This window comes from Aythya marila (assembly GCF_965140915.1).
Source record: "Aythya marila genome assembly, chromosome: 11".
Taxonomy (NCBI): Eukaryota; Metazoa; Chordata; class Aves; order Anseriformes; family Anatidae; genus Aythya; species Aythya marila.
Window position 1 is genome coordinate 17632567 of NC_139052.1, and position 60948 is coordinate 17693514.

The 60948-nt window shown below is 43.4% G+C and overlaps 1 long non-coding RNA gene across 1 annotated transcript; it reads right to left on the reverse strand.

Moving 5' to 3' along the window:
- Positions 1 to 39834: 39834 nt before the first annotated feature.
- LOC309882389 lies at positions 39835 to 46623 on the reverse strand. The gene is made up of 3 exons (XR_014318281.1): positions 46462 to 46623; positions 45178 to 45290; positions 39835 to 39904 (listed from the first exon to the last, which is right to left on the reverse strand). It is a non-coding gene; the product is annotated as an uncharacterized lncRNA (long non-coding RNA).
- Between the last annotated feature and the right edge of the window lie 14325 nt (positions 46624 to 60948).

The following is a 60948-nucleotide window of genomic DNA, read 5'->3' on the forward strand; positions in this document are numbered from 1 at the left end:
TGGTGTTCCAGTGCTCTGGTAGATGCTGGAGGAGAAAGCCACCCCAAAGACAAGCCAGGAGAACTTCTAGGTGCTGTCAGGGAGCTCTGACTGCATCATGACCCTAGGGAAACTGGCCTTGTGTATTTGGTATATAACTAGGTGCCTTAAGTTAACCTGTGTCTTTCACATTCCTCCTTGTACAAAACCCAACGCTGGGTTACAAAATCCCTTGGAACTTCAAACCTCACAATTCAGAGGCAAGTCTTGGCCAACTGAAATGTTCATTCCTAGATTATCTTCTAACAATAACCTGTGTGTGATCTCCCAAACTGCTCTTATGACTGTACCTTTTCGGGTTATTGTTTTAGCACATGGAGAGCTCAGAGCTCCATTGTGCTAGATGGAACACGGGTAGGCAGATAAATGACAGAAGGAGGAAGAGCTATTATTCCCATTTCACATCTAGGTTCAAAAAACCTACATGACTTGTCTAGTCACATAGAAAAATCTATAACAGGAGGAAGTGAAGACATATTTCTGACTGTAGCCATGCTCCCTACCTGTGCTAATTAACCTGCCCCAAGGCAATAATTATCCACTTCCTTTCCTGGCCTATCTTGCTCCCCTCCACCAGAAAGGGAACAGAAGCAGCGAGGCCAATCTGGGATGATGAGAACTTGAAATGGTGAATGGCTTGCACACGATCCACTTATTGCTCCTTGAGGAAGAAACCAGTCTTTGTAAATCGACTTCTTCTTATTCCGGGAATCTGCAGATCAAGCTATTGCACTGCTTGTGTGAGTGACGTCCCTACAATGCAGAGAGCACCGAGCCCCCGCAGTTAATCAGCGCTGCCAGGTGCACTTCTGCCTGGCAGTGCAGCCTGCTCGACTCCGCTACTTGAGCAGAGTAGGTGCACAAACCATTCTCATTTTCATATCTCATTCAGAAAGTGACACAGAAAGACTTCTGCGCTCGAAGCCGGTGATGCATTGATACATTTACTAGCATATCATCAGCAGCACTGTGGCTGAGACATGAACATAATCTGCTGTGTTGGATCTCTCAGACACGTTAGAGTTATATTAATAAGACAGCAGGTTGTCAGCTCTCCTAGTGAAGTACCAGAGGTTTTTTTAAACACTTAATAGTAGCGACTCACAGTTTAGAAGCTCAGAAGTAAAATACAGGCTCCTATCTCTTAACTAGCCTTTCATTCATACTCTTTTTTTTCAAGATTGGTATGGGAATACAGCACAAAATAATTACTCTGAAGACCTCAAAGCTCTCAAACAGCAAGCAAATGTACCTTTCCACCTACCCAGGATGCTGAATTAAACCATACACAGTCCACAAAAATCTTCGAGTCTCATAGTAAAGTAAAAGGAAGTCATTTCAAATGAAGTGGGCACTGCCATTTCAGTTCACATAAATAGGGGAAGGAAGGTCAAACATCCCCGTTGCAGCTGGCCCCTCTGCCCCAGCCCTCCACCAGAAAACCGAGATGGTTATTTTGCTACAAAAATATTTTCCCATATTCAGCTAGCATAAGCTATTGCGTATTTGTCTATTTTATATTTCTTTTTAATGTGCATCATTTAAATCATTTTCATTCTGGGTCTGATCAAAAATAGTTCACATCCAAAGCCAAATAAATCCTCACTGAAAGTGCATTTTCCCTGTGAAAACTCACTGATTATGGGACCTGAAGCCGCAATCAGCATGAAATAGCATGGCTTGATTTCACTCTTCAATCTGTGTGCCTCGATTCAGATCCTTGCCCAAGCCAGCTGATGACAAGGGAATCATCCCAGGGCTACCCAGCACCATCTATGGAGGAATCTCTCCAGCACCGCGTTGACTGAGCACCCCACTGACACCCAAACGAAGGACCCTACTCTGGTTTCAGTCAGAATTTATGCAGCAAATTCTGGTTGATTTTTACAGCAGGTGGCCCAGGGACCGGCTGCAAAAAAAATCAGAATCTAGGGATTTGACCTGTCCTGGAAGGGGCAGATGGGGATGCCAACCACTAGTCAGGACTAAAGCTTTAGGAGGAAATCATCATTAGAGCTGTATGTGGCAGGAAACAAGGGAGGCTGGATCCACAGCTCCATCTGCCTTCTCCCCTTTTCTGATGGGAGGAAGCAACCAAACCCATTTATTTTCCCATGTGCACAAGGCCCCGTGTACACACACCCTGGAGGGGGCTATAAGGGGTTGGGGTCCCTTACTCTCACACCAAGTCAGATTTTAGTGCTGAGGAGAGTGGTTTTACTCTCTGATAAGGTCAGCATAGCTTACCCAGAGAGACAGAAAGGGCTCTTTTAATTGCATTAATTATGATACATTCTCTTTTGTTTCTGATGACTGTTGCATTTTAGGATCCAGGAATGGTATCACTGAATTTTAATCAGAGATCTGAACAAGCTACTGAAATATGATTAGTTTTTCTATCTGACACTGTGATTACTGCTTAGGAGACATCTGCTGTTGCATAAAATCAAATCTTCCTTTTCTGCCTTCCATTGTGTCAACGCGGGAGCTTTTCTCTTTTTTTGAAGTAGGTGGAGACATCCTCAAGAAGCACCCCAGCCTGGGAGGCTGCTCAGTCTTTGGCACCACGTGCCCTCCGAGACCACGCTGGCACACCTCTCCGACGGATTTTGCCCTTTGCAAGACCTGTAGGCCGACAGATTGCCCACTTTGAGAGTGCGGTGGGGAAGAAGGCTTGACTGCCGTGCACGCATTTGCATGCGCAGGATGTGGCCCTTCTCTGTGTTGCAGTTGGGGCTGCCAACTCTTCCCGTTCTCGTGGCTCGCCGTTTCTCGTTGTCCTTGTGACACCTGGTCACAGGAATCGCTTGAACAGCCTGCAGCTGGGTCTCCGCTCCTGCTAGCATGTGCTGCTGAAACGCTCCTTCAAAACAAAATATGTCGCTCTCATCCAGGCGGGTGAAAAGGCCTTTTGCAAGATGACTTCATCAGAGCGCAGACGGTGGCTTTAGGCTACGTGTTTAAAGGCTGATCTAGGGAGGTGCTGATCTCAACGGGGGCTGAGGGCAGCACTCAGCACCTCGCAAAGCCAGCATCCGGAAAATAAAGGTAGCAGCAGAGAGGGAAGAGAGGGGGAGAGAGGAAGAAAAGAGAGAAGAAAAAAAGCAAAAAAGAAGAAAGAAAGAAGATAATATTTTTCACATCTGACCTCAAAGCTGCTGGGACTGCTGTGAGGCATTTTTCCCACCCAGGTTGGTCTGTTCTAAAAGGCTGTGGGCATCAAAGAGAAAACATTATAAAATATCCATCTTCCACTCGCCTGCATTTTGCCTGTAATAGGTCTCCCACTTACACTGTTATTTTTTCCCCCCTCATCTCACCACAGAACAGAGGACGGCTGCTCACAAGGCTCATTAATATGCATAAAGTGCAGTATAATTAGTTGCCACAGGTAACCCTTCTATAACTGTGTGAATTGAGCTAATGTGCAAATATATGAAGCACTGCAAGCAGGACGGTGTAAGTAAAAGTCCCCCATTTCATAAAAGGAAATATTTGAATAATATGCAAATGCACTGGATGTTATTAACAGGATGTCAAGGTTTGACAGTCCATGTTACTGTGGAAATAAATGAGTTTTGACACAAATAACTTAGATATGCATTGATTTTTTGAGCAAACGTTGTAATGAGATGTTATGTATTGTAGTGCAGGTTTATACAGATTTTGATGACTATTAGGGGGAAACATAACAGTGGATCAATTATTAATGTATTCATTAATATGCTCCAATGTGTAACAATAATTATTTTCTTTCCTTTCTCCCACCCCCCTTCGAAATGCAGTTCCTCTTGCATATTTAATATACCTGCTTGAAAGTATACAGAGCAGTCAATATAGGATTCAAATCAAAGATGTCGGGAAAGACGAAATTGTTCCAAAAATAAAAAGGACTGCACCTAATAACCACTGACAAATACTACACAAATGCTCCTTACACTCTGAATTTCTTCACTCTAACTCCCTGGAGGAGGCATTAGCTTCTGTTCTTTCAAGGAACCCAGTTTCCATGCTGGAGCCCACAGCCAGGTCAACACTTCCTAATGTTGGTCAGTGAGCTTATGTGAATTTCCATTGTGCTGGCACTTGCTCCTGAGAAGCAGAGGAACGATGCATCCGGAAAGCATTCAATGCCTAAGGACAAACATCTGCTGAAATAGCTTGCTGGCCAAGTTCACCAACAGGGGAATCTGCAGTTGATCCATTCCACTGAACCTGCCAGATGTCCTTGTTTTGTGCCATCCCGTCCTGATTTCTAAAAGGACTGTCAGAGAGTCCCAGTAGGTGTTTTGGAGTCCTGCATGGGAGAACTATCCGAGCCCTCCACGCTGTACTCACTGTCACATTTCTGTGCTCCAAAGGCCAATAGTGTGCGGAAGGGGACATGCAAGCAGTCAGAAGGGGCAGAACAGCAGCAAGAAATCCTGAGCTGATAGAAACTGATAGAGTTAGACTCTTTTTAGCATTCCTCCAACACCACTTCCATCACCCTGGACTTGCACAGTCATTTGCGCTGGTGCAAAGATGCTGCAGGACCTAGAAGGACCACAAGAAGGTGCCCCAAAAAGCCAGTAATATTTTAAGGATGAAGATAAACAATTGAGCTTTCATTTCATCAAGATATCAATTTTGCTGTCACAGACTTATCCATACAGTAAATCTTACTGTTTTGTAGGACCTTCTGTAATATTCTCAGGTTAGGACATTCTGGCCCTAAAAGCTTACACCATAACAGAATCAGACGCAGAAGTCAAAGATTATTTCAGGACAAACTCTTTCCCAGTCGTTTCATGAAGTGTAACAGAGCACCAATTATTCTGGAAGGTGGCCAATTGAAGAGGAGTAGTCCAATTTGTGAGTATGGTCCTTGGCAACTCTTTCAAGAGAAGGGTATTTGGAAGGGTAGATGAGAGGTTCCTCTCAGCTTAGGCTGTGAAGCACTGTCAAAGGTTTTTTTTTGACTTCTTATGAAAAATGGGCACAATCCACTTCTTGAATCACCTGAAAACGTACTTTGTGAAATTCCCCAACCTCTCAAGAATACCAGACACACAAAGCTCAGTCCTTCCAGTGATCTTCCTGCCACATAGGATAGAAACTCCTGGCTGCTTGGTATGGTTTGTTAATAGGCACAGGGAAGTATATTCTGGCCTGTCGAGCGTGGAGACAAATTGAAGATGTTCTGTTGACCTTTCTCCATGATAGGTGGGATTCATCTTACTTAACTTTAGCTAAATTTAATGGCCTCAGCCATGGTGATTCATCCTAAATAACTAAATACACCTCCAGATTGTGCTGCTTCTCTCAGCAATAGATAAAGCCTGGATGATTAGTTCAAACTTGATGTCAACTTTCAGACCAGTTTTGTACAGCTGCTGAACTCAGTGACCCAGCAACTTCCTGGTACCGTGGGACCTGGGAATTGTGGCAAGTAAATATTAATTTCCATCAACACCACAATTCTTTTTAAACAGATGAATTATGATTATTAGTTGATGCCCTAGGACCACAAGTTACAAAAACTTATTACTTCGTCAGGAGTTTTACACTTTCTCAGACTGTAGTCTGAGCCAGAAGTTAACTTTAATATCCAAAGTTTTGCCATGATGCTACATGAGCAGCCACACCACCTATTTAAATGAGACACTCGGCAGTAGGGATCACCATGACTGGGTTTAATTGCCTTTCAGCTATGATGTGAACAAGAACGTGCTGGAGGCAAGGAGGCAAAAGAGCCACAGAGAATCAACCTAAGACTGGATACCCCAAGCCCCGTAAGTGGGGAGAAAGAAAAAAAAAAAAAAAAAAAGAAGAAAATCCAATTCCAGATTTAAAATTGTAGCTAGAATCAAAGGTCTAGAAGAACTAAGGAGCACATTTGCTAATTGTGTGCATGTCATAAACAGTGGGCTAGCTAGAGATTCACTGCCTAAACCACTCGTTTCATACAGCCAATTAGCATGCTACCTAACCCATTATCTGGCATTACTGTGGGTATCACAGTGCACAAAGAAGAGAGTCATGTAATTATAACATGATCCAGGTGACCTTTTGTACCACAGGTAATACATCGTGCCTCTCACACTGTCTACCACTGGCCAGTAGGCTTGAGACAACTCTGAACTGTTCAGCTGCAGACAAGATTTCAGAAGTGTTTCCAGCCTTGAAGCATCCAAAATAATAAGTCATTTGAGGTCTCGTGTTTTCAGGAACAGGTACTGATTTTCAGGGGCAGATTAGATGCCTTGAACATTTGCTTCAGAGATAATAACTCTCTGATGGATTTTGCTCACAGACAGTCATCATCGCCAGGTAAGTGAATCTGAAAGCAGCACGAGTGTATAATTGACCGCACACTGGGGTCTGGAGCTGAGCGCGGAGATGTAACCAAAGAACAGTGAAAAGCTGCAACTGCCAAGAGGAGGAAATATTTTCTTTAGCCCATAAAAAACAGTCCCCTAAAACTGCAGGCTTTAAAACTCAAAGCCAAGTTTTCACACATGACTTCTAAAGCTAACCAGCTCCATACAAAACACTCCCATTCTCTTTGGTATTTCCCAAATTCCAATCGCTCTCAGACACAGGTGAAAATGAAGCTGTCCATTCCTACGAATACTAGTATTTTTACAGGCATACCTTTTAGTGCTACAGAATGTGTCCTGTGTTTATCATTTGCATTTATTTATAAAAGTGCTGCCTCCCATCACAGGCTAGCATCACATGTTGCATATTTGTGCAATGCAGCAGAAGAGAATAACTGGGATTCCTGCTAGAAAGCCTAAAGAAATCATTTTGTGTTGGTTATTTCCAAGCCAATAACAATACTGTACAAAAATACAGCATTTTTCCTGCAGCAATCTCATGATGTCTGCAAAAGATCACCTCCCAAGCAAAAGGACTGACAGCTCAGATTTAACCCAGGCAATGCCAATCAGAAGCAGAAAAGACTTTTGAGCGATAGCTCCTACCCCTTGCTTTGCACTTCAAAAAATAAATAAAAAATTGAAAATCTCCCAAAAGAGGGAAAAAAAAAAAAACTTGTCTGCTCTTTGTGGGCGTAGAAATTAGAGCAAGGAGGGATGAAGTGAATTGCCAACGATCCTCCAGCTGCAACATGGGGACAGATCAAATTCTTCTGGGCATCTTTAAACCAAGCAATGAACACGGTGCAGCACGCTGTAGGGCTCTGGTCCCCACTCATCCAGACAGGACACCCAAACAGGATATTTTACAGCTTCCCATTCATGCACCCACATTTCTTTTGTTCAGCAAAAAGCAAAGTACAGGTAGGGACAGAAGACCTGAGGAGTGATGTACAGCCCTATTTTGCCCCCAGATGCAGCCTGGAAGCACACCTAAGTCTGACAGCTCGGCTTCCTTCACAGTTCCCCCAGTCTGGCTGGTGCCCCTCAGCTATTTTCCATGTAGCTCACCAGCCAACACAACAGCCCTCAAGCTGCCTTGGCTGATTTGAAGAGGCATCTGACTCACTGTGTGCTTTACCTGAGGCATCTCTCCTCCTACTTGTCATAGTGAAATGAAAATTTAGGCTGTTTCCAGCCAGTGATATCAGTATCAGCATTACAGCTCTTATGTAAAGAAATACTGTTCCTTCATCCCAGCAAGAACTGGTCCATAGAGAGCTACGCGTTTTTTTTTCCCAGCTGCATCATTCTAATTCGCTGTGTCTGCAGATGAATGAAGAGGAATATGATCACTGTATTTTCAATGCAATGAACATCATCACACTCCATCCAGTGGCTCCAAGATTGCTTCAGACTTCATGTAAAATGTCTAGATTTCCATGAACTGATCCTCAGCTGGGCTTGTATCAAGAGGCACCAAGGTAATTGTGAGCACTCCAGGAAAAGTGTAAGGCACACAACGGGATTCCTCTGAGAAGGAGTTTCCAGAAGAGAACAGATTAACTCAGGGCATCAAGAAACACTATAAGACCCTCCACACTATCCGTTTTTCTCTTTGAATCTGCAGCATGCACTTACAAAAGGTACAGACCTGTTCTACACAAACCAGCACAGGACTATGAACTCACCAGGGTCGATCGCCTGCCTGGGTAGGTTCCCACAGAAGGGTCATGGATAGAAGGGCAGGCAGCTAAGCACAAACCTTTGAACCATAACCAGATATTTTAGATCATTTATAGTTATGCAGTGTAATAGAACACAATAAAGGAAAAAAATGCATTTTAATGCAGAAACAAAGTCTGCAAGAAGACATCTGATTTCATTCAATTTGAGCTGGATTTTTTCACTCTTACTCTCTCCATCCTTGGTTCAGGATTAAAATAAAAGAAATGAAAGAGGGGAAACAGGAAGTGAAAAACAGTCCAAGAAGTTGTATCTTTTATATTCAAAATTACTTTTCTTTCTTTTTTTTCTTTTTTTTTTTTTTTTTTTAAATAAGCGATCTGTATGTTTTGAACACTTTTTACTTTTTTTTTTTTTGGTTGGTTGGTTGTTTTCTACAAATCAGATTTACCTTCTATAGCAGCTCCAACAGACAAGGAGGCAAGCAGACAGCCGCAATCCTGTATCTGGAAAGCTTTGCTGAAGTTCTTGCCCTCCCTAATGTGATTGCCAACAAGGAGTGACAGTTGGTACCATCTGCAGTGCTGGTTTTTCTGATTTGAATAACTTCTCAGACTTTCAGTGAGACAAACAGGTCTTTTCTGATAGACATCAAACTTGACCAGCATTTGGTCACTTCTGCCCCGGGTCAAATTTGACTACAACCTGTCACTTGCAAATCATCTATCAGTAGGTTGTTCTTCCAAAACCACCAAGTTCAAAAATACATGTATAAAACCACAGACTAACTCCTTTATATTTTGAAATATTTAGTTAGATGAAGGACGATATTTAAGGAAACTTTTTAGGCCCTCATCTTTTTATCTACTGCTTCACAAACTTCACAAGAAATTGGTTTATTTTATTTGCCTTGGAGGGATTTAAAAGTTGACTAATATAACCAAAAGGAAACTATATGTCAAAAAGGATGCTAAAATTCCGTGTCAGACATAACAATACCTGGTAACATAATGCTGACGTGCAATTCAAGTAACTGTTTTCCCTTGCTTATCAGATGGATGATATATGGCCCTTCATTAGAAGGGCTTGCACAGACAGGCCTCCAAGGTCTTGCCTTCAGCTCCTTCAGTGCGTGCAAAATATATGAATCAAGAACAGCAGGGCACAGAAGGTGAATATTTGCAAAGATCTAATGACTGCCCATGTAACGACTGTGCGCTGTACACAATAAATGGTCACGAATTTGTGAAGAATGCAGCAATAACATTATCCAGTTACATAATTTGAGAAACGTTATTCCTGTTTGGAACTGATAAACTCAGGGGGAAAAAACACTGAAAATACAGAAAAAGCAGGATGCTTTTCAGACTATTTCCATTTTATTTCTAAAACAAAAGCAATCTCAGTGGTCTGAAAGCACTTCATATGACACTTTGCCTAATGATATAAAAAGAGTTTAATTGCTTAGGCCAAAGTCTTCAGATGTGTTTCAAACCTCACGTTCCACATTCCTCTGTGGATTCAGGTCTAATTCACTTGAAAGCCTGGACTGGGAAAGAACAGGAAGGAGAAGGACTACTCAGGCCTGTAGAATGAACAGGGTCCCTCTCTTCCGTACCCAAGAAGCAAACACCAAGGAATAAGTATAATTTTCAGAAAAATATCTATTTCTTATACAGAAACAATTTAAAAAATAATCCACCATTACCCTTAATTTGCCAGTACTTCCTTACCCTTGTTGAGATAAACAGATACCGAAGTCATTTTACTTCAACATCCAACCACTTGTTATACGTTCACTGAGCACTTAAACAATCTCTTACAAGCTAGTGTTTTCTTGCCATGGAGGCACTGAACACAAGTCATCCCCTGGTCTTTGTGATAAGCTAAAAAGATCAAGAGTGTCTCTTGCATTACTCTAGGTGATCCGTTTATGCATTCTCTCTGAATTTCCAGGTGTTTTGTTTTTTTTTTTTTTTATGTGAGCATTGGAAGAATCAGACAAAATGCAGTACCACTGGCTTCCTAAAGACACCAGTAAGTTGCCTTCCCACTCCTCTTCACTGCCGCCCTGATTAAATATCCATGAAACACAAAGCCCTTCTGGAATTAGCACAGACACTGCAGATTCTGTACGTGCATACACAGAGAAGCAAGAGCTAAAGAAAACTCAATGGCACTATATATTCTCCTGGCTCCATGTGAAGGTAGCAAAAAGTATACATTCCTGTGGTGAGATCTACTTTGCTGTAAGACCCAACTGCAACCCCAAGAAGGAATTTGCTTCACAACTCCCTTTACTGCTCCCAACAGCCTTTTTGGAACTTGAAGCTGACTTTTTGTACTGACCTTGTTACATTCCCTCTTTTAGCGGTAGACTGACAAACATGTATCTTAATCATGTTTTCATGGCTGCTTTTACGGTTTAATGGTGTGTTATAGTTTAAATGGTCACCAATTGAATGGGCCTTGTTGGTTTATGAAATAGCTGTTAATATTAGATTGCACAGTTGGGAATATTACAGCGTGCACTTGTGCATTAAATATTAATTTGTCTGGTGAGAGCTGAGACTATTTGAAGTGTAAGAATTGAAATTTGGGCAGGGCTTCAGCGTGTTGTTGCCAGTGGCTTAATGATGTATGCAATGTACGCGCTAGGCTGAGCCTTTGGAGTGCTCCAGCCTCCAGTTAGGGCCCTTGGCCTGTATTTTCCATTTTGTCCTTGTTCCTGTTGAATACTGAAATAAAGACATACAGATTGCTATTGTACATCCTTTCTTTTAGCCAGTCCAGGGCTTTTTCCAGATGATCAAAAGCATCGCTTTCTATCCCTGCTCAAAGTGGGTCATACAACACAGTGGCAAACATAAATTTTGCTACCACAAGCCTCTTCATTGTAAACTACAGGTCCCTTAGGATAGTCTATTGCCAGTGTATACTTCTCTTTGGTGTAACTCTTATTAGAACAGTCCACGTTAAGTTTGTACTAGTCTCTCAAGTATCATCAAACAGCATACAAGAAAAAAAAAAAGAATCAGCCAGAGGAAATACTCACACTGAAAGGGTTTGCTGTGTATGTCAATCTTAAGCAGCAATGGAACGAATCCCTGTGAATAACTCGTGAAGCAGTAATTTTTAACTTTGGTGATTCCAAGTATTGCACTTAGCACACATGAGTTTCTAATATGTAACAGCAACAGCACAGATACTGAAACTCTTTAGAAGTGTTCAGATACCAGATGGGCACACTGCAGACTCAATACAGAGGAAAATTCGTGTCACAGATAAAAATTAGCACATTGCATTTCATAAAGCCAGAATCGTGGTTTTATTCAAATACAAACAGAAGAGTTGGGCGAGATTATTCAGAGTTCATCCAGCTTAGCTAACAAGATGGTGCCTTAGCTAACCCATCAGTTACTTGCAATCCTTCTCCTTGCTTTTACCTACACATGCATTCATCCACCCAGTACTGAATGATCTGAGTGCTGCTCATCTAAAATCTGTAACCTACTGAAGTGTCTGATAGACTGTGGCACCTGAGACATCTTCCTTTTCCATGTAAAAGTTCTGCCTGACAGGGAAAGTTGTTCCAATAATTTCTTATTTAGTTTCTTTCTTTGGTAAGCAGCTGCAACAACACAGTCAATGTTTGTGGCACCAATTCTTCCAGAAGTTAAACAGCAGCTCAACTAGCAAATAAGTACACGAATAACTTCTCACACAGTCCTACTGCCTTCCTACAGACTACCTGCATGGTTTACACCAATGCTCACTGGGAGAGTCAGACCATATTATCCTGGAGATTTCAAGTTATGATATTCCTCTGACCCAAATTACTGTATAGTTTAAAGCTTCATAATATTTTAGCCCAAGGACATTTAATGTGGCCTGTCGAGGCGTGGCGAGTACACTTTACAATGCACGTTAGGTTGCTTTGCTGAAAAGCAGTTTGCAACACTGCATGATGCAATGCTGTTAGTGAACTTCTGGAATCTGCTGCCACAGGCAGCTGTGGAGGCAGACAGTATGAGCAGGTTTTAAAGGGATTAGAGAAATTCATGGTCAACAGGTCTATCAGAAGGGTAGGCAGGAATGTGCCCTCTAACATCTTTAATCCAATGATTACGGAGGCTGAAGGAGTATGAAGGGAAAGGGCCGCAGAAGGTGGCTAAAGTCACATACTCCTCCTAGACAACATCTCTTGGGGGCAGTCTGAGACATCCAACCTGGATGAATGATTGGTCTGACCCAATCTGTACTTCTTACATCAGTTATTTATCTCTTAATCTTTTTTTTTTTTTCCACCTTACAGTTGAAGTCATTTTCAAGTAAGGCATTCAGATTTGCCTATACTTACTAGGAGCAGCGTGCTCCTGCCAGTATAACAGGAGCCTTACGGTGAATGATCCCAGCATGGCTGCTGGTGGCTTAAAATCAAGAATGCAATAGCATTAGTAACAGCAGCACTGCCCGCTTCATCCGGTTTCACGTCACTTCTGGGGTTTCTGATAGAGTTCAGGACACATACAGAATACGCAGAGGCCTCATACAGCTGCTCTGATTTCTCTTTCTGTCTGGTGAGTCAAAGTCCCTCTCAGAGGAGATCTCTCAAGGACTGTTATTTCTCTGATATTTCCTGATTAGCATTTCCAGGAGCAATTTTGCTTCATAAGGAAATCCAATGAATAGAGTTACTGATAAGCCTGAAACTTGCCTCCCGTGTTTTCAGCAGTGACTGATGATTTTGAGTACCTCTGTTCGCAGCTGGCCAGTTTGGGATGGTTTTAGAGGGCAGACGTGCAACAGAGGGACAAACTTTTGTCCTCTTGCAGGCACTTCAAACTGTGCACTCCTCTCTCTCTGCAAGGAAAGGAAACTAAAACCAACAGCCTCTGAAAAAAATCTAAAACTCAGATTTTGAGATGCAGCACAAGTAGAATTAAAATGGTAATTATAGTTGCCAAGGGGGGAAAAACTTCAGCACACACCTCCAGGTGAACTGATATTTCAGTCCTGATGAAACACATGGCTTTATCTCAAACACACCTTTGACATTTCTAGTGTATGTGTTTGGGTGGAGATGGGTGTAAAACAGAGCACAGTTCCTGTAAGAAATGGAAGCAGACTTCAGAGCTCGATGGGAAACACATGGTGACACCAGATAAAAGAGACAGGCAGAAAATAAAAAGAGCAAAATTTCTGCCAAAGGGGAAAATCACAACTCACATCCTCTGCTTTGGAGATGGCTCTGTTTGATTACAAGCGAGCTGTGAATGTGGCTGCTCTGATAAAAAAAAAAAAAAAAAAAAAAAAAAAAGTCTTTACCATTCATATAAGAAAGTTTTTCTGTTGGAGGGGAAAACGCTCTTAGCTTTTTTTTTTCCCCCTCAGCTAAGCATCTTTTGGGTACAACCAGCCTGACAATACACAAAGCCCTGCCTACAAGCTAATACCCAAATGCACACCCTGATTCCTAAGCGCATATTCATTTGAACCACAGTGACAGCCTCATTTAGAAACAAATTAGGGGTTAACTAAGAAGTCCAAGACGGAGGCAGAATCGAGTTTCCCTTTTCCCCTCACTGTCTGTTAGAATTAGAAAGTGTCTATGAGCAGTGTGTGTCAAGAATATGAACATGAGATGTCATTTCTCCTGCCTCTAATTGAAGCCAAGATAAATGAAGTGGAAAGGCGGCGTCCAATCCAATCAAAACATGAAAAAGGTATTTTGACATGTAAATTACAAACTTCCTGTGTATTTTGTCTCCCCAATTACACCCTCCCCTGTCATGTTTTTTTAAATTATATCTTAATCTCCCAGTCTCCTAATAATTATGTCATCATTCTTGGGCCTTGAACACTGTGTAATGGTATTTTATAGGATGTGCCATTCATTATTAACTAAACTCACTCTCTGTCCCCGGTGATGCTATTTCTCATGGTGTTCAAATATGCATTGTGTCAGTTCTCCCTTTGTAAATGTTAGGCCAGTTCCACTCACTGCTTCTTGATTAAATGGTATGGAGTAGGCGAGATACTTTCAGACAGTTTATTCTGCCCATCATTATTTTACAGGGATGCACGCTCCCTAGTATTTTTTTTAATGGAATGGGTGAATGGTTTCAAATGTAACTTCTCAGTCAGTTTGGATCACTGAAAGAGCTTCGTGGCTTTCATGGTGTAATTGACTGTGTTTTCTCTCCACCTCTTGAAAGAGGAGACAGTATTGGCTCAAATTAAAATGCACAGTAAGGGATCACGAGAGTAAGATCAATGCAGTATATAACTACACCTACATGAGAGTACTTCCATCGACTGTAACAGTCTTTACATGAGATCTAACAGAATGACACCAAGGATCAAATTCATCACATCTATATTTAGGCATTGTGAATGTTACATCTAAGGTAGTCGTCAAGACCAAAATAAGCACTCCTGGAATGCTATTCATCTCATTTCTTTAAACCTCTATTTTTGGATGAGATTAATCACACCTTAGAAGTGCCTTTTTCTCTCAGAAGACCAGAACAGGAGTCCTCACGGCTTGTTCAAGCTGTAGAAGACACCAGAAGAGGAATTCCACCCCAAAAGAAAGGAGGCTGTTTCTGATGTTACGGATCAGACTCAGATGCCATGTTAAGGGTGAAAAAATGACTATGGGGAGGAGAATTAGGTAAGTCTTATGATATTTGACCTTGTTATTAATGGAGTCAGGCACAGATTACTGGTAAACAAAACTCAAATAATAGCAATTTAGGTTTCTGAGCAGAGTCTGTCTAGAATACCACCCCAACCATCAAAGATTCAATAATGGTAGATAATTCTCCCAATACAAGAGACTGCATAACCATGCCATATTTTTCTGTTCTAGCAATTACTAGACAAAAAACGGGTGCCCTTTATGATGCAAAAGCAAATATTTAGTTAGATTTCACTGGTTCAGCAATATAGCTTAACTCTTGATTTTAAGAGCACAGCAAGTGCTCTCCAGAGGTGACTTGCACATAAACAGCTGGAAAAATTACAAAGAAAATGGCTCACTTGACTGTATCTAAAAGTGATGTTAAATAACTTCTGTCTACACATAGAGTTTTATGTTCTCAATCAAGCCTTCAGTGAGGCAGAGAAGTGTGTGAAATGCTTTCATCCCAGCCTTTCTGTTATTGAACACAGCATACACACAAGTCAGTCCTGTTTTTCAGCATCCACCTGCATGACAGGAATTTTGCCCTGGATTTGAACTGCTCCTCATTTTTGTCTAAGCTCTGTATGAGTGAATAATGATCCCAGTATCAAAGATACAAAAGTTTGGCTTTGGATACACCTGGGCGATCTCTATTTATTACTGCAGTCAGTGAGTGCAACAGAGGAGCTGCGCAAAACCCTCAGTGGCCCTAGCTCAGAAATGAAGGAAATGGAAACTCCTATTGAGTTTCAGTGTTCTCCCTCTTTGCAGGAAGAGCTGTATCACTGGAAAAGCTCTGGTCCACAGCTGGGGAAAAAATAAAATAAAATCAGGAGCCCTCCTTTCCTCCCTCAGCAAACGAGCTGTCAGAGCCAGGCCCCACCTCATCAGGCCGGGGAACGGCCTCTTCCCTAGGCCTCTCAGCACAGACATCTCTTTACACTAGCAAGGACAAAAAGTATCCAGCTCTACAAAGACCATCAGTCTCCCCAGATTTATTTCTTCCTAGGATGTATTCTTCTGTCATTTCCCTCAGGCCTGTTGAGTAATATTTGACCTGAGGTGAGACTGCTGTTAACAGGGCAATCTCCTCTTCTTTCACACATGCTACAGAGAGTCCATATCTCTCTCCTCTCCCCCCCTCCCCACGGTATCCTTTTTATTGTTTTTCTTCCCCCTTACCTCTCTGCTGTAAAAGCCTGCATTTCTGATCACCTGTCTCCAAAGCACTCACACAGTGACTTCTGATAAATTAAGGAGCAAGCTGGATTTAAGAGTTAAATATCGAAGCCCGGAGTCCACCTGCCGAGGAGATCCCCCTGCTCTCTGCCCGCTCTGTGCGGACAGGCCCTCAGATGCGTTAAGCCTCAGAAGGCCCCTTCTGGCCATCCATCCCCTGCTGGTGACTGGCTTTTTATATATTCACAGCAATGTTACTGTCCTGCTCATGTCCCCAGCTTCCCTGGAGATCAGCAAGCCCTCCGCTGTAAGCACCTTCTCCATCCTAGGCCACAGAGCTCAGGCCTTGTCCTGTCTGGCACAGCCACAGGCACACACCTCTCATGGCAGTTCCTCAGGGAACTGCTCATCGGTGACAGGACTGGACACATCTAGATCCATTCCCATAAACACAAGAGAATCAAATTGTTTTAGACATCCCATCATCTGAAGGTTCCCCTGCCTGAGCAGGAAGCAAGATTTATTGCATTTCCTCGCGTTCCTGCAAGTAGGCCATCAGGCCTCCTACCACACTGCAGCTTCATAGCCCCAGCTGCAGACAGGTTCACCAAGCTGAGTCAGTCCCACATACATGCACAAACATGTATTTCTGTTTGGAAATGAATGGTAAAGTTCCTGCCATGCTGGATTTAATCCATTTGCAGATGATGTTATGTTTTCCTGTAGCTGGGCCCTTCTAGCACTAGATACAAACACCAGGTACTCAGGCATGGTAGCACCAGTCTCACCTTAACTAAAGCCACCTGAAATTACAGAGAGGCTTTTTCTTCAATTGAAGCTTTTCTTTCTGCACAGGGTTCATCTCTACCCATCCAGGAAGGTTCCCAGACAGACAGAGACCTCATCCATCTCTTGGGGTTCTCCTTTAAGTACAGCATACATCTCTACCCAGATGAGGCAGGGGAAATAGCTCTTCTCCAAGCACACACTGTTACCAGTTTACTACCACCCAGAATAAGCTGGGCCAGCTTGTTATGCTTTTGTTTTTCATCAGGATATCTTTTAACACTTGTTTGTTTGTTTTTTTTTAATATAAAATATAAAGACAATCCATTCAGAAAATGATTAACCTGACTTATATCAGACTGGTTGTTCAGATAAGACAGTCAAACCCCTCACCTCTGTGCTTTGCCTTTAGATGGAAACACATAAAGAGAAAGTTTCCTATAACAGCATTTCTTGTGGCACAGCCAGAACGCATTTGCAGCGTGAGTTGCCCAGTTACTATGTGAGTTATGCAGCCTGAACGTCCCCATAAAAGTCGTGCATGTACCAGGCAATTACTTTCTTATGCACTCTGCTATTCTGAAATGCCTTCATGTGTCCTTCTCCCTTTCCATATGCTCCAAATATATCTGCACTTTAATAGATTTTGTCCTGTACAGCCTAAAGTGCTAAGCTCACTCAGTCACAGAGTTTACCAGGCCCCTTCCTGAGTGATGCTTCTGCACTGCTAACAGGTACACAGGCAGGCCCACTGGCACCAAGTCATTGCACTGACAAACGTGTGAACAGCATTTGCACCCATGGCTGGCAGTGCTGTGCAGGACACAAAAAGGGTTCTTTTGGGTATGGAGAAAGATGCTGCTCGTGAAGGGCCTCCCCTGCCTCCCCCCCAGCTCTCCACAGTTCTTGCAGTCACATCACGAGTCCAGCAGCAAACCCTCAGCATGGGCCCCAAAAGGCAGAATGAGCAAGAGGAGACTACAAGGCATGATATAGCAAAATAAATGAAATGAGAGCTTGTACAAAGCTTTCCTCAAAGAGCTTCTTTCAGGGACTTGTATATATATGCGTATATACACACATTAACCTCAACCCCTATCTAACAGAGGATGAAGAGCCATTTCTCGTCACATCCCTTCTTATCACAACCTCCAGCAGTGGAACTAGCTGTGTGCAAGGATATGTTCACCAGGTCAAGACAAAGAAACATCCCACTGTAAAGCAGCTTGTGCTAGCAGCTCGGGCTCTGAAGGAACACAGCCACAGCTGGAAGCCTGGGTTCCCCACAAGGAGCCAAATCATCACTGGAGATCCACCAAATCTCCCTTTGGTCACAGCATCCCCAACCCCAGGCATTACAGGAAGGGGCTCTGCCTACTCTGAAAACCACCACAGAACCCACCACATACACTTTAAAAAATGCAGTTTTAATGCAACAACAAACTCTGAACCCCCTACAGGAGTTGTGTTCCTGTGAACAGGTCACACTCCCCTTGGCAGCACCCAGCACAGATCCCAAGCCCTAGGAGGCTGCCCAGACCCATGATGTGCTGAGGAAATGGCATCTCCTGGCTCTTCTTTTCTGTGACCTCTGAACCCAGATGACACCTCAGCCACAAATATCCTAACCTCACTTTAAGATGCAAAAGTACATCAGTGTTACATACAACATGGGAAATCACACGTCTGATGAAGTCAGAACCCTTCCTTCTTGTGGGTGCACCCTCAGCATTTCTCTTCTATTGCTCATTCACACATTCCCATTCTAGCATTGATTTTAATTCGTGAACATATTTATTAGAGTAAATTTAAAAATAGATAACATTTCTAATATATTTTTAGCAGTGAAGAATTAAGAGAGAGAGAGAAAAAATATGCTGGTACAGAAAAATGACATGGCTCCTCAATGAGCTACAGACCTGGTCAAAAATGCTTGAAATCTTAGTTTTTCCATCAGTTCTCTCCCCCCCACTCCCCTCATTTGTCAACTTTTACCAAAACATAAAGTAAGGTTTAGACTAGAATTAATTTGTAACCAAGAAGCCCTTTATCGTGTTCAGTATTGCTCCTACGACACTGCTTTCACTAGTAAGTACTCAGATACTGAAAACACTGGATGCCAGTATCCCTGCAAATGCTTTCCCTTTTCTTTTTCTTTTTTTCCTTTGGCTATCAAATCCTAGATTTTAATTCCAAAGCACAGAATTCAACGCATACAAATTCAATACTACATTGAAAAGTGGCATTTGCTCCTGCTGGGCCAGATCCTCTCCTGATATAAATCAATACAGATCTCTTTAGCCTGAGTGCATTTGCGTTGTGAATCCGGCCCCTGGGATCCTTGAGCTCACATACAGGAAAAGTCTGCTTTTAATTAAAAATAAAATAAAAGGCTTTGCAAATGTGGGCTTAGTACACTGCATTAGGCCTCTCTGCAGCTTTATTCTGCTTTCCGTGCATTTTCATAGCTGGAAATTCACGTGCAGCCCACAGAACAGACCCATGCCACCAGGAACACACAGCGTGGCCAAACCGAGGGCTGGGATGGCCACTGCCTCAGCCCAAATATTCTCACAAAGATGTTAGTTTTGGCAGCACCCATCTCTTGGGAAGCTTGTCCCAGTTTCACCAAACTCCCTGTCTTTGATACAGGAAAGGAAAGGAGTGTTTAAAACCCGTTATTTTGATATGTACAAGCCAGAACTGAACTACAACTGTTTTGTTTGGCAATTTCCTTTAATTTTATGTTAAATGATTCAAAACCATCCTTAAAAGCAAAGCATTTATGGAACAAAACAGTTGTTTTGGGGAGAAATAAAACATTTATTTTGACACAAAAGAGTCTGCTCCTTCCCTTTCACAGTTAGATTTTTTTTATTTCACTTCAAAAAAACATATTTTAATTTTCTTGCACTGCCAGAGAACAAAAATAATCAATTATTCACGCTGCTGTAGATAAACCATGCATAAATCATGAATAAAAGCATACATTAATTCCCTCCGCCATAAACTACCACTGTGAAAAGTAAAATACAACAGGAGTCTAAACTTATTCTTTGCCTCTCTTTGTCTTGTTTTTCACTTTGGATTCAAGTATAACAGCTTGGATCTTGGGACAACCTTAGAGCAGCTACGCTCCTTCCATGTTGTTATACTACCATCTACTGATAAAAGGATGCTACTTCTCTGGGATCTTATCTCCTGTCTTAGTCACCTTGGTGCAACAAGCAATATTTCAACTCAATCAGAGCTCGAAAATGAGCATTAACTGCTACATCAAGCGTTATCACCTGAATGCTCTTTTCTGCAATATAAACATATTCACAGAGTAATCAGCTGCACTCTAGAACCCTCGGAGAAAATAAGTTATTGGGAGATTTCTATTTGGTACTTTCTTTGTTTCTTTCAAGGAGAAAAAAAAAAAAAAAAAAAAAAAAAAAAAAAAGCTAAGGGATGGAAAATGATCATTCAAAGCCTTTTGTCAACTTGGAGGAAGGAGGCTGGGAAGGTCTTCCACTAGAGTGAGGGAATATTTAATTGCTAGTTTAAACTTAAAGATGCATTACATTTAAAAACAAAATGATAACAAGTTTCGTCCTACAAAACGCTAATTGTTCCCCGTTATTAGCAGCAGGAAAGGCAGTCACACGGCTTTTTGCAGTGTTCCCACTCCCCTCTAGGGGGTTCTCGGTGTTTCCAGTGAGATGTCCCTGGTCAGCATCCAAGAAAAAAAAAAAAAAAAAAAAAAGACCTCACCCAGGATTACTGTTCTGTTTAAATGAGCAGCAGAGAATAGAGAAAAAAGCTGAGGACTCTTTGCAAGGTCTGTGGATGAAACAATTTTAAGTGCCAGTTAATTCCAAATCCTCTGCCCTTCGCAGATATACCCAAAATAGAAAGAGTGGCACGCACCTTTTATTTTAATCAGTGTGCTACAGTGATTTGGGGCTAATTAGATGTTAGTAATTAAGAAAAGACTGCTCTGACGGACGTTTTTACAGGTTGCATTGTTGATTCAAGAAATAAGACTGTTCACCTTTAAGTATTGTCAGTCAGACTACTTTAGCTGGGAAGAATTAAACGTCAATTTTATCTTGCTTCATCACTGCTCTTTAATCAATGTCGATGCATCACTTCCCCCTATCATTCCTTCATCAAACACTGACCTGGAAATCTGACACTGAGCTTTCCAACACCAGCTCAGCTAATTAAGAACTTTGTTATTCCACCTTCCATCTTTTAAAGAAAAGTAAGAAAAGTGCCAAAGAGACTCTTGCTTTCATGTGGAAAAGCATCAGCAGGGGGTTAATAATAATTACTAAGATGACTGACAGCTCAGGCTAGGCTGTGATTTGGCCCAGCCCTGTAGTCACAGAAAGGTAAAAGCTAAGGAAAGTTAAGCCCTGAATTTCTACAGTGAATAAAGGGGATTTTAGGAAAGGAAACAGCTTCCTACCCTCCGATTACAGGAACAAGCCAAGATGGTCTTGTAACCCACAAAGGTGCTGGTATTTATCTTTGCATCCAACCCTTCCAGCACGGCCACCATATCCTCATTAAATCACTGTTAATGATCAGCAGAAGGAGCACTCGGAGCCTTTCCACAGAAGCCAGTGACAGGCAGCACAGGCCACCAACAAGGAACTAAAAGCAGGGCTGAGCTATATCCTGGTGTGTTCACTGGATTTTCCTGCACCCAAACACAAGCAGAGGAGACCATCTAATGCTCATACCACCACAGATTCTGGGTGTCCTACACCCAGATTAAGATCCCAGTACTCTAGGAACTGCATGAAATGACAGCCCCAATCCTGACAATTTCTCAGCGTGAGCCCAATCGCTAGAAACACCAGGTGGAGGCAACCTGCACGTGGCAGCACAGGAAACAATGGGAAAAAGTAAAAGCAATGAAGAGCGCTTGATCAGGACCACGTCACTGCTCCTGTCTTTGGCAGGCTTTTAGTGGGAAAGCAGGAGAGGAAGCACGGTTTAAGCATTACAAAAACAGGTGCTTGTGGAGATACTCACTACCTTTCCCCAAGTCCACAGGGAGTTCATAAGGCCAGATACCGCAGGACTGTTTGCTGGAAAACTTTGCCGGTAGCGAATCAATTAGTTGTGGCCTGTCAGAAGTGGGCATAGATTTGTCAATACTGAGTAAGAGTGATAAGCAGGATGGATATGGGCTGTGAAGGCTCTTCAATAAAGAGACAGCCAGGACTAGCAGCGAGGGCTCAAGAGGCAGGAGCAGGTCAGAGCTTCCTGGATGCGGAATCCAGCAGAACAGCAAATCCAGGCAAGAAATGGGTTTGTTTCTGCCGTGCGTCTGGAAGGGAAATACTAGGGATGGGTTTTGAACGTAATCAGGAGGAACAACCAAGGCATATATTCAGCTGATATCAGTGGTTCCTTATTCAACAGCAAATAGTATCAGGAGGCTCAGATTTGGTTAGTCTAACTGCTCAGAGGTGGGAGCACAAAAGTCCAAGCACTTGGCATGAACATTGCTTATATCATTTCACCCAGAAGACCTGTACACCTAACAATTTAAGCATACTCTGCGGGCTCTCACAGGATTATTTATGTGAAAAAGTATTTATTTTTTTTCCAGAGAATGAGGAATCAGATCTCCATATAAATTTCAAGGGCCAGATTTCTAGTGAAAGGAGAAAACATTCAAGTTGCACTCAATGTCCGTTTTCAAGGCCAGCATTTTCTTTGACAACATTTTTTTTAAAGGGGAAAAAATCGCTATTGAGGAAACCATGCTACGTGGAGTTTTCATCACCACCTCAAAGCCCTCTCTCTCAGCTCCAAAGCAGGCTTGTGCAGCAGCTCCATCCTGCCCCAGCCCTACATCTCTGCTTCCAGCACGACTCCAGGAAATTCTAGCTCTGGAGGCCCTCCGTTCCCCAAACCAATTGCTAACCCACAGCAGGGCGCAGCAGGCCCCTCTCAGCTCTATTTAAAACCCATCAAATTACAACGTACCTGCAGGGCAGCTTGGATTCCCCAAGTTTTGAATCTTTTAATTTTTTTTTTCCCCCAAGTCCATTAAGGGGACATCTCATGGATAAAATGCTGAATGGAGGCACTGCGACTGTAAGTTCAAGTCTTTGCACTGCCACAAGCATCTTCAGAGACTGCTGGTAAGCCGCTTCATCTCGCAATACTTCAGTCTCTCATCTGGAAACTGAGGGTTCCTTAACTTAAAGATTTTGTGAAGATCAATTCTGTAGTATCTGTGAAAGGCAGCATTAGAGCTTCTACGAAGGGACCTTGGTAATGCTGTTTGGGTCCTTAGTACCACCTTATGGATTGCATTCTTCCTGGAGCACACTGACCTCGATCCTGCAAACTCTGTCAGCATAGCCTTAAAGTTTAGCTGATTTTTAAATGGCTTACAGAATCGGGGCCAGTACATCCATCACAGATACATCCAAACACACAGCTGATGAAATAAATATCTTCTTAGCGTTCGTATTATCATCCAGTGTTTTGGGGCCATCTCATAAAGGCGCTTATGTGCAACAATGCCTAAGCAAAATGGGTTGATTTAAGAGGGCTGAGGGAACACTTAGCTGAGAATTTCCTGGCTTCAGTTAGTTGTAGTCAGAGCGTTAAGATTATATTTCAGTGTCAGTATATTGCTTTTATTTGCTTTATTAAATTTGCTTTAACTTGCATTGACATTTTCTTTCCCTTGTTACTCAATCTCTCAGCTGTAAAGATTCCATTTGCTGAATTGTTTTGCCATTTTGATCAGAAAGAAATGTTAATGCAATAGGAATTCCTGTGGTCTTTTTCACCAAGAAGTAAACTCAAACCCCAGATTCTGCTGCTGCTGCTCACCTTCCAGTCCCGGCCTGGACAGACTTGCGGGGAGCTTTTGCTTAAAGGTGGCTGCACCACCAATACCCACAATTTGTCCTTTCAGGAGACCACGCAGTTACTGGAGTGGGACACCACTGGCTGCCACTAAAGTTGTTTTTTAGTTAGCCACCCCCTCTTGCAGATGGAGAAGTATTAGTGTTAGCAACAACACTGCTGTTCCTGATCACAGCTACAGGCAAGATCACATAGTACAAAATTTCCTAAAGATAACTACATTTTCAGCACATAAGCATAGTATCTGTAATTATTTTTTGTTGGCTAAGTGGTAGCATGATAGGATTTCCTTACTGGAAATGGACACAGAAAAATGAATGCATATTTAGTCATGTCCTGGTGTGCAGTGGTACCTCTCTGTGTTATACAGCAGTCAGAGATTCTGGTTCTGCAAAAATTATTTTCAGATTTTCAAAGAAAAAGCAGTTAAAGTTTCAGATTTGATTGTAAATAAACGTCCAAAGAGAGAGAGAAAATGTCCAGATCAAACAGAGCTCTATATCAAGCATACAATCATTTTAAAGTACCTAGACTTTGTGTAAATGAGTTAGCCTGGCACATGGACTTTAAACATGCTTTGAGACATCGCGTGAGGCTCTGCAGTCCCAAAAATTGATGCTGTAACAAAGGAGGACACCTAACACAGCTACAGCAAGGGCTACTGTGCTTTCTGTAAGGGGCCCCAGCTCCAGGACTTTGCACAGATGGGAGCTGGCATGGGGCAGAGAGCAGCCAAAGCACAGGGCATGAAATGCTGCCCTGCCCCAGCAGCAAAGGAAAGGCACCAAGCAAGACGTGGCATAACCTGGAAAGCAGAGCACAGCAGGGCTAAGCCACTACTGGATGGAAATCAGATCTTTGCCTGATAGGGGGACAAGATTTAGGCTTTGGTGCCTCTCTCCAATATTCAGGGAAGGGCAGGACTACCTGGTGTGGGAGGTGAGTGCAGTAGCTTATGCTGGATAGCTGGAATCAGCTTTCCCATGCAAGAGCAGAGGAGGAATGGTTCTCATGCCCCTTCAAGTTTTTGAAGACAAAGACCAACAAAGGCCAATTTTTCTATGGATATTTCCTCTTTGGGTGGATAGGGAGTGGAAAGGGATAAAGTTGTAACTAAAATATGGACAGGATTTCTAATGACTGCTACAGAACCAACCCCGTGAGCAGGCACTAGTGCTGTGGTGCACCAGCTCCACGAGCATGAAGTGCTCCATCAGCCTCGTGCCTTTACCCCCCAGTGCAATACTTGACATGCTTCAGGCACAGCTTTTCCCTGTCACGTTTGCCTGGGATCACGCCCAGATGAGCAAAACACAATGCCAACCTCTGTGCTTTGCGTGTGAATGCTTGTGCCAGTCCCAGGGATGCAAAAGTGCTGATGCCAGTGTCAGGAAGCCACATGAATAGGTCAAACATCAAGAGATTCTTCTAAAAGAAACCACCGCAGGTCCCTTTCATTCACCTTCTGCTTCCTGAACCTTTAGGGCACGTGTGCTTTGTGTTTCTCAACTTTCTTTTTCAGCTCTAGAAACCAGTGCATTTAAGACAAAACCTGCAATTCTCTTCTCTTCCACCAGCTACTGCTTTAAGAGAAAGCACAACTATTGCAGGGAAATTTCCCTGGTTGGCAGGGGCTTTTCTCTGGCCCGAGGCTGTCCAGGTGAGCACCAATGTGCCAGCCACAGCCTCCAGTTGGCTGAGCACCACTGCCTGCGTGGGGCTCTGCACAGGACCTGCAGGTGCAGAACAGCAGCTCCTTTTGGCCTGCAGTGGAAGGCATTTGGGTCTGCACCAGCTTAAGGACAGTTTTCTTTGCAACCCTGTAAGAGTATGGCTTGTTTATCAAATGCTTTTTGCCAGTAAGGCCTGCCAGGAGGAGTTGCTGGTCTTTTCAATGTCGTGGTCTGAAGTGCTGATCAGATTGTCACGGACGAAAGGCACCAGCCCCTTTGGAACAGGATTCATGCCATGATGCATGGCAAAAAATAGCCACAAATGCTGCAGGAGATTGAATTTATTAGGAGGGGAAAAACTGTCCATGTGCCTGCTAGGCTACTCCAGCACGTCCCCTGCACCAAGGCTCGTTTCCAACCTATAAGGGCTTTTCAAGATCCTGATCCAAACCCAGCAAAACTCTGTGTAACAGTAGGTCATTCCCAACACCCTTCACCCTAAACTTGGCCCCAAGCAGCACATGGAGGACAGCAGCCGAAGAATGGGGTGACTTAAATGCTGAGCCTGGTAACTTCTGCAAAGGGCTCTTCAGGCCTGCACAGCCAGGTGCAACCCAGCCGATGTGAGAGTTCAGTTTCTTATTTTTATTTTTTTCCCTTTCCTCCTTTAAAAAAGCAGCAATGGGAAGAAAAAAATCCAGTTCTCCAGCAGCGTAAGCAAAGAAGTCCACCTCCTCTCCCCACACCTGGTGGAGCACCTCAAAAAGGGACAACCTAGCTCAAATCCTGTTTGTAGCCTGTCCTGCAAGGCTGTGCGTAAATTAGGGAATTTGGGCATGGGGATAGCCTCTAGCTACCAAATCAGATGTGTGTGGACCTACCCAGAGCACCCCCCACTGTATAACTGACATGCGGTTCAGCCCAAGCCTACAGCCTGCCATTTGGTCTCCCACAAAGTACAACGTGCCACTTTTTCTACACTAATAAACCCATAAGGGCAGGAAAGGCTGCAGGAAAAATGAGAAGCACCAGAGCAGAACAGCCCCTGAGTTTTTGTTTATCGCAGACTAATTAAAACAAAAGTCTACCATAACTCAACCCGTAATAATAGGTAACCAGATGTGTCGTTATTTGACCATACTCTATAGCAGCGTGTATATAAAGGTTATAATCTTATTTTTCAAAGCAGTGTGCCACAGCTAAGGGTTTCCCTGCACTTTTATAACAAACTTAGCACCTGAAGGGATTTCAGCTACCAAAGCTAAATCAAGAGATCACTAAACTTCTCGCACACACACAGGTCCTCAACCTAGGAATGAAAATTTCAGCATGCGGCAATGTTGCAGAGTAGACTGCAAGACACCATTCCTATTAATAAGAGAGACTTCCTCTAAAAGACCATTTTTCTTCTTGAATTACACAAAAGGTCCTGAATAAGGAACAAGGTGCCAGAACACCAGTGGGCTGTTCCTACTTTGTGTGCCCGGCTCACTCGGCCCCACCCAGCAGAAGCAAAACCTCAGTGTTTACAGCAGCGATAAATTATTGCGGCATGAGCAATTTACCTGGCTGCTGGAAGGACCAGAAGCAAAAGGACAGCACTAAAAAGACTCCTAGGCCTAAATCCAATAAAGCCTGTAGGCTCCTAAAACCCCACGGAAATCACTGTTCATTACACACTTCTAGATGAGGGAGCACTGGTTATGTCTGAAACAACCCGGGATCCGCACATTATTAATTTCATCCCACTGTCAATCACTTCCCAATCCACCCAACCGATATTTTCCACCCTGATCTTCAATATCTCTTCTGGGGATTGAATTTTTGAGATGCCCAGTGCTGATTGAGCTCTCTCCCCCATTAAAGCCAGCCTGGGCACTAGCAGGAGCGGCACCAAATGCTCTCGGGACCAATGGGCTGGACTCGGCATGGGCAATGTGGGGATGCAGCTGCAAGGAGCCGCTCTCTGTAGCGGCCTCACTTCCAGCCTCAAGGGCTGCTTCTGGCCCCAGGAAGCAGCACAGCTGCCTGGGCACATGCAAGAACAAACCCATGGGCAACCAAACAACTCCGGTGCTTGAAACATGAGGCTTTGTGGGTCTGTCCCGTGCAGACACAGGACAAGAGATCCCTGTGGCTAACCCTGGTTTTGGCTTGGTGGTTTATTTTAGCAAAGTAAATAAACCAAACACATACGTAGGCTTGGCTAGAAACATTAAAAAAAAAAAAAAAAAACACACAATGGTGCCTTGCACACAAAAACTGTTCTGACTGTTGTCCTGGCCAGAATCTCCCGTAGGTTGAAACACAGGCTTTTCTTTCTGAACCATAATTAACGTTTTTGCAATATTGCCTCAGAGTTCGCCCAGGCCATCTGATGAATCTGACTAATAGGAGAAGATGCTTTTAACCTGTGGGCTGCCAGACAGCTGGGTACCTCCATGGCCACATATATTTGGCTGTCAGGTTGAAGGAAAGGCAGCAGATTCAGGGTTAAGCACTATTCCTGTCATGATTGCCCTGAACTTGCCCAGTTAAATTGCAACAGCATGGGTCTCCATAATTATCTAATTGTTAGTGTTGTGCCTTTACGTAATTTATGATGTAGCATTAAAGCCTGACCTCTGGTTTGAGATGAAGTGCAGTACTGCTGACATCCAAGCTCAAATTAGTAGGTAAGTAAGCACCCAATTAACGATTATGCCACTGAGCTTTCATTTCAATCTGACCACACTGCTACACTAATCAGTTTTCTAAGCCTTTCACCTTCCCCATAACTAATAAGCATTTCTCCTGCTTTTTATGTCTGCAAAAGCCTTGTTATCCTCATAAAAAGCACTCCAAGATTGCTGCTTCCAGTAATTCCTGCATTAAGCCCCTGGCCCAGTGGCACATTACCGGCTCTGCAGCCACCCGGTCAGTAAAACCCAAGGCACACAGCACGGGCAAGCTGCCACTGCAGCAGGGACAAAACCCGCAGCGTGGTGGAGGTGTTTCAGGCTCTAACCGGGGCAGTTTAGATCAGAGTTTGGTCCTGCCAGGGATCACACAGTTTCACGGGAGTTTATGGACATAGGGATTGAACGTCAAACCACGTTTTACAGCTGACTAAATTCTGTCAGGTTAACAAAACGGCGACAAGAGCTGGAACACCAAGGATCTGCAGTTTTAACCTGAGACTCATGAATCCCCTTTTATTTGCCGTGAGCATGCATGGAGGGGGCTTGGCCTCCACAGGCAGCTCGGGCTGTGCACAGACACCGTATCACAGCTTGCATCGCTGATGAGAATGTCACACTCCTTGAAAATCCATGTTTTAGATCCAAAGACCTGTTCCTCGGAATGAGATTCCTGCTGCTGCATAGCCACGATGGTGCATGGCCGTGCTGGATCACAAACCTACATGGAGAAAAGAAAACCCCACTTCACTGCCATCCCACGTCCTCCATCCTCTCAACCTGCAGCTTTCCAGAGCTCCTCTGAACTCTGTACCTTCTTCTGCCTTCACAGGACTTGCAGCTTTTCCTTAGTAACCAGCTATTTAAATCTGCTCTCAACAATACAAGGGACAGCTCTGAAAAATAGGAGGTTTTCCAAAGGAAGAAAGCTTCACAGTCGAGCACCGTCACCGGGTCAGACAAGCACTGCAAAGCTGTGATTAAGATGTAGAAGTGTGCAGCAAAACACGATTCCACCCCAAGTGGAAGGAAGCGGCATTATTTGGAAGGAATCACGTGCAGTTAGAAGTACAAAGGCATAAACAGGTGCAGGAAGGAGTGTCAGGAGAAAGTAAAAAATAATAATACATAATTAGTGTCAGGCTTAAGATCTGAATACCACATCAGGGAACACGATATAAAAATAATCTTACCCACAAAGAAAAGATAATGCTAGAAAAAGTTTCACATTGTAGGAAATCAGTTGTGGGAACCGTGTAGAGAAGCTGACAGAGTCATAGAGCTGGAGAGGCTAATTTCCTGTTCCACGGGGGAGACAGCCCTGATCAGCTGGACTTAATACAGCCTTCTCCATGGCAGCTGGGTCAAATAGTGGCCTAAGCACTAGAAAACTGCCTGCCACGTGGATGAGTTTAGCGTACAAGAAGCTGTGCAGTAAATAAACATGGTTAGCACGCTCTGAAATAGATGCGTGCGCTCAAGAGTTCAGCGACACATCCGGACAGAGGTGGCTGCACATCGGCTGACTCAGGGTAACGCCGTCATGGGACCAGTCCTCGGGGTCCATGAGCTGTTTCCTACCTCACAACAGAACGTTTTAATAAGAGCCACACATGTGAGGAGCAAAATAGCATCGCTTGCTCGTAACTCCGCGTGCGTACGGCAATCCTAATGGCAACGCTTTCCAAAAAAAGCAGCCCCCATTTAGAAGGCATTGCTGCGAGCTCTCCTGGCTGAGGCACGCCGAAGCCCTGCCACGGCTTGCAGTAACTTTTTAAAGCTGCTGCCTCTTTCCGGGTCTTGCTCACACGCAACATGCTCCCAACTCTCCAACCCTTTTTTCTGTTAGCAACCGTATCCGCCAACTTACACCCTCGCCCACGTGTTTTTTCAACGCCACTAATGAGTACCCCGGTGGATTAGGTTCTGGACTGCCCACTCATCTCTTACAAATTACCACAGATTTAAAGAAAAAAAAAAACTATTAAGGAGTCTATAAGGACATAAGCCTGGGTTTTACAGCCACCCTTGCCCTGGCTGAGTCAACAAGAAAGCACTCTACCTGACTAATTGGGAGTCGCTCTGCCTTCTGACATTCGTGCCTTCAGCTCTTATGCCGAGCTACTAAGAGACTTGGGAATGTTTTAAATTATTGATGAAGATAGGAAACCTATCTCTGAAACGCCTTTGGCAAACTCTTAATATTCTGGGATTTGGCATCGCAAAAGACAATGCCTCTCTCTCACTCGCTCCTGCTGTTGATGCCTCTCACCCATTTACTCACACTATAAAATTACAGTTTCTGATTAAGTCCATGCAGTATGAAGAGGCAAATGGAAAGTGCATTGTTTATAGCTCTGAAAGCTTCTAGGTAATCCATCTTTGGCGCCAGAGTCTGCAAAGCCCTCCATTTGCAGAATTTTCATTGATGACAGGAGTCCTCAGAGAAGCCGACCCAAAGCAGTCAGTTGTCATAAACATATTGGATAATTATCTTAATTATTTATAATAGCACCAGTAAGCAAGCCAGCGCTGAACGCACAGGTCCTGCCCTGGACAGCTCACATTTTAATCAGATGTGAACACAGTGTGCAAGACGGAGAGTGGGGATGACACACAGGCTGCCAGGTGAGTTCATTAATATTTTAGAGAAGGGTTCTTCAGTGCAGGAGTATTAGTGTTTTCCGACTCTGAGACGTGAGAACGTTAAACCTGACCAAGCATTCCGTGACAGACAAGATTTTTTCCCCCATATACTAGAAGGGAATATATTCAAACATGACAAAGCCCTACTGAAATCTAATTATTTTCTCTCAACTCACATGGCTTCTGATTAGCTGCTTTGACTCAAGCTGTGTTGACTGCACCTTCAAAGTTAGCAAAGCTGAGTGAAATCTCCTTTGGTGCCTTGAGAGAGTTTAGGACAAAGTTCCCAAATCCAGAAGGGTTTTTAGGAGACTTGGCTCATTTTCATTTTACTTTGGTGGCTCAGGAGGAGCATTCCTCACAAGTGACACTGAGGGTGATGTATAGGTATTAATTACACCATCCTTTCTGAAAAAGCACCAGCCACACTTGTCATTATCAATAACGTAAGAAAGCAGCTTGTAACTACTAATGGGCAATGTTTCACCACCACCTTTGAGGGAAGGAAAAGAAAAAGCTCTAGGGGAGAGCAAGAACCTGCCTGCAGTTAGATGGCAGCTTAGGGGCATGCCAGGAATGGGACCAACCTCTCTCGACTCCCACACCCTCACTCCTGTTGCCAGACACTGTTCTGCCATTCAATCAAGTTTCTTCAGGTTTTACCTGTAAACACAGTCCCCCAGGTCTGCCTAAAGATGCCACTGGCAATATGTGTGTGTGTATATATATATACAGAGAGATATATAGATATATATATCCACATCCATATATATTACACACATACACACACGGAGTCTGCCTTTCTTCACAAAGAGGCTTCTACCTGGATAAGGGCACCTGACCATATTGAGAGCAGTGAAGGAGGTTGAATTTGTCTTTAACCTATGGATTTTGCAAGTGCTGACTGCCAAAATATGTTTTTTCAGCTGGTTGGTATACCCGTCATTCGTTAATCAACCATTTTTTTATTATCCATTAGTGTACATTAAGCTAAAAAAAAAAAAAAACAGATTTGGAGTAGGGATCCCATTCTTCTTATTTTATCTAATTTTCTTTTCCCAGAGGAAGTTTATATTTTTTCATTCGAAAGGGATAGAATTACTGCAAAAGGGTCTGTCTGCACAGACAGATCTAGCTTTCTTTCCCTCCTCAACAGCTGGGTTATTATTAGAACTGGCAGAATAATTCATAATGAATAATTTGACACCTCTTTTTCCACACATATATCACAAGTTGCCCACATTTATTTGTTACTCCAAATTATTAACTGCAGACTTTCTGCCAATAATTCCCAAAGGGATATTACTGATACAGTATCTTCCTTGTCCCCCCCAATCAGGAAATCCTTTCATTAAAATCAGAGTGGGAAGCATTAATTACCCCTTATTTAAGGGTAATAACTCATCATCTGTAATCACTCCTCAGATAGATGCTAGCATGATGACCCAAACTATTACAGAGTTCGGATTTAGCTTTGGATGCAGATGAAAATTCACTGCGAATATGAGGAAGAGCCTTTCCAGATTCAGGGTCAAGTCCTTGTAAAAAGAAACTTCTGTTAGATTATGGTCTTTTCAAGACTGCCTGCATCCCTAAGAGATCACTTCTGCCTTGTCTAAAAGACTCAGACAGGAGCCATCGAAGTCTTTAAGCCACTGGGTGTGATAATTGCACTGTGTAAACTCTGTTTTGAAAGATTAAGTGGGACTTAAGCACTGAATAGACCTCGTTTTGGTGCCCAGAACAAAGGTGAACACTGACCTTTGAGCATTTGGTGGCACGTTGTAGTGACCTCTAGTAACATGGGCCAAACATAGCTCCAGGGACACGTTTCTGCTAAGCCCCTAGGTAAATTGGCACACAATCAGAGAAGACCACAAACACATCCATTGCACCATTCCTACCTACAGCAAGTACGTTGCAACTGAAAGCTTAGGACAGCCTCAGGTACCCAGTGGCATTAATATATGTTGAAACCACTCACAGAACACCCCAGCAGGCTTGTAAGCTCAAGACAAGCACCAGCAAATGTAAAAACCTGCTGGGTACAATAGCAAGCCTATAGCATATGGGTACAAATGCAATAACCAAATGCCCAGTCTAGAAACTACAAGAGCTCTAAATGCACTGAGACTTGCCTGTCACCAAGCATACAAAAGCTTTTAGTTATTTTAAGTTCAACAGGTGAGTTTAAACAACCTGTTTAACATAAAACAGAAGGCTAAAAACCACAAGTAAGCTAAACATATTGGCATTCTGGCACCTTATGCTGAATAATTCATACATAAGGTACTGCAGAAAAGAAACATATGGTTTTGGTCCACAGTGACTTTTTAAGCAGAACATTTAAGAACCAACCTCCCAGTGTATGTCCAGCATTAAACATCTTGCACAGAGTCAAAAGAGATTAGCACAACTGCAGTCCACCTCCATCTTCACCATTTCCCATGGTGATTTATATTTCCTTATTTGTTTTATCCACGAAACAAATGAGGAATGCTTATAAAATCACATCTAAGAGAAGATTTAGGTTGCTATCTGGCACAGCTGTGCCCACATGGGCTTAGCTCATTTTGACACACTAATGGCAGATGCAAATTTGATGTATTAGGAGACAAAAACTCTCGGAACCCGAAGTGGGCACCAGTTGCAGTCCAACCCGTCTGCAGAGGACTTGTCGTGCTACAGACATCAGTGCATCAATTCTCTCCTTGGTTGTTCGGAATAGTGTCCCTTACTGAGCACCATATGCATGTCTGATAGCTGCCATTAAAAATCATCATTGCTCACACCAGAACTTCAAATACAGTCAGTGGAAAATAAACTCAGAATCCCAGCATGGTAACTGCTGGCAAATGAAGACTTTTAGCGTTATACTCAGCCAAAGTACACAGCTACTTTACTCTTGGCTAATGCTGCATCCTTTCTGAGACACCTAAACCTATGTGCAAAGTGACAGCATTGCTGCAGTTACATCTTTAATCACAGCAGTGGTTAAAAGCCAAAAGTAAGCTAAACATATTGGCATTCTGGCACCTTATGCTGAATAATTCGTACGTAAAGTGCTGTAGAAAAGAAACATATGTTCTTGGTCCAGAGTGACTTTATCGTAAAATATTTAAGAATTAGACTTGGATGTATACATTCTATAGTAACCCATTGGTGTGGTCAAAGTCTATCTGTACCTGTTTGTACTCACTCAGTGTGCTGACAGAGCAAAGATTCAAATCCATACAGGGAACAATATTTTTCCACATTATTTGAACATTTTGAGCACTTCTTTCCAGCGGATCTGAATGGTAGCCCACAATGTTTCTCACGTGCGCTGTACGAAGCAACGTACAAAGCTGTTCTTCCTCTACAAACACAGCAATGAGGATGTCAGAATTTACCAGTCCTTTACAGCATCCAGCCCGACTTGTATGGTTTTACATTCCCATTCGAGGCCTTGAATCCAGAGTCACCACACAACAGAGCTCAGAATCAGGCCCGGTAAATCTGGAAACCCACCCAGACACATGCACACACAGAAGAAACCTTTTGGCATATCCATGAAGAATAGGCCTTCCAAAAAAACATCCAGTATACAGATGAGCCCTCAAATTAGTAGAGAAAGCATGACGACTTCAGCAGAGGTGGCTGATGAAGAGACACACACATATACACCTCTGCCACCAATCGTGCTGCTAGGGCATTCATCAAATTAAGTACCAAGAGGAACAACACCTCTGATATCTCTTCATTTGGGGCTCCAGTAAATGAGGCACTAGATTAGGCCTGACAGAGGCCTAATGCAGCTTGAGCTTTTCCTGGTGTAATTAATTGGAACCTCGCCAGCTTGACAAATTGGAATGATGAATCTATCTTGTATGAATGGGAAAAAAAAATGCATAATCAGTCAAAGATTTAGTTAAGACAGCTTCTCTCTGACTCCCTGCCATAGCTAAATCCATTAAGGCGAGGAAACATCACTTTAGGAAAAGGCACTGCTCTCCGTATGTTCAATTTATAACTTTTTGTTCTTGAATTTAATGGAGCAGTCAACCTGGACAGCTTTGACTTTGGAGGGGTGAGGAAGGGGGAGGTGGGAGAGGTGGGTTTATTTTTAGCATTCTAATCTGCCGTGCGCCTGGATCGTCGGGGAAGGAAAATCGTCGCTTCAGCCTGAACATGCATTCGTGGGGTTGTAATTTAAATCGCGGGGTTGCGTGAGGGAATCTAATAAGAGCTCCCCGCGTACTTTGCCACTAAGCTGATTTTGTGATAAAACTTGCTTGTCAAGTTAGTCCCCTACTCACTTGTTTAATTGCTGGTAACATTTAGGCTCTGCACGATGTGATAGATTGACTGCTCTGCCAGCACTGCTTTTTCCTCCCTAATTACCACCTAGTTGTGAAGGCCCTTTCCTGACACACGTAATGGGGAGGCAGAGGGAAAACAGGTTTGCTTACTTTTAAAATCTATTTGTATCATTCAGCAATTATTTCCCATATATTTAATTTAAACCATGTGCCTCTCCCCCACCCATCTCGCTTGTTCAGCCTTAAGACATGAATGTTGAGAAGTCACTGAAGCAGCTAATACCCCTATTTGCGCTGAATGTTTAGAGAAACTTTACATTTCCTCTTCAAGGCCAGGGGTTGCAAAATAAGTTATTTACACGCTGCAGAAGAAATGCTCCTTGGGTAAGTGAGAGCTGACAATGATGGTTTTTCGTTTCAAACAATCCCGAATCCCTCGTTGGCTCACACGTGCTAAAGTGCTAGGCAAATGTTTAGCTGACATAATGCAAACGATCGGCCGTAGATTTATTTGACAAACAGTTGAGCAGACAGCCCTATACAGCAATCTCGTACCCCACACAACCCTGCCGGAGCCAGGAGGATTTTGCTGGCATGGATGAGAGCAGCATCGGACCCAAAGAGTGCGGTTTGCACGCGGAGCCCCTCACTTCTGGCCACTAGCCAGCCTGCCAGCCACATTTAAATAAGCCACCTGCTGAGTGGGGAGTTTAAAGAGCTAAGTGCTCGGGAGAGCTTGAGCTGAAAAGTATATTGAACTTCTGCAAGAAGGCGTGAAGTGACAGGATTTCAGCAACAAGGAGTACGAGAGGCCATATTGTGGTCCTGACCTTAGGTTCTAGGGCACACACGGTGCTCAGGCTGCTCCCCTACCCTGCCAATGCTTTCAAAAATGCACAGGGGAGAAGCTCTGTCCAGAGACCACCATTAAACACGTCCCAAGAAGTGAGCTATACACAGCAGACACTCATATTTATTTTCCTTGACATACCTAATAGTGCTAGAGAACAGGAACACTTATGCAGAACACATCATTTCCCTCTGTTTAAATATTGTTGTGATTTTATTAAGAACAGGGTCAGCAGCATGAGGGGCAGAAGTCCTTTCCCACAGCGATCACCTTGCCACCAAGCCTTGTCTAAGGCACCTCGTGATCCCTCCCCACTCGCTTCCCAGCTCCTTGCAGACATTAACCGAGTTGTCTTTAAGCACCTAGACGTTGAAACGAGACTTCACTCTTTCCACTGCTGATTATGTGTGAAAAAAATAACAACTTTCTGTTATTACCAATCTGGCGACAAAAATTTCCCCAAAGAGAGAGACTGAAGGAAGTGACAGAAAGGCAAGCAATTCTGCCGCGCCAGTCTGTAACAACAGCAGATTGCAGGAGTGTTATTTGGCTCTTTCTTAGCCCCAAATTGTTCAAATCAAATCTACCCAAGTTATAGCTGCACAGACCACTGGGAGAGAGGCTCGCTCAGCAGCAGCCCCTCCAGCAGTCAGGCTCTCCAACCAGATTGCTTCTCCTCTGAACTTCAGACGAGCACACCTGATGCATCGCAGCCACCTCGGTAATCCAGGCACACAGCCACACTCGTTCCTCATTTACGCTGCTACTGTTTAACTTTTCTCCTTCTCTTTGTTCAGAAAGCCCCGATACCAGTGGAAAGCAGCAGCTGATTTTTTATTTCTTTACCCTCAAACTGTCACACGAGTGCCTTCTGACTTTGGTGGCGACCCAGAGGTTGCGATGTCAAGTTCAGCAGCTGATTCACAGGCCATTACTCACACGACTGCCATTCCCCTTTTAACCTCCCCAGCCTGTGTTTAAAAACCAAATACCCCCTCAGCTATCTTGCTAAGGAACACTTTAAAAACTTAATTCAAATAAAAAGAGGTTATTTTTGACATGGAAGAGCTGTTATTTAGATATAGGAGAACACAAGTAAATTTACTGGCAAACGCCTCGAACCCTCACTCATTACAGCCTAACACGGCAGCCCTGTGCCACCTAGGGGTTAATGATGAGCCAACAAAAAGATGCAGCTGAGCAATCTCTGCAATATTGCAGCAATGTATTTGCCACAGTAGGTCCTCCTGTTCCAAGGGACTCTGCAGGCATGGTCCAGGAGCGATTTGCACATGCACATCAGGTCATGGTATTTCTGGTCACCTCTCAGCCCATGCCCCGACAGTGGGAAGGACGCGCCCATCGCTGTCTGCCAGCTGGGATTTGTCCTGTGCTTAACAGACAGAACAACCAAGGTCAGCAGTGGGCTGCTTTACCATAACACTTGGAGCCTCAGGAGGTTCCAGAGACTATGAAAGTAACCTGTGAGGCTGTGTTGTTTGTGTGCACACACACCTTGTGCAGCACTGCCCTGCAAATCCACATGCACACCCAGCACCTGCACTGCCCTTAGCTCCCTCTTGATGCAATCACAGACATACACCAAAGCACAACATACAAAACAGAGGTCTGAGTATGAAATGTCCGTGTGTCTGTGTGTTTGGCTCAAAATCGTATTTCAGCCTGTTAGAACTGCAGGAATTTCAATTCAGGCTTTGAGTTCATTTTTTCTCTAACGCCACATTCCCAAACCCTCGCACACATACACACACCTGCCCCTTGTCCAAAAGCTTTCTTTTTCATACATACATATATATACATGTATATATATATGTATATTTAAGCTATCCTTTCTATACAAGGAAAATCTGTCTCTGTCTCTTCCTAGTCATGTCCCTATTACAGAAGATCTTGTTCCAATAAATGATTGGTACACGCAGAATGCATTAAAATGAATTATAATGGCAATCCGATCCCCAGTGCCTCGGCAGAACCTTTCTATCACGGGTGACAGCAGGTTCCCTTGGGCTTAGCTCTGGAGAGAGAGCGCCAGACCTCAAAACTTAATCCACTAACTTCGTACAAACCTGACCAAGTACAAGGAGCGTTCAGTTTTTCCCCTGCCCCTGCACTACTGAAGGCATACCTCAAAGGCTGTTCAACAAGCTGGCATATGCAACTTCATCTCAAATACATGTAAATGCATTTTTCCATATATTATGTGATTACAGCCTCTCTCTGCCTATGGTGCTATGTTTTATTACAGGCCACCAGAAATAATTAGCTGGTGACCCAGAAAACTGATATATAAAATCCTTTTAATCACCAATATGGCTTTCAATTATATAGTGTAAACTTATTAACCTTTTTACTGCTGAGATTTGATTTATGGAATTCCAGCTGCATTAACATTACAGGAGGAGATAGAAAGTGTCTTGTATGCCACATTGGGATTAACAACTGATAGCTGGCTTTGCCATCACAGAGTCTCACAGAGCAAAGGCAGCATCCTGCAAGTCCCCAGGGGCTCATTTCCATCACAGCTATGTTGAAAGTTTGGTCTGTGGAGTGAGGGTGTGTAATTTCTGTCACTTCGTATACAAACCTGAACACACAGGCCAGTTACGGCTTTCAGATAGAGCAGGGGCTGTGTGAGCACGGGCTGCATTCAAAAACAGAGCAAAGATACGGCTGCTTTTGTACCACTCCTTACTCGCAGCATCAGAAATACTTTTGTATTGAATTTGGTGAAATCTGCTGCACGGGAATGCTAAACAGCCACTTTATTCAAACAAAGGTTGCATACAGAGGGAAGAGCTGCTTGTTTGTAGAAGACAATTTTCAGATGTGTTCTCCTTTCATTTTAACTAGTCAGGTACTTCCCCTTTTTAGCTGTAGTGGATTATTTTTTTCTGGAAACCAGACAGTTCCCAGCAATTTATGGATTGGTCTAAGAAGAATTGTTCACTTCCACCTGGTACTGAAACAGCAGTTGGTGCTTTGTTCAGTCTTAGGCATTCCTGGTTATCTTCCTATGGGGCTGTGTTCCTAGAGATAACGCGGAGATCAACAGGAGAGACAAAGAGGTCTCAGTAAAGCCCTGCTAATTAAAAAACCAAATTGCTAATCTGAGCTAGATGATGCATCAAGATCCAATAAAAGATACAGGCACCCAAAAGCTAAACACTATAAATACTCTGTCATACCAGACCTGATTGATTCAGCCAAGGATGGGAAGCCAGGTATTTGTAGCCCACACATGTGATTTCGTACAAGCTTCAAGAATACACAGAGAAGTAACGGATCTTGCCATAACTTCTGTTAGCAGCTCCCCTCCTATTTCTTGTTGGCTCGTTAGTTCTTGTTTAATGACAATAGAATAGAATAGCAATGTTCTGTAAGATCATTTCTGCTGTGAACATCTAATTACCTCTTATAGTCCCAGCAGGACTAAAAATTAATAGATTTGAATAAAATTTTGCACATAAATACCAGTTTTCAATTTTCAAATCTTACCCTTTTTCAGTCTTAAGAAGTATTTCACAGTTAATCTACCTTTCAGGAATTTTTAATGTGCAAACATCCCCAAATAGCACAAAACAGCAAGGTGAAATAACCAACATTCCACACAAACTGGGGGGAAGCCATCGTTCACATGGGTTTTTTGTTCTTCAAACCTGAAAATCTTGGAAAGCCCAGCAAGGAGAGGCTCTGTGGGTAGGTGCTTTGACAGCCTGCGAAACAGCCATCATCTTTGTAGAAGGGAAATGCCAATATTTGCCATCAACTTTCTGAGAATTAAACGTTGACGAATAAGACACAACTTCCCCAACTGCAAAACAGGCAATCCAGTCCCCTTTGAGCAGTGCTCAGGTCACCATTTCAGTAGATTTTCACCTTTGCAGAAGCGTTTCACTCCAACCCACACACTGGGCAAAGACCCCCAGATTCAGACTGCCTGGCTCATACCTGGACGTCCAGCAGGTGTACGCCAAGGTCAGCTCTGACGTCTCCTTCACAAGGCACAATTCTGTGTGCAGCAGGACAGCACACACCACCGCCATCCAACCCACGCCGCCTCCTCCGAGTGCTAATAAGGCCCAGGGACAGCGAGATTTTAAGCGTATTCTGTGAAACAAGGAGAATAAAAATCAATGACACTACATAATCCAGTCAGTGCCTTCCTTTGCTCACAAATCTTCATTTGTTCAGCTGAGAAAATTATGAACTGTCTCGCTCTAATACAGTAAAGGCGGTCAATGACAATTACTGCACAAGGAGTGATAGAGATGGTGCTACGATTCTGGGATATTCCCTTCTCCTGAAGCCCATTTATAATTTTTAATAAAAACGGTAACGCTTTATGATAAGTGGACATCATTTAATGCTCAATTACTATGAAATTCCTTGGGAAATATATATTAAATGCAGCAGCTCTGTATTCATACCAGGAAGGCTCCTTGAGATTGATGTTATCACAGCGAATACTAGGGGAATGTCAAGTCCAACATTCAATATTCTCACCCTCTAGGTCAGGTATCCTTTCTTCCCCCACCCTGACATTTGAGACGAGTCCTTATCTACTCAGAGAAGAGCCCCATGAATTACATATGTGCTGCATTTAAAACAATAATAATTTTAAAACACAGACCAGCAAGGGCTTCAGCAGTAATTAGATGAGACACATCTGAGTAACACAGAAAGGTACAGCTCCTGAACGGACACCTTGCACTCGAAGGCCAACAGGTTTCTAAACCCCTACATTCATAAAGGAAGCATTACTACAGAGAAAACATAAAACCTTTACAGCAGAACTTACCAAAGCTTTCTCTTAGCAAGAAAAATATCCTAAGCTTTGTCCTCCACTTCACCATCACTTCCTTTGTTCTACCTTACCTCCAGAGTTCACTACAAACACCTGAGTCCTCAGCCTTGCTGAGCCCAGGTGGGATTCCTCACCCTGCACAGCATGGCAGAACCTCCCCCATCCCCTCCAGCTGCCCGTAGTTATGCTTTTGGCCACAGATGTCAGTGCTGTGAATCACCACGGCTCTCTCCTGGCAGGTTGAGGGAAAACTTGTTTGTCCCGGAGGTATTTGGGAGGGAATGCAAGGGGATGTGATCAGTGAAGCAGCAAATTGAACCCTAGCAATGGATGGCCAGACCTTGCTGCAGAAGCCTTAACCCAGAGGCTCCCATGCTTTGTTCAGCCACAATCTCTGGTAGCAGCTGAAACAACAAAAATGGCTGGACTTGGTTTGGGAGATGCTTTAGGGAAGCTGAATCCGAGGTTATCCTTTCTCCCTAGACGTATCCACAGCCAGGGTTATTTTATGAATGCAGTCCTTAACTCTGGACATAAAATCTGTCGCCTGAGGGTGGTAGGTGGCTACCTGGCCTCTGTGGGGACAGGGTGCTGCCACCTGGGTGCTGCCCCGCGGTGAAGCCTGACAAGATTAGACGAGACGTGAAAGATGCAGGTGTCAGGCACAAGTCGCAGGAGCCTTCGGTTTGCAACACTGCTAGGATCCCAAGACAAATGTAAAGGAGCACATCTCTTCCCAGGTAATAAATACCATCAGCAGCTACTTAGCAACTTAGGAAAAAGCAACAGCGTTTGGAGGAAGGGGGGCGTCCTGAGTGCTCTGCTAGAACATCCTTCCATTTCACCTTAAATCATGTTTTGCATCTTCTGCTGTAATGCTATTTATCCCAGACCTCCGGGCAGCTTAGACACCTGGCATAATAGCCCATTAATTACTTCAGCATGGGAAATAAATTTTAATATCCTTCTCTTTGCTGCTAATTACTAACCACTTCACACATCCATACGCTGATTCTCCAACTGCTTCTTCGGTACCTCAAGCAAATACCCACATCAGTGGTTCATCCTTCTTCCTTTTAGACACAACAGGCTTTATTTTACAGTCTGACTTTGACGCTTCCCTCAGTTCTGGGTGGCACGCGATCGTGTTTACACCCTCAGCCAGGGTCAGCGGTTCGTTTAGGGACTCGGGATAAGGTGTTCATATTTTGTTGCACTCGTGTTCTCATCCTGTTAAAGGTGATTACAACATCAAGTTTTGTCCAGTGCTTCAGTCTCTGAAGATGAAAGATGTTATGAGGTATAATGGTGGTAGGTCAGCACTTTCAATAAGCATCCATCTGTAAACACGTCCCTTAAAATACTGCAGCAGTGGGAAAGGAAGCTGCATCCTAATTGGGTATCGTGGAAAGCCATAGGGCTTATAAATATAATGTGCGGGTTATCTGTCTTGCCAAAAAAGAGGAGGTTCGTTATATGAAGGACACATTATACTTTTCTCTTCCTATGATTCAGCATGGTAAGTAGTCATTCCTAATTGGCTTACAGCTTAGTATGAAATATTAGGATGCCACACAATGTGATGACACAGCTGGATTCCTAAGGGAAGCCAAAGGGTGATCTGAGAACGGAAGAGGGACAAGAGCAGATGCAGATCTGGAAAAAAAAAATAGTTGTAGCTTACAGAGTAGCATGTCATTCTTTATCCTCCTCCACCCGCGTACAGCATGCTGCGTACAGCACAGCGCTCTCCCAGCAGAAAAGCAGGCTTGTCATTTCAGAGTTCTTAAATAAAACGTAGGGGGAAAAATGGGATTGCTGGGCGTATTGGAACAGGAAGAGGCAGGCAGGCTGAATAAATCTGGCCAATAGCTGCCTCATCATGAAAAAATATACCGCACAAATTTCATCTCTTTGTGCACCGGATGATGATTTCCTCGAATTTATTCTTGACTGAAAAGTACTTGCCAAATTACCTATTCAAACAGTCCGTGGGTCACTCGCAGAAGTTTGGCACTCAGGAGACGAGCAGTTTGACTAGGCACCCAGGTCGGCTGCTGGGGGCTCGATTCCTGGTGCTGGCCTCGATTCAGGAAGGTAATTAAACAGCTGCCCACCTGAAGTCAATAGGGCTATTCACATGAACTTAAGTGCTGCAGACACCAGGCTGAGGGGAATAGGCTTCTCAGGGGGAGATTTTTGCTGCAAATACTAGTGCTAATTCAAAATTCACTTTCTACAAAGTCCTCCTGCAGTCAGCTGAAATTAGCTATATCCACTGTTGTGCCTGCCAGGAAACTTGATAGAATATTGCCCAAAGTGAACATAAAGGAGAAATAAACACAGCAGAAATTAATAACAGGAGTTCAGACCAGTAGGTTGCAGAAGATGTGTTATAAATTTCATCCAGCTGTAATGCAAATTCTGCCAAATGAGTGGGAACATCTCCCTTTTTATATCACTGTCTCACTACATATTAATAGCAACCAGTTACTGATGCGGTACTAAAATATTAATGATATGGTCATAAACCTGAATCAGTGCCTAACTTGGCAGAACAACGTAGGGCGACTTTTCAATCACGTGCAAACAAAACCAGTTTTCAGAAACCATTTTGTTACCCTGAGACCATGTGAGCAGAAGTAATTGCATGGCTATTTTAGGCACAGAAATTGTTAGCTTTCCTTGGAAAATCAACAGCCCCATTGAGGTGTACAGTACGGATGCCCAGATATTCATGCAAGGCTGAGAGAACGGCAAACCAGGCAGAAACAAAGTTCATGCAATTAATTAGTAAGATTTCATCTGTGATTTCATCCGCAGCTGGTATTAGTGACTTTTATACGTACATTAAAGGGAATAGCCTCAAGCCCCCAGGGACTGATTGTTTCAGCAGGATTTAGCTCTTTGTTCTGGACTGAGCTGGAATATGCTTCCCAAGCAATGCAAGACATCCAAAGCAAAACCCAGAGTGTTTGCACTTGCCTGGGATAAGAGCAGATGAATGTATCTGCTTTGCATTGGGCCATCTTTGAACACTACAGAAATTTGGGTATGTTAAGCAGATTTAAAAGAGGCTTCCCTTTCTATGGCACCTTCTATATTTTCCAGTCCACTACCCAAGCCGCCCTGCTCAGGATGGGGAAGCAGCCAGCTAAACAAGGTAGTCTTTGGGATACTTGATGCGATCTGTAAAAAAGCAACCTGTTTTGGCATCCCCTTGCCTTTCACTTTACCTATGTTCCAGCGGAACTGGGCTGGCCCCTTTTATTATTCACATTTGTCCCTTCCTATGAACATGGGGCCATATATCTGTATCTTTCAAACACCTTTAATTGCAGTCACAAATTAAGGCAAGGAAGGACAAGCACAGAAGGACTCTGTGTACAATTCCCAGTAGCCGCTAGCACCCTGGGAACAGCCTGTCCTGATCAAAGGTGCTAGAAAACTGACAAAATATTTTATTTATGCATTTCCACAGGGCACAGCTAATGGCTCACTTCCTCTGCCCGGTCACAAGAGGCACTGGAGGATACTTACATAGCCAACATTTTATGGTGGTGTAGCACACGAAGCCAAAGTCTTTGCTTTAAAGGTCTTTCACTGCTTCTTCTCAGAGGCCATCAGTGCAGAAGTAAGCTGATTTTGGTCATGACTAACAGGATTTGCAGAGAATGGCATGAAATTCATTATGTCACAAAAAAAGAAAGGCCCTTTCCTTTTAGATTTCTATTGCCATCATATAAATGAGGGCCCAAAATACCACCAAGACATCACTTAACGTGTTGTTGGTCTCTGGGAGGCAGGTCTGACCAGTGAGACAACGTCGTTATTATTTGCTGACCAGAGCTGCTGCAGCCACGTAGAGCCATGATAATCTTTCTTCATTATATCTGCAAGTAGATGTCATCAAGGTGTGACTGACAATCATCCCTTTCAGAGTGAGTGATCATAGGTTTTCCAGTGCTCTCAGATCCACTGGCTCCTTGTTTATTAATGACACAGCTGAAATTGTAGCATTGCTTCTGCTCAGGTGGGAGATGGCAGACATTTACCTGATTGACACCTGTCATTACTTAGTTTTCTCAAACAACTGAAGTGGTAAATAATGCAGTCTTACTGCAAACCAAGTTGCTGAGCAAAGAAATGGCTGTGGTTTACAGGTTACCAGAACAGGAGAAAAAATCCATGTTTTGAAGCTTCTAGTGAAACATTAGAACTGCTGAGAGCAGTGGGAGAACCTCTAGGCAGCATTCAGTGCTGATCTCAAATAACCAGCTTCCAGCTCCTAACACAGTGCGTGGCAATTGTAGTATTTCACAGCTCCTTCCCACAACAAAACAATCAGCATTAGCGGAGCACGGGGAAGACAATTATACCTCCAAACATAGCTACTCCTTGGACAAAGTCCATGGCCTGCACTGGCACCATGATAAATCTGCATCTTACAACTGTAAAGAGCAGCTCCCACAACATCTCCCACATCTAAAGCCTACTCCAAAAAATAAAATGAAATTCTCTCTTGGAAGAAGACAAGTCAAACATAACTCATTCCTTTATTCTTTTTCTCTCTTACCATGCTGTACAGATGATTGTTTCATCTCATTCTTCTGTTTCCAAGAAAGACTTTCTAAATCCTCAGGCAATATTCAGAGCAGGCAGATTTTTCTTTGAGTGTTCAAGGCTGATCTGATCAATTAAAAAAACGAAGGTTACAGTACATGTTAAACCAAATACCCCATAGTATACGATCTCTGAGGTCATTTTACAAGAAAAAATATTTTTTGTCAGCAAGTAAATGCAAAAAAAAATGGTAATGGGGATTCAGCACAACCCCCTTTCTCATGTGTCCTGTGGGATTTCCAGCATTGTTCCCTCTGTTAAAATGGTTTAAAATGCAAGGGTAAGGCTGCTGAGGTCCTGAACGTGCGAGTTTTGTTCTCTGGATGGAAACTAAGTGTTGCAAATCACACAGAATTCTTCCAAGCTGTTTTGCCTCCCCACATTTATCTCCATTTTCCCTCACGAAAGCTACGAATCCTCCCCAGCCCCAGACTTCCTCCCAGCATGTGACGCACAACAGGGCCCCACAATCTTATCTGAAGCTTTTTGGGCCCAGCTGCAATGTAAACTTTCTGCACTACCGCGACTCCCTTACAGGGTTTTGAGTCTCTCTTTGCAATAGGAAATTTCCAGTGTAGTACAACTGCTTCCACGAGGTGAGTGTTCCCTAAGGCCTCGGGAATCAGAGCTGACATAACGTGAAATTTGCTTCCCCCTTTACCAACTCTGGCTAAATAAACTCATCTTCTGTACAGTAGGACACACTTCATTTTCCTGTCCTTCATTTTCTTCTCCCTCTTGTTGATTCCAAAAGGAGACCACATAGACCAACCATCACAGCCAATTTGATTTCCAATTTTCTGGGCAGCTTTGCAATCACACTCCATTTGTCACCTGAATGCAGTATCGAATTTGCAGCCTGGGTGTGAATGACTTCTGGAATTATCTCCCCTGGACAAGACACCAAAGCAATTCAAAAGCAAGTAAACAGAATGCAGAAATACCCCTGAATAGGATTACTCAGGTTTCTAAATCCTAATCCTGTTACTTCAGCAGCTATCCATTTCTCTTTTCCTTCTTCCCTTCTGGCTAATATTTTCCTGCCCAGATCTCAGCTCAGTACTGCCACAACAATCTGATATATTCTGTAAAGTTTCTAGGGCTGCAGGAACATTTAAAGCTCGGCAAGCTCTACCGTAACACCAAAATACGTTCTTGACAGCCACTGACCCCAAAAGCTGATGTGATCAAATGCATCCCCCCATGAAAGAAAGAATAAGACCATAATCAGTTTTACCATTTTAAGGAAAATAAATCCTAATCCTTTGCCTTTCTGTGGTATTCCTCTAATTGCTGTTTCCTTACACATTCAAACATCCACAATTCGGTCCCGTTGTTTGAATGTCACTTGGAATCAAATCAGTGTTGCGGATACAACGTCTTTGAACCTTTTAGTCCAGCTGTGAACTTTGGGCTTAATCCTTTAGGGCGTCCTTGTCTGGCAAGCTTTAATGTATATTAAATTTTCTAAAAGGAGAGCAAAAGTGGTCAAAGCAAGCTAGTGCAAGATTCTGTGTTTCATAAATTAATAAGCATCACCAACTGCATTGCTTGACCCTTTCAACTCTGTGAAATTAATATAAGTAGACAACCAAAGTGCACTCGGCCCCTGAAGAGCCTTGGAAGTTCACTTAAGCAATCCAAGTTTCCTTAAAGTTTTATAAGCCAGCTTTTAAAGCGAGTCCTTTGTACTTATTACTGGTGACAGTGAGCATTACAACAGCCAATGAACCTTTGCTGACTTCCGACCCCAATATGGTAGAGCACAGTTATCAAGGGAAATATCAGAATCAGAGCTTGTATATTACATTGAGGTCCTGACTCTTGAAAGAGCCCCCTGTAGACTCTTCAGAGTATGTCAGTGAAATAAACAGCTAATATTCTCAGACATCTACTTATGATGTACTGATATTATTGTTTACTTAAGCGCTTTTGGCATAGCAAACCCCCACCCCCACCAAAAGGTGAAGCCTCTTAAGAGGAAAGCTGTGGCACTCCCCGTTCCCTTGCAGTAAGACCATATTTTAAGATCTTTTATTTAGCCCGGAAAAGCACCCCGCTTGGTGGTGGCGAGTCAAGCAACACTAAGTCTTCATCTTAAGCGATTAATGGGTTTAAATTATTAACTGGCATTAGGTAGGCACGGTGAGGAATACATGGTCTTCTCTTAGCCCTCTGCGCGGGGTGAGGCTGCCTCGAACAATGAGGGAAATGTGTATCCACACCTACTGCGCCTTGGCATTAATTTTGCAGTCACTTGTAATACTTGAGTTAGCATCCTGTAGAAATAAGATATCTCACCCTTGCCAGCTGATTATATTTTTCATAATGTAAAAGGTTCTTGCTGAATTATTCAGGTGTTTTTCCCAGTGCTTCAAAAAAAAAAAAAAAAAAAAAAAAAAAAAGGAAAGAAAAGAAAAAAAGGAGACAGACAGAAAAGCTAAGGCAGGCTCTTCATAGGTATCTAGGAATAAACAGGCTGACACGCAGCTGTGCCCAGTATTAATAATCATTATTGGCCTGTAAAGCCCAATTAATGACAATGCTTAAAGTATTTTTTTCTGAAAGGCAAGTTGAATTTCTAAAACCAGGCAGGTGATGAGAAATCACAGAGATTATCCACTGAAGGACATTGAACTCTTATTGCAAGTATTCCCCCCCCAGCAGTGAAGTCAGGAAGGGCAGGTATTGTCTGTTCTCTCAAGCTATTTAGAAATTTGGGTGAAGCTTTTGGGGATATTTTGTGACACTGGGTTCCATTTGTTCAACTCATTTGTCTGCCTAGATCTAGACACCGACAGAGACAACAATATCATTGCATGGAGAAAATAAATACTTAAACAGAACATACGCACTTTATACATATGCCATAACCAATCATACACGAGAAATTAAACCCGCATAGGAAGCAGAAGTCAACTCTCAGGAAAATAACTGCTGAAATTTCTTACCAGAAACACAGAGAGCAAGAAGAAGCTGGAAAAATGAGGTACTTTTGATGAACGTGGCTCACAGATTCAGTGCAAAATGAACATTAATAGGGGGAGGCTGGTGGCAGGGTTGCAGTCCCTGCTAGGCAAATGCTTCCTTAAGAGCAGCAAAGTTCATTTAGCAACTTCCTGATTATTAAATATAAATTGGACCATAACTGAACCTTGAAATATTTTGAGTCTATTCTGAAGCGTTTTGTTCCAATTCAGGTTTCTGTGAGTGTAACCAGGTAATGATTTTTGAAGATGGAATCACATGGCTTGGTCATTATTGATAATGCAGCTAATTCCAATTGGTTTCCTTATACCCATTGCCACCTACAGTTACATTAGTTATTTAACTGAATGGCCTGATACTGAAGGGAAATGGCCTATATTCAAATGAATCCCATGCGCTGGGTGGCCAAATAGTTTAACGGGCCACCCTAGAGCAGCATAAGCTGACAAATAACAAAATTTTTTGCATAAGAGAAAATGATTTCTACATTTAGGACTGCTTCATTTGAAAACCAGGCACTGACAGGCCTGCTGGTTGCTGCCTTTTCTCAGAGCTAATACTCTTGCTGCTTGCAAGCAGATCACCAGCTGGTGCCAGGAGGAAATATCCATCAAGGCACAGAACGGGGCATTTTTTAAAGGAGGTGACAAAAGAGGTCTGTGTTCCCTTCCAAGGAGTGAAAGCCAACTTTGTAAACCCTGGTTTCTGGTTTTCTACCTGAACTTCTGAAGAAGGCTCTGGTAAATGCTCAGTTAGAACTGGTAAAATAGACTCTGCATAAGCAACAAAGACTTTGGCTCCTTATTAGCTCTCTTCTCGAGGGAACCATCTGTATAACCCTACCTGCAGTGGAAGCCAGACACATCTCTCCCGGCTAGGAAGCTGCCTCCCTTGGAACAGGTCAGTGTTGGAGAACCTACAGGAGTTTGGAGATAGGACATTAATTTGTTTTCCACCTTTCCTCAGAAGATTTCCAGGCTTACAGAGCTGACAAATGAGTACTGTCTGTGTAGATCCCGTATTCATCCAGGCCTTGGACCCATCTTTGTCTTTTGGCTCCCTGGATCAGAAAAGCTCACTGGGTCTGGGGGATCCCAGAACTGCCATCCCACTCACTCAGATCTTCTGCAGAGCACGTCTCGTTAGCTCGCTGGAAAGGAAAAGCCCCTTTTATCAAATCCCCTGGGGCTAACACATATCGAAAATAATCTGTTCTTAGCACTATTCAAGGCAGGCTTTCAAGTGATGAATGAAGAAGAACATTCTCTGTCGCAGAGTTTCCTTTGTTTTTCAAGTCCTCAGAGTGAGTTTGTGATCTCTGAAATCCTAGTACTAAGAGCACTGTCACTTTCCACTGAACTTGCCACTGTTTTCTTACGCAGAAGGCTGAATGTCTTGAAAAAGAAAAGTACACATTCATTCGTTATTCTGGAAATACATGTTTAGAGTATTTCCCTAACTACGGTAATTAACTTGGGCTCCAGAGCTACATTTTCTTTCTCTGGACAGCATCTAGTACCAAATGCTGCAACCTGACTGTCCATGAATACTTCAGCCACATGAACAACTTTATGTGAAATAGCCAAGGTATGCCTGCCTTCATGCACCGGTTTTCAGTCCGTGCTCGTACATGTTCTCTTTGAAATGTGTGTTGTTGTTTTTTTTCTTTTTCATTTTTATTTTTAACTTTTCTAAAGTTTTGGGGTGCTTCTGTTTCTGTTTTTGTAAATTTTCAGCTGGATTTCATTATCTCTTGGGAAGAACAGAGATGAAATGTAATTAAAATGTTTATAGTTTCCAGTTTCACGGCAACTTTTCCTAAATATAAATAAGTAAATAAATAAATAAAAGGGAAACACAAAAATAGGCTTTGATCCAGTGCTCAAAAATTTCAGTGGCTAAAGAATGGTAATGTGTTATTAACGGCTGCAAAGGTGTTTAACCAGGAGCTGGTACAATTTTTATGAAACAGCAAACCCTTTTCTGACTATTTTATCAGTGATGCTTATTAAAACAAAAATCTAATAAGTGAATAGGAAAAATGCTCTAGTGAGACTAACAATTAAAGCTACAAATACTGCACTTGGATCAGGAACTTCCATTTCCATGGTAAGCGAATATTAATTTCAAGGATATAACTTAGTTACTGCAGCGTTACATATATCGTATGTTGTACATTACATTGCACAAACAACTTCTAATGAGAACAAATACTGCTGGTCCAATCCCACAACGACTTCCAGACACGTAACTCCTACTGATTTCCCCCGAACCATTCACTTGAGGGTGCAAGCACAATTTACTTGCTTAGAGCTAGCTCAGGACCTCTGTGCAGCACTGCCCTCTGATACAGAGATATTTTGGTCCTTTGGCTTTGGTTCTCCCCACTATTTGGGTTGTCACTGTTTTTGGGTTAACACCTCACCTGTCACAGCTCTGGGGTCCCACCTTCCAGCCTTGCACCCAGAGGACACCACGTCCCATCTGCACCACCGATGGTCTTCACTTCCAGCCTCCTGCCTCCAAGAAGGGCCAAAAGGGGAAATGCTGCCCATTCAGCTGTGGCCACAACAGAAAGCAATCGCCATTTCCCACTTGAAACCAGAAAAGTGTGTTTCTCCTCAGGCATCTGCCTGCTTTGATCTGGGTGTACATCTGCCTGAGGGAATGGAGTCCAACATCAGCTTCCCTGGGGGTGAGATGGAAATGGCTTCGGGGTAGCCCTTGTGATTCTTTCCTGCCAGCTAAGAGAAGGTTTAAAATGGGAAAGGTTGGACCTCAGCATGTCCCCAACTATTGAAATTAAAGCATAAGAGAGGGGCTAAAACTTCAACCACTAGAAAAAAAGTCTGGTATTAGCTAACAGCTATGCCAAATGAAGTATAATTAATCCACTCCTGCCCAGGTGAGCCCCAGCTCTCCCTTTGGGCTATTTGTCTCCATTAGACACTGCAGCAAATTCAAATATTGCATTAGCCCCCAAAAGAAACCCCTCCCACACAGCGCAAACACACTGCAGCCCCCACAAAGGAAGGAGACTTTTCCACAGTTCCAGAAATATTCGTTTGACAGTTTCTCCTTCCTAGGCTACAGCTCTAGTAATTGATCTGCTCTATTATTTTTCCCCATTCTTTCCCTCTTACATTTAAATATGTCCTTCATATTTCTGGAGCTTTTTTTTTTTTTTTTTTTTTTTTTTTCCCAGCCTGTATCTCCACTGTTACATTATTTTTTATCTCTCTCCTCTATTTTTCAAGCGTGAAAAGGGTGCTCTGTTCTCTAATATTCACTTCTCTTTTTTTTTTTTTATTCTCCAAGTACTTTCTTTCCCATCTGTAACAGCCCCTAATATGCACCTCCATTCGATTTTACTTACCCAGCTTGAAACCCTCTCATTCTAATTACCTTTTCAGTTTTCTTCTATTTCTCCCTTGAGATGTCTCAATTAGTGTACTTTTTCTTACTGGCTGTCACCTCTGAGCTACAAGGTGGGTCTAACTCCAACTTAAACCATGCAGAAAATAAATGAGGAGCCGTTCTTGGCGGCCCCGCTGAAGGTGGTGTTACTTTACAAACTAGTGCACCTTTAATAGATGATAAATGGGCAGAAAAGTGGCCTTGTTAATGCAGCAACCCTTGATTTGGTTGCCATGCCGTGTCCTTTCATTACTCAAAGATACAGGAAAGGCAACCTATGCTAAGTCCTGGGTGATGTACTTCCATACAAAGAGAGTGAGTAGGGGCTAATTAACATAGTTCTGGTCAAAGCCTGAAATTAACTCTTGTCTTTAAAGACCAAAGCTAAAAATGTCATTTGTCTTGCCCGTAATTGTGTTTAGAGGTAATTATGGCAGTAGAATAACAGCAAGCAAAATGAATCTCGGAGTGAGTTTTTCTGCCCTTTCTATCTCTGGCAGAACACTAAATTCTATTTCTGTCAAAGAGAACCGGATAAAAATGCAGGTGACATCCGCAGCACATTTCTTTGATTAAAATTGGCACCGTCATATTGAAGTTCACACAGAGCTTTCAGAACCTGAGGAGTAAATTCTCTCTCTGCATGCTCCCACATAATAGGAACGAGAGCCCCCACCCCAGCCAGAGCCCGTACCGTGCAGCCAGGGGGAGACGTGGGCACGGCTGATTAAAGTGCCAGGCTGGGACCCGAGGACGGCATCCACAGGACATGACCTGATGCATACACGTGTCCCAGGTCACTTCCAATGACCCAGGATATCTACATCTCACAGGGCGCCGTGCAGCACTCACAAGGAAGCAGCCCTGTCCCGTATTAGCACAGCATTATCTCTGAATTAAAGCGCTCGCTTCCTCATGTAATTAAATTGTGCAGATCTGAGCATACTACGTCCAGCTTTCAACCTCTTTTGTCCAGAGCTGGGGTAGCTATCTCTGTGTTCTGCAGTGCACATACACCCCAGATGTCTGAACCCACATATTTGAATTTAAAAACCTGAGATTGTTGTTGTTATTATTGCTGCTATTGTGAAAATCCCAATGGCATATGCTGCTGTCACCCTTCAGTTGTCCAGAGATCCATCTACCTGCAGTGCCTGTTTCACACCATCACTGAAATTTATCAGCACATCAGCCCTTACTGGGTTGGAGGATTTTTCTGTCAGGTATTTTAAAGATTTCAAACTAAACTTTTCTGAAGTTCTTATATATTTGGATCAAAGCTTGATGCTGAAGCTGAACTTTTCCCAAGGGTGTATTACTGAAAGAAGTTTCAAATGCCCGATACAGCCAGATCTATCTATACACACATTCTTTCTTCCAGTTATTGCATTTATCTAAGGTGGCAAAGGCTTTTAGATTTCTACTGGGCCTGAGAGTCTTCATGTGATACTAAACGTATATCTACTGGGCACACCGAAATTCCTAGGGCATGCATTAGTGGATCAGCTGCTGGCAAGCACCAGGGCCTGTAATACAAATGGACACAGAGCATATTCACTTGGGCCAGATTTGTCCTTTTCTTTCTGAAATTATTACATGTTATATTGTAAACTCAATTAATTCACCCTAAGGCCCATAATATCATTTTTGGCACAAGCACAAACTAAAATATAGTAATGATATTCATTGAGATGACAATACAGCACAAAACAAGCCATAGCAACTTTTTTGAAGTGCTGGAGGAATAAAGATCGCCCAGACTTCCCTGATTCTTCCAATGGAATGACCCCTGCCAGTTTGATTAGTAACCCTCATGGTGAGCAGGGAATTAGGGCAAAAGTTCCCCTGAAAGGATTGGCCCTAGAGGTCCTGAAGGTGCTCTCTCTCTGGGTGCCAGACAGGTCTCAGTCCTCGGAGCTCAGCTCAGCCAAAGTCCTGATGTGAGCACCGCAGGGTACAGGAGCTCTGCTTCACAAAACACACGCAGCCATGGTATCCTTCTGAAAGTCTCAGTGCACTATCAAAGGTGAATTCTGACCTGTATATCCCTTGAGTTGTGACTTTCAAGAACTACAGAAATTTTCCAGAAAGCAGGACTTATGAACCCAAAAGTTTATATTTCTTCCCAACGTATCAGTTATCTAATAAAAGTTATTCCTTCTCCCTATAGATGTTTCCTCACATACTTCTTCAGACCCTCACAGCTATCGTAGTACCACGACAGCCTTTACAAGCAGCACAAGTACCTTTACGATGACATCTGCCAGCATCACCTGACAGATAAAACCACCAAAGTCCATCTGGAAATGTTGCCTCTTCCCATAATATCTTTGCATCTTTTGTGAGATTTTCTTGCAAAACTTTGTAATAATTTATTTACACACAAAAAGCTCAAGAGTTATGTGTTACTCTGACATCTACTACGGTCAAACTCTCTTCTGGGTCCTGTTAGTTGAGTTTCATCAATAACTAGATGGAACTCCAGGCCTCCAAACCTTGCAGTGTTGTCATTTATGGGACCTTTGCTGAGGTTACAGGCTACATCTCTCCATTCCTAGCAGCAAAGCCACCTTTCTGCAGCACACACAGCTTAGCTTATACTCCCAGGGGAAGTGCAAATTATGCCGAGTACAAAACAGAAAACCATACAGTGACTTAAGTAATCTACAGACAGCAAACAGTAATCCTGAAAATAAACTGTATTCTGCCCTTCCCTGGCACAGCATAGAACTGACAGAACAAATTCAGGATCTGAAAATGAAGTGTCTGAATTCATAGCTAGCACTCAGTCACCAGGGGCACGTGTGTCCCTCCTCTGGCCTGCAGGTGCCCAGTGCTGCACCACGAGCTGAGTGCTGGGGGCCAATGCTAGAAAATGGTTATGTCAGGAAGCTCACGGGGCTCAGAAGACCACCATGAGATTTACCACTGTTTAGCCATGTTAGTCCAGTCCAGAGCAGAATTTCTTAACATGGGGAATATTGCATTAGGCTCTGAGATGGCTTGTATCTCGTGCCTGAGGTATTTCTGCCCATCTCTGCTGTGCTGAGCTTTGGTGTGCCTGTACCCACTGGGCAGCAGAGACATACCCATAGAGAAACTCTGTCCCTGCCACACTTGAGAAGTGGCACTGGAAAAGATTTTCAGAGACCCTGGTGTCTTTAGCCATGAAACAAAACTGTATCCCTGCAAACTGCTTCACAGGAGTGACTTATCTTTTGGTTTTGCTGTGGAAAGATCATCAGACACTGCAATGTCTGAACCAGGCCCACCTGTGGCAGAGCGCTTTCTCCTTTGAGATCTGCCTAACTAAGACCATTTCACCAGTACTAGCACCTGGATCCCACCCGTACTGGCACCTAGATCCAAAATTCCCGAGTTGTGCTACTCGTACCACTGCATGAAGCCATTTCAAGGTGACTCGCTGCCACAAAAGGGCTCACTGTCTTTTCATCCATACGTTTGGGCATGGTCGATACCTACTCCTGACCCTGAGCTCACAGGATTGTGGTATTGCTCTCCTCAACATCAATGAGATACCTAAAACAATAAAATACTTCTACTGAAGCCCTCAGCTCCTGTCGGAGACAGAGATGCATATTGGAGGGTGAAGGTGAGGGCACAATCAGAGCTCCCAGTTTATGCTCAGCATCCATCAGAATGAAACCCATCAATGCTGCTTGGCTTCCAGTGGTTAATTTAAGTGAAGAAAGCCCTTTCCTTTACAGAAATCTTCATAAATCTGCAGGAATTCATGTCACAACTGCTTCCCTATTTCTACTGCTTTTTGAGAGCACCTCGGTCTTTGCAGAGCAGTGCAAACCAACACAGACAACTCTAAAATGTCTTATATGGCAGCTCCAAATGCTTACAGTTTATGTAAAGCCATGGAGCCAGCATGATAAGATCTAATTACCAAGCGAATTAGTAAAAAAACAGCTGCAAGGTTTGCAGAAATGTCTGGAAGTGCAGAGTAAATGGCCACAATTGATAGAGTTATTGCACAGGCATCCTGAGGGCACAGTCTGCAGCACTCAAGTCCTAACCAAAATCACTGTCAACAGTTGTTGTTTTCTCCATTCTGTTAAATGAAAAGAGCATGAAAATGATCCTGCAAACAGCCATTTAATATTCTCATGCACATGAACTGCAATTATCAGCAGCAGCAACAACAAACCCTGCTGTAATGTGTTCATGGTTAATCAATTCAATTGATCACTGTTTATTAAATAAAAACCTGCTCTCTAAACAGTTCTTCTCTAAGTGGCATGTTTGGGGGCTCTTTTTTTTTCCCTATTTTTTTTTTCTTTTTAATAAAAACTGCTAGGAAAATCAGGAGACCAATTAAAGCTTTTAATTTAAATCCAGGCTGAGAGAGATGCTAGCAGTGCATATTGCCTTTACAAAAGCATTAGCTTAAAGGGGGGTTTGAATCAGCCTAGCCACTCCCTGGGAGAGCTCAGCGGAATCTGATTCGTTCCTATTTTAAAGGCTTTCAAGCCACGTTAGCAACAGCCAGCGTATTTATCTGTGCAAGAGACAGTCATGACCAGGTCAGCTCAGGATATCAGGAAGTGGGCCGTTGATAATGCAGATTAGGGGGCATGCTTTATTCACATCAGCACTGTAGCATTGATCACCCCTATTCTGCACCTTTAGACGGTAGATCAGAAATCAATGAATTCCAGGCTGGAGAGATGCTGTAGATAACAGAAATCCTCTATAGTCGGTTATCTCCCTACAAGGAATAACGATCTTGTACAGAATTGAATGCTTTAAATGTACGAAGAATATACACTACATTACAAGTTCAATGGCAGACTGATACCAGGACAGCCAGAGCCTGGCTGTATCCCAGCCCCAAGCTGATTCCCGCAGCTCTGTGCTGCACGGAGAACTTGCACCTACCTGGAGTCCTCCCTGCCCTTCGGCTGCTCCGAGTGGTGCAGAAGGGAGGAGAAGGGGAGTGTTGACACACAAAAAATAACCTCACGGGATTTAATTAAGACTACTGAACCTGTGTCACTTGTAATTTATGGCAGATTTGAACCTATGCCTCCAGAGGGAGAAAATGAAGGCATTTCCAGTACATTAGCTGACTTCAATAACAAAGTCAAATCTGACGTCCCGTGACCCTCGAGTGAACGAAGACTAAGGAGTCCCTGTTATCCCAATTATTTCTGGCTAGATTTGTGAGATGTTTGCACTGCTATGGAATCCAGCCACGACCAGGTACCTGCCCTAATGGGGGAAGTGCAAAGCCTCCTCATGCCACAAAACCCTTGTGAGAGCATTAGAAACCTCCAGCAAAAGTGGGTCATTAATGGTATGTTCCATGGAGAAAAAGGGACGCCGGGCATATTCCCTCCCCTGCCAGCAGGCACCTGGCCTCCACAGGAGCTAGGAAAAGGCTTACAAATAAAGCTGTGCAAATAACTGGCTTTGCCTTTTATGGCCAAAGTGAAAAAATAAACTTAGCAAAAATGCTTTAGGTCAACTAAAATGTTTTGTTCAGCCTCATATCAGGCGCATCACCTTCCGTCCTTTGGGAGACTGGGGGAAGGGTGAGAACATGCTTTATTATTGGGCACATTTTGCAATGAAAAAAATAAAAGGAAAGAAAATATTAAAATGATTTTTTTTAACTATTTTTCTTATTCTTTTTTTTTTTTTTTTTCATCCAGAATTAATTGCTAACCATCTTCCAAGTAAATTCAGCTGACTCAAAACTACCAGTTTGTCTCTTCAGGGGCAGGGGGAGAAATCACTGAAATCTTTTACTCAGATTAACTTCTACAAAGGTGCTTCAGGGAACCGAAAATCAACATACCTTTTTTGTTTTTTTTTTGAGCAGCCAAAGTAAATGAGCTCAATAAAATAACATTAAAGGGAAAACTTTTCACCAGGATGAGGCAGATGTCTTGCACGACTGACCAGCCCTGGAACCCATAACAGCAGCGCCAACGATGCTGAAAGCTGCAGCAGTAGCAGCAGCTTCTCTGGTCTGACCTGTTTGAGAGAAAAGGGATTATTAGGGAATAAAATTAAATCCTTTCGATATAGGTTCCACAGCCAGTGAGTTTAGCACACAGCTGTCTCGTGGCTGCATTAAATCCGTCCTTCCCCTAGGCTTGCTAGGCAGCATCACGTAAATGAATCCCTGCCCATGCCGATAAGGAGCTGAGAGCTGTGCTGAGGGGAGTCAGGAGGCAGGTAGAGCCAAGTCAGCCGCCCTGGGGGATGCTGCCCAGAGCAGAACATGCAGAGATGTCCTGAGCTTGTGCCGAAAACACCGGCCTTGCTCTGGGAACACTTAGGGACACACCACTTAAGGCTGCGGGTTTTGTGTGGTGTTTTTTTGTGTGTGTGTGTTTTTTTCCCTTTAGGAAATTGCCACTCAAGTTAGGATAGGAGCAATGCCGCATCAAAGCGGTTCATAATTAGGTACAAATTTCGCTTGTAGTTCAGCAATTTCTCCGGATTAGCAGCCGCTGACCTTCGCCAGGCCCCAATGGCAGCCAGCCTCCATCCTTGGTCCCAGAGTGACCTCTAGTGTCGCCACAAGCGGCGTGCTCCCGGCTCTCCCCTTCAGTTCTTTGGCAAGGGGTTAGCCCAGAGAGCACTACCCACACGGTGAGCCTGCTTCGCTGCTGCTTTCACCTCATTTCTGTCCGTGCACACAGCTTGAAAGGGGCAGCGAGGCTGTTGGTGCCTTCTGCCTGTCCTGGGCGCTGCTGGTTTCAGCCCTCCTCCAGGCAGCACCCACAAGCCTGAAGGCCTCGGTCCTTCCCGTGTCATCCCACTCATCAGAGCAGGCTGCTGCTCTTGCTAACCCATACTGAAGCTTTAAATGGATATTTTTAAACCCCAACAAGGGAAAAGAGGGAGAGCTGAGTGAAGAGAGGTTGGAATCCATTTGCTACAGAGCCCAGGAGGCTGGGAGCAGCTGAGCAGGCCTGCTGTGTGACGGGATGCTGGACCAGCAGCAGGCTCTGATGGCTACTTCTGCACCTTCCAGCCCCTGTCTGGGACCCAGGAGCTCTAGCACCCCGCCAGGAGGGGACAGGCTCCTGGCACCTCATAACACTGCTTCCCCTCGGGTCCAGAGGAGCACCTGGCACATTCAAACCAAGGCAACCAAGGCGTGAAGGCAAATGCATCACCGCGCTGCGACAAATGCTGGAAGGGATCGTTTGTACACTTCAACTTCTGACAGTCGTCCGCGCAGTGAGATATTCTCTTTTCCCCACAGTTTCCTTTGGGCTGGGGGCTCTACTTCAGATTAGAAGAAAAAAAAAATAGTTCTGAATGTTTTTGCTTATCCACCATTGCCCGCAGTAACCATGCATTGTGGACATCTATAGTGAAGGGTCAAAAATGCTTTGGAGACAAACCTCCAGATCTTTTCAGTAGGGTTATAAGCATAACGTAGAATTATGTAGCATAAGCAAAGCTCAGTCAGGTCTTACTGAGTGACCAGAAAATCATTTTGATAGACCACCTCGGTTCACTGCCAGTTCAGGCACCTGAAGAACCCCCCCATATTCCAGGGGTGTAGGTCTAGCACAAGACCTTCAGTTGTTTTTGGAAGACTTCACCTCTCCCCCATGGCTTCAATCTGACGATATTCACATCTTCCATAAACGCAGCAGGCTGGACGAGCTGTTACTGTGATCAGGTAACCTCACAACTGCAGTTTTCCCTGTACTAAAACTTAACGTAAGTGCTTTGACATGGACTGAGGACTGAGATAGGCAGATTTTCACCACTGGATTGAAGTCATTGTTTTACAGACACTTCACTGGTATTTCCAATTCCTCTGTATTTTTGCTTATTTCCTTTTCTCTCTCTTTTGTATGCCCATCTATAAGCACAGCTCAGAGCACTCTACATTCCCACATGCTCCTGTATTTCATGGGCAGGACTTCACCATCCACAAAACAAAACCAGTCTTTGAGAAAGCCTTTGCCTTCCCCCATGGGACTAAGAGAATATTGCCTAAGATTTAATAAATAAAATAAAATACTCAATTTAAAAGCATCGGAAGATGTCATTCATTCACCTACACAAAAGAGTTGAAAAGACAAGTGCCTATTTTCGGCAGGGGAGGCTACAAAGTCCACTAGTGAAGGCACAGTGCTTTTCCAGACGAAATGAAGACATGAACCGGAACAGTGTGAACAACAGGGCTGGCATTCCTTGCAGGCCATGATTATCACTTATTAAATTACCCATGAGCAGAGCAAGCCAAGTGGAGCAGCACATCACACTGACACACACCAAACCAAGGCCTGCAGGAAGCCTCAGAACTCCCTGTCCTCGGCTGGGGGAAAGAAAGCAATATTGTAGGTTAGGCGTGAGAGAGTGACTCTGTGTTCAAAATTACCTGTTCTCATTTCAGAGTCGTAAAAGACAGAAAAAGAACCCACTAGTCAGAAAAGAAATAAAAAGAAAAAAAGATACTCTGATAACATACAGGGATGGAAGAATGCGATAAAGGGGTTAAGGAAGTGGCAGCCTGGAATATATCTGGATTTTGTTCGGTTCAGTGTTCTCAGGGACTGGCCCAATAGTCCTTGGAGTCACTGAAGTGGTTTCCATTAATTTCAGTGAGCATTTAACTCACCCCCGGTCTGACAGACCTATCTCCAGAACACCTTGAGTACCACTGCACCAAGAAAAAATCTCATCTGAAAGAAAGTAGGTTCGATGACAGCTGAAATCAAGGCTTGTTATACACAAGACACAGAGTTCACATAGGAGGGAGAAAAATTAAAGGATGCCTGAAGACTCCCTGACAAGACACAGATTCTGGAATAACAGCACAAATAATCTGCATCCATTTTCAAAGGGCAATGGACCCCAAATGTGAGCTTCCACAGAGTGATAATCCAGAGTTATTCCTGACTGATATCTCCTCCTGTAGACAAACACTCACTTGTTAAAAGTGAAGCACAGTGTATTGACAGGAATAAACTGTCAAATTCAGATATGTTTGTTAAGGCCAAGAGAAGTGTAAGCCTCAAAGATAAAATTAGGGAAAGTTTCTAGGTGAAACTTGTTGAGGAGTCCGGGGAGAAAGCTAAAATCAAACACCACCAGACAGACAACTATCAGTAACCCAAACAACAAAGAGAGGTACAAAAGGCCAGAGGAATAGCAGCCCAGATGGTGGTCATGTGAAAAAACACATTCCACAGATTGCAAAGCACTTAACTTATTTTTGATTATAGAAGACAGAAGGATGGAAAAGTTAAAAAAGAAATACGCTTGGGCCACAGTCATCACAGACATACGCCAGTTGTGGACCTCTCTATTT